This window comes from Neomonachus schauinslandi, chromosome 7 (genome assembly GCF_002201575.2).
Source record: "Neomonachus schauinslandi chromosome 7, ASM220157v2, whole genome shotgun sequence".
Classification (NCBI taxonomy): domain Eukaryota; kingdom Metazoa; phylum Chordata; class Mammalia; order Carnivora; family Phocidae; genus Neomonachus; species Neomonachus schauinslandi.
This window is the reverse complement of record NC_058409.1, coordinates 37346413-37418501: the sequence shown is the minus strand read 5'-3', so window position 1 is coordinate 37418501 and position 72089 is coordinate 37346413.

Below are 72089 nucleotides of genomic sequence, written 5' to 3'. Positions count from 1 at the left end.
AAGAATGTCCAATGGAACAAAGACAGTCTCTTCAACAAATGGTGTTGGGAAAATTGGATAGCCACATGCAGAAGAATGAAACTGGACCATTTCCTTACACCACACACAAAAATATACTCCAAATGGTTGAAAGACCTAAATGTGAGACAGGAGTCCATCAAAATCCTAAAGGAGAACACAGGCAGCAACCTCTTTGACCTCAGCTGCAGCAACTTCTTCCTAGAAACATCGCCAAAGGCAAGGGGAGCAAGGGCAAAAATGAACTATTGGGACTTCATCAAGATAAAAAGCTTTTGCAAAGCAAAGGAAACAGTCAACAAAACCAAAAGACAACCAACAGAATGGGAGAAGATATTTGCAAATGACATATCAGATAAAGGGCTAGTATCCAAAATCTATAAAGAACTCATCAAACTCAACACCCAAAGAACAAAGAATCCAATCAAGAAATGGGCAGAAGACATGAACAGACATTTTTCCAAAGAAGACATCCAAATGGCCAACAGACACATGAAAAAGTGCGCAGTATCGCTCGGCATCAGGGAAATCCAAATCAAAACCTCAATGAGATACCACCTCACACCAGTCAGAATGGCTAAAATTAACAAGTCAGGAAACGACAGATGTTGGCAGGATGCGGAGAAAGGGGAACCCTCCTACACTGTTGGTGGGAATGCAAGCTGGTGCAGCCACTCTGGAAAACAGTATGGAAGTTCCTCAAAAAGTTGAAAATAGAGCTACCATATGATCCAGCAATTGCACTACTGGGTATTTACCCCAAAGATACAAAAGTAGGGATCTGAAAGGGTACGTGCACCCCGATGTTTATAGCAGCAATGTCCACAATAGCCAAACTGTGGAAAGACCCAAGATGTCCATCGACAGATGAATGGATAAAGAAGATGTGGTACATATACACAATGGAATATTATGCAGCCATCAATAGAAATGAGATCTTGCCATTTGCAACGACATCGATGGAACTGGAGGGTATTATGTTGAGCGAAATAAGTCAAACAGAGAAAGACATGTATATGATCTCACTGATATGAGGAATTCTTCATCTCAGGAAACAAACTGAGGGTTGCTGGAGTGGGGGGTGGGGTGGGAGGGATGGGGTGACTGGGTGATAGACACTGGAGAGGGTATGTGCTCTGGTAAGTGCTGTGAATTGTGCAAGACTGTTGAATCTCAGATCTGTACCTCTGAAACAAATAATGCAATATATGTTAAGAAAAAAAGAAGAAGAAGAAGAAGAAGAAGGTAGCAGGAGGGGAAGAATGAAGCGGGGGAAATCGGAGGGGTAGACGAACCATGAGAGACGATGGACTCTGAAAAACAAACTGAGGGTTCTAGAGGGGAGGGGGGTGGGAGGATGTGTTAGCCTGGTGGTGGGTATTGAGGAGGGCACATTCTACATGGAGCACAGGGTATTATTCACAAACAATGAATCATGGAACACTACATCTAAAACTAATGATGTAATGTATGGGGATTAACATAAGAATAAAAAAAAATAGACTCCAAATGGTTGAAAGACTTAATGTGAGACAGGAGTCCATCAAAATCCTAAAGGAGAACACAGGCAGCAACCTCTTTGACCTAAGCCGCAGCAACTTCTTCCTAGAAACATCGCCAAAGGCAAGGGAAGCAAGGGCAAAAATGAACTATTGGGACTTCAGGATAAAAAGCTTTTGGGGCGCCTGGGTGGCTTAGTTGTTAAGCATCTGCCTTCGGCTCAGGTCATGATCCCGGGGTCCTGGGATCGAGCCCCACATCAGGCTCCCTGCTTGGTGGGGAGCCTGCTTCTCCCTCTCCTGCTCCCCCTACTTGTGTTCCCTCTCTCACTGTGTTCCCTCTCTCTCTGTCAAATAAATAAATAAAATCTTAAAAAAAAAAAAGATAAAAAGCTTTTGCACAGCAAAAGAAATAGTCAACAAAACCAAAAGACAACCAACAGAATGGGAGAAGATATTTGCAAATGACATATCAGATAAAGGGCTAGTATCCAAAATCTATAAAGAACTTATCAAACTCAACACCCAAACAACAAATAATCCAATCAAGAAATGGGCAGAAGACATGAACAGACATTTTTCCAAAGAAGACATCCAAATGGCCAACAGACACATGAAAAAGTGCTCAACATCGCTTGGCATCAGGGAAATCCAAATCAGAACCTCAATGAGATACCACCTCACACCAGTCAGAATGGCTAAAATTAACAAGTCAGGAAACGACAGATGTTGGCAGGGATGCGGAGAAAGGGGAACCCTCCTACACTGTTGGTGGGAATGCAAGCTGGTGCAGCCACTCTGGAAAACAGTATGGAAGTTCCTCAAAAAGTTGAAAATAGAGCTACCATACGATCCAGCAATTGCACTACTGGGTATTTACCCCAAAGATACAAATGTAGGGATTCGAAGGGGTACATGCACCCCAATGTTTATAGCAGCAATGTCCACAATAGCCAAACTATGGAAAGAGTCAAGATGTCCATCGACAGATGAATGGATAAAGAAGATGTGGTATATATATACAATGGAATATTATGCAGCCATCAAAAGGAATGAAATCTTGCCATTTGCAATGACGTGGATGGAACTGGAGTGTATTATGCTGAGCAAAATAAATCAGAGAAAGACATGTATCATATGACCTCACTGATATGAGGAATTCTTAATCTCAGGAAACAAACTGAGGGTTGCTGGAGTGGTGGGGGGTGGGAGGGATGGGGTGGCTGGGTGATAGACATTGGGGAGGGTATGTGCAATGGTGATCGCTGTGAATTATGTAAGACTGTTGAATCACAGATCTGTACCTCTAAAACAAGTAATACGTTATATGTTAAAAAAAAAAAAAAAAAGGGGAGGAGGGGGAGAATGAAGGGGGGGAAATTGGAGGGGGAGAGGAACCATGAGAGACTATGGACTCTGAGAAACAAACTGAGGGTTCTAGAGGGGAGGGGGGTGGGGAGATGGGTGAGCCTGGTGATGGGTATTGAGGAGGGCACGTTCTGCATGGAGCACTGGGTGTTATACGCAAACAATGAATCATGGAACACTACATCAAAAACTAATGATGTAATGTATGGTGATTAACATAACATAATAAAATAAAAAAAAGAGCTTACAGATAAATGTGGGCAACAGTCCACGTATGCATGAAACAAGGAACCATGATGGCACAATATGAGGTGCAGTTTAGGTCATTATTAAGAACTACTAAAAGTAAGGGTGCCTGGGTGGCTCAGTTGGTTAAGCATCTGCCTTTGGCTCAGGTCATGATCCCAGAGTCCTGGGATTGAGCCCCGCATCGGGCTCCCTATTCAGTGGGGAGCCTGCTTCTCCCTCTGCCTCCCCCCCCAGCTGTTTCTCTCTCTCTCTCTCTCAAATAAAATCTTAAAAAACAAAAGAACTACTAAAAATAATATTAGTATTTGGGGGTGGGCTTGAAAAACCCACACTAAGACAATTTCTTCTTTCAGTTGTACCCATTTATCTTTAACTTGAACACTTTAGTTAACTTAAGTGTTTTAGCAAAAAAGCATTGCTCATCAGTTCATTACAACCTTCTGTTACTCGTTTATAGGACCATCTGTGTGCCAAGTCAAATCCTCAAAACAGAGAAGAATAAAACATAGCTGCAGCCCTCAAGACATCACAATCGACATTATCTGATGAAGACTTAACAACTGACTGAGCCTCTCTGAAAAAGGTACCGAGCATATCAACATGCCCTGAAATAGGCAGTTACCATTATGGGTTCCATCTCATTTTATAAATGAAAAGCTCTGTTTTGATGAACTCTAATTCTGATACGTAACTCAAATATGCCATCATGTCAGCAACTCAACTGACTTCTCCTAGCTCAAGAAGAAAGGACCCAGCCCCCGTCTCCTGGAGACAGTGAAGGGGATGGGAGACACTGCCTCCCACAATGCCAAGGGAGAGGGGTCCTGCCCTCACCTGAGCAAGCAGTCACAGAGGGGCAGAATACGCAGTCAAATGCTTACCCACCTCATGGTAAAGATTTGTGCCACATGGCTGATGAATCATGCTTATTTTATTTAAGCAACTTAGTAGTTCCATATGGATTGTGAGGTTGTAGTGCTTTTCCTCACTGACAATGCCCCACATAAAAATCTGTTTTGAACAGATACATTTTTTTTTGCATGCAGACGCACTAAAAGTATGAAGTCATTGGTTTTGATCAAAAGGGTCTGTAACACATAATCACTGATGATCTGTGCCTGCAATTACTATAAAATGCTGAGAACAAGGGGCACTACTTCTGTGTCATCTACGTGAAGTTCCATGGGACACTTTTTTCTTTTTAGAATTTTGTGTAGGAGGAAACATAAAACTAAATCAGAACCACCTCAGGAACAGGATTTTTATTCCGTTATAATACGAGAAAATTTACTGTGTAAATTATTTTGCCACTGACTACTTAGAAATGCACGAACAAATCTAAAATTTAATTATGGCTTCCTATCAATTCTTTATTTTCTCTTTACTTCATTGATTTTATTGTTTTGCTTTTAATTTACTTTAATTTTGCCTGTAATCTATACCACCTCAAATCTATTTTTATACAGCCCGGGATATAAATTGAAAATTGTAAAAATGCACAGTAAGTATTCCTAGAGCTACTATAGGAAAGTATGTAGAAAAATACGCTAAATAAGAGAAGACAATACTATGAGTGTGTATCTTTACAAGTTCACTTCAGAGGGGATTTTTAACACGCCAGCTGGAAAGTTATCTGCCCCAGGGCAAATGCAATAATTGAAGAGAGCCCCGATGTTTCATGGCCTGGTACAGTTAAAGACCAACTTACAGAAAGTTGGTAAGGTGTGACCTGTCTTGTTTTTTTTTCCTGCTTGATAGAAAAACCCAAAATTTAGGATTTTGTCCTGTGTGCAAATTAACCCATCTGGTTTCCCACATACTGCCTTGAGTTTAGCCTATCTTGTCCTGTTCTTCAAACCTTTTTGAACCAGCTTAGTTGTTCTCCTGGTTTCTTGAATTAATGAGGTCCATAACACTTTGACATATGTTCACTTATTTGTATAAGAATGACATTGTTAATAATTTGATAAGAGTACTTTTTCAAAAGGCATTTTAAGGAATATTGAGACAAGATAGGCTCCTTGCTCTCAATGAACTTATAAAGTAAGACAGATCAGGCCTGGCAACAATGAAATAGAACTCAATCCAGGGTGCACCTGGGTGGCTCAGCGGTTAAGCGGCTGACTTTGGCCCAGGTCATGATCTCAAGGTTCTGGGATCGAGCTCCACATCAGGGAGTCTGTTTCTCCCTCTCTCTCTGCCCCTCCCCGACTCATGCTCTTTCTTTCTCAACTAAATAAATAAAATCTTAAAAAAAAAAAAAAAGGAATCAATCCAGGATGACTAAAAGCCATGATGATACCACAAACCACTAAGTATCCCGAGTTAATTTTTCATTCCAGACCTGCTCCTTCTCCTGTTCCCCTAACTCAGTGAGAGATAGATTATCATGAATTCATAGCCCTCATTCTCTCCTGCTTTTCCCTCACCTTCCGCATCCAGTCCTTTACAAGGACCAGTGACTTCAGCTCTCCCATCTGTTGGTCTTCTCTTCTTCATCCCGTCTACTAAGAGCTTCTCACCTGAATTCTTGCAGCAGCTTCCTGGTAAAATAACTGCTTCCAGCTGTGCCCTATTTGAATCTGCCCTACAGGGCCACCTGGCTGGCTTAGTCGTGAAGCGTGTGACTCTTGATCTCGGGGTCATGAGTTCAAGCCTCATGTTGCCGAAGAGCTAAAAGAAAATCTAATAGGGGGCACCTGGGTGGCTCAGTCGGTTAAGCGGCTGCTTTCGGCTCAGGTCATGATCCCAGCGTCCTGCGATCGAGTCCCGCATCGGGCTCTCTGCTCAGCGGGAAGCCTGCTTCTCCCTTTCCTTCTGCCTGCCCCTCCTTCTACTTGTGCTCTCTCTCTCTCTGTCAAATAAATAAATAAAATCTTTAAAAAAATCTAATAGAAAAATAATTTATATTCCCTACTTGTTGTTTCCAACCTGATTTAATGTGCAGATCAGACCAGATTGTTCTCATCGTTAAAACCCCTTCTTGGTTTCCCATGCTTACCTGGGGTTAATTCTCAAATGCTTATTGAACTAAACCCGTAACATAAACATGGAAGTGGGAACTGGGTTAAGACACTGCAGCCAGGGCGCCTGGGTGGCTCAGATGGTTAAGCGTCTGCCTTCGGCTCAGGTCATGATCCCAGGGTCCTGGGATCGAGTCCCGCATCGGGCTCTCTGCTCCTTGGGAGCCTGCTTCTCCCTCTGCCTCTCTCTCTCTCTCTCTGTCTCTCATGAATAAATAAATAAAAATCTTAAAAAAAAAAAAGACACTGCAGCCAATACAAGGCCGCTATCTGAGCTAACTCCAGAAAACAAGGCTCACGTTCTCTCCTTAGTATGGCCATCGATGTCCCGGATAACTCTTATCTTTAGAGATTCAGCTTAGGCATCACCTAAGAGTTGAACAAAATACCCTTTGTTCTCCCAAAGCATTTGTGTGTACCTAGCTTGTCACTTACCATGTATATTAAAATCACTTGCTCTGTTCAACCCCATCATCCCGCCAATGAAATCTGAGTTATTTGAGGGCAGAGAATATGCCTTTGTCAGCTTCCAGTCTTGAGCATGTTACATAGTTCCGACTACCTAGCTGAGTCGCACTAAATTATTCTGATTCTGTTGTTTATGTATGGGGCTATGGAGGGAGGAATCACTTCTTGCTGAGGTGATAAAAAAAGCTCCATGAAGGTAGAAATAGGCAAATTGGGCCATTTTTTAGAAAGTTATTTTGTTGTTTCTGGGGTTTTATTTGTGTGTTTTCTTATTTCCTTCCTTTTTTTCCTTTGGGTTTTTTTTTCTCTTTTCCCTCTCTTTCTTTTGGAAGGAGAGTTTTATTCTGTCCACCAAAAGCTCTTCAGAAAATATATGCCAAAAAAATACATCCCCTGCTCGCTTCACCTTATCCTGGTTCAAGTTCTCCATCCCCCTGCATTTTACTATCTGACCACAGGAGGGGAGCATTTGTCCAAAAGTCCAGGAAAAGGTGTTAGCTCAAGGAAAACCTGAGGCTGATGTTAGGTGGTATTTTGTGTCCCTTGGTTTTATGTTTCTCGTCCTCACATCCATGTGAAAGCAATAATCTAAATAGAGGCACCGCCTCTCCCACTCTCCTACTATGGTTTCTCACCATCCTGGTTTTTTGCAGCCTGTCCTTTACTTCAGGGAGGCTGAGTCGTTGTCTTTACCCAGGCAGCAAATTCATTTGCAAACACAAAAGGCTCAGAGAAACTTAGCGACCAATTACACAGTCTCCAAACATTCCAAACTCGCTCAGACGCCAGACAAAAGGGGTCAAGGCAGTTCATCAGATTCACTCCCTAATTCTCCACCTCTGAAGCAAGCTCTCCCCAGGGTATCGTCGAGGGAAGGTATGTTATTGTGTCTAGAGTTTCTCTATGTGAATACACTTGAATTTTTTTTAATAACAGTATTATGTTTTAAATATCTTTGCAAAAACATATTATGTTTCTTAAAGGAATTTTTGAAGGAAAAAAATAGGGGATTTGTCCTTAAAACATTTACCTCCCAAGAAGCATGAAAAACAGCAACAATTTCTTGTTGTTTGCACAAAACATTGGCTAAGTATGCTTTTATTCCACTAGTTTGCCATTCTTAACCATAAACAGCATTTTGTAAGTCACTGTGTAATTGACAAAGCATCCCTGCTTCTTAGGACTGGTGTCTCCCTCGTTGTATAGGGGCTGCTATGGGAAAGCATGGTTCAAAATAAGCCAGGTGCTCCCATTTTCTTATAATTACTGATGAAAGTAAAGCAGAGACACAATCATGTTGGTCTTTTCTCTTTTTGACCTATTTATCTTTTTTTCCTACTACGAAAGACATTATGTGTCTGGAAGACTGGCTGACTGGGCCCTAGCCCCACCTCTGCCGTTAGGTATGTGGTATTCAGTGAGTCACTGACTCATTCCAAGCCTCCCTTTTTTGTAAAATGGGGAATAAAATCATTTTCCTTGCTGGGCTGTTGTCAGAATTACATGAGACATGTAGCAAGATGAGTACCAAAAGTTTTAATGTGTGACTGGTATGCAAGGGCTCAGTCATTGGCAGCCTCCAGAACTCACATTTTTATTATTTGTGAGGTTTGAAGTTCATTTGTGAGTGTGAAAGGGAGAAGTACAAAGGATAATACAAGAGCATAAAGGATGAGAGAACAGTAGTACGACATCCTTGCCTTCACAGCCCTTCCCTGACTCCTGCCATTCCGACAAAACCAAGAAAAACATATGCAGCCGGAATATCACAATGTTCAGTGAATAAGCAGTGATTTATGTACAGGACCAAGCAGGACTCTTCCTGCTTGGGCAAGAGTTAATTGGCTGTAGAGGGGGAGCAAGCAAGTAGCTGGGCAAATCCCTGGCAACATACCAAGGATCAGGCAATCTCTTGCAATCTCATCCAAGCCTGCGCAATGCTCTTGCAGTACCTCCTTGGCACCACAGGGAGGCACTGTAGGGATCCTCTGTGGTCTGGTGCATCTTGAGCTCTTGATGTCCCTGACCATTTTTCTTTGTGTACATCACAAGGAGAGTTGCTTTTTAAGATCCGGAAGAGACCTTAAACATTTATTCATTTGCTTATTCATTTTTTTATTCCTTTATTTTTCAACATTTATTGAACAGCTACCATGTGGCAGGCATGCCTGTGTGTAAATGAGAATACTTGCATGACTTGCCTATTGGCAGAAGTAATAAATAGCAGAGCCAAGACATGGTTCAGATAATCTGATTCCAAGTTTAGTGAACTTTCCCCTCAAATATATATATATTAATTCATATAATTAAGGCATCATATGATACATTATAGAACCCTCTATAATATGTATATTAATATCATCATCAATATAACTAACATTTAATTAATTATAAATTAAATGAATAACAATATACAATGGCTGAGTCCCTACTATGCATTAGGAATTTTTATGCACTTTTTCATATGCTATATGGCCTCTAGAGTGATCTTACGAATCCCAACACTGTTCCCCATTAGCTCTATGACCTTAATCAAGTTAGTGAATGTCTCTGGGGCTCAATTTTCTCATTCATAAAATGGAACTAATACAACTTACCTGGCAAGGTTATGATAAGGATTAAATTAGAGTGAAATAAAATAAAACATTATTAAGATACATAAAATACCCCATACATAGGGTACTTGGCTGGCTCAGTAGGTAGAGCCCGCAACGCTTGATATCAGAGTTACAAGTTTTGAGCCCCGTGCTGGGTGTAGAGATTACTTGAAAAACTTAAATCTTAAAAAAAAAAAAAAAAAAAAATGACCCCTACAGGGTAGGGGCTCATTATTATCATTCATGATCTTAACTTTTCATTTACTAATGAAGAAACTAACACATTAAAAATTTGGTAATTTGCCCAAGTTTATTCAGTTAGCAATGGGCTGAGTCAGAATTTGAATCCAGATCTAAAGTTCAAGTTTGGGTTCATTGCACTATACTGTGCTGCCAGTGTGTTTTTGCTTCCAAACAGTTATTAGGCCTTTGAGGTGAGAGAATATTTACTCTTCCCCCACAGTACCTGGCTTAGGCTATCCATAAAGCATGTTGGGGAGGAAAACTGTTCCTCTACCCTTCAAGGTTCTTTCGGCTGCTCTAAGAGTTAAATTGACATGAGACAGATTAACAGGAGAAAATCAGATTTAATTACTCACAGGGGCATCATAAGAATAGGAGGCCCACAGGCAGTCAGGCCATTGAGGCTTATATACCACCCAGAACTAAGGAGAAGAGGGTGGAGGTCTGGGCCTTCAAAGGGAAGGAAGACAATTCACAGAAAGATGAGAAAGAGTGAAGGTTCGGTAAGCAAATGTTTGCTGGGCCATATAAAAACAGTGGGGCATAGAAAGAAATGTTAACAAAGGTCCTTTGCCAAGTTCCTCCCGGTCTACCACACCTAGTTCATATTGTACGGGACTTATCTGTGGTGCTAGTTCCCTTTTTGAAACAGGAATCCTATCTAAAGTCTTTTAGGTAGTTAGGAGGAAAGTCAAAGTTTCTTGCTGAGTCTTTTGGTTCTTAGAAATAATCAGTCCCAAGTAATCCACATGCCAAAGAGACACATTTGAGGTGGCAAATTTTGCTCCCCTCCAGCACTTAGTCTTCAAATGTCTGTTAAATGAGCAACATATGGAGACAAGGGGAGACTACAGAATAGAAAAGTTAAAATTTTGTTTTTACTCTTTTTTTTTTTTGCCTACAATTAATGTACTCTTAAAAAGAAAACCACAGACCCAAGATGGAGTCACTTATGCCAGTCCAGGTCACCAAACAGGGGCTTAATACCTAACCTAACTACAGTTACAACCTCCCGCCAGAAGTGTAGCCTTACCATGGTCAGTCAGGAATTTTCTGGTCAGCACCAATGAGGTAATCTGTCATGTGGGCCTTCTCCATCCCCACCTCCACCCCTCAAAGGAAGATGAGGTCATCTGCTTGATAAGACTCCCTGCTCTTCCCCCTAATGGAAAGTGACCTTGCCTGAAACAATCCTTCCTTTCTCTTTGCCAATAACTTTCTTGCCCCACCCCCTTTCCTATAAAAGCCTTCCATTTTGTACAACTTTTCAGCACCCCCTTCTACTTGCAAGGTGGGATGGTGCCTGATTCATGAATCACCTTATAAAGTCAATTAGAGCTTCAGATTTAGTTGCTTGAATTTTTCTTCTTTACCAATACTAAGAGTTAAGAGGAAACATAGCCAACGTGTTAACTAAAGTTGGAAGGATATGGCCCTTCACTATATAAAAGCTTCACACTGTTACCTGCAAAGAATCTCTTTGGCTTTCTGCCTCTTTTGAAGTATCAAACACACGGTTCTCTTCCCCATTCCCATCACCTCCCTTAACAGAGAGGCCCCAGTGACTCCCTGCAGCTCCCCAGAGAGAAGGATGGGACTGGGGCAATGAAGGCGGTGCTGTCCCTGTGTGTGGGTGAAACCCACAGCTGCCTGCCCCACTGCTCCTTTCTCAAACACCTTTTCTGCTGCTTATCTTTCACATGCCCTCCAACGTTCTCCTGAGTTAAAAATAAATATATATTCTAGAACGTCTCTGGGCAAAATGGAAGTGAGTTACCCAGAAAGACCATATATTAAAGTATTAGAATCCATTAACAGAAAACCTTTTTGTTGGATTAGCCAGCTGCCCTGTTTTACAACCCTGAGGGAAAAAAACCATCATGAATGATAAGGGACTGTCCCACCAGGGAATAAGGTTTTACAGAGAGACCCAGACGAGAAGAGGTATATGGACAACTAGGATTAACCAAGACAAACTGTAAATGCCCCGCGAACCATGGTGTGCTGGTAAGCAGGCTCTCAGAAGAGAGGGGAAGCCTTGAAGATCTCTCGAAGATAAACATTTCTACCGTGGCTGATTTCAAGCTGCCAATGACAAAATTCCAGAATATTTAACAATTGGCCTTCAGAGTTGGTACAAGCCAACTCAAGCACTTCATTACCTGGAAATTTGGAAGGAAGAGATAACTTCCTGCCAATTTGTTACTCTGAGTGATAAGTGATGTGATTTTTCAAAGCAGGTATGTGTTTATTCCTGTAAAGTGCAGTGTGCTCTGTACTCCACTCCCCATAATAGCAGCACTTGCCGAGGAATAAACAGAGTTAAGATAGACAGTTGCAGCAAATCAGTACATGTAAAAACTGGTGACCTCTGAATCAGGTCTGTAGTTTGTACTATACCAATGGTAATTTCCTGGTTTCGCCATTGTACTATACTTATAGAAGTTGTTACCATAGGGATGCCTGGGTGGCTCAGTCGGTTGGGAGGCCGGCTCTTGGTTTTGGGTCAGGTCATGATCTTGGGGTCCTGGGATCGAGCCCCACACTGGGCTCCATGCTCAGTGGGAAGTCTACTTGAGGATTCTCTCTCACCCTTTCCTTCTGCCCCTCCTCCTCTCATGCACTCTCTCTTTCTCAAATAAATAAATAAATAAATCTTAAAAAAAAAAAAGTTGTTATCTGGTGCCTGGGTGGCTCAGTTGGTTAAACAACTGCCTTTGGCTCAGGTCATGATCCTGGAGTTCCAAGATCGAGTCCCACGTGAGTCTCCCTGCCCAGTAGGGAGCATGTTTCTTCCTCTGACCCTCCCCCCTCTCATACTCTCTCTCTCTCTTGCTCACTCTCTTTCTCAAATAAGTAAATAAAATCTTAAAAAAAAAAAAAAACTTGTTACCATAGGGAGAAGCTACATGGGACTCTGTATCAATTTTTCAACTTCAAATTTATAATTTTTTTAAGCTGGGAAAAACCCCTCAAACAATATAGGAAAATAGAAAATGACAGTAAAATTTAACCCCAAATTGTACCACATAGAAATTATCATCATCATCAATACGTAGACATCATCCTAGACATCTTTCTGTGTAAATATACAGGTGTATGGGTAAAGGTTGAGGCTACTTTTAGGGAAATGGAGTTCTATCATAGATCCTATTTTTAAATACCCATAAATAATTATACTTGAATTTAACAAAAGAACCTGTAAACAATAAGAATCAGTGAACTTGACTTACCATGATGAGCACTGAGTAATGTATAGAATTGTTGAATCGCTGTCTGTACACCTGAAACTAATGTAACACTATACATTAAGTATACTGAAATTTTTTAAATTTATTTTTTAAAGATTTTACCTATTCATTTGAGAGAGAGAGAGCAAGCATGAGCAGTGGGAGGGGCAGGCAGAGGGAGAAACAGACTCCCCATCGAGCAGGGATCCTGACCTGGAGCTCAATCCCAGGACCCTGAGATCATGATCTGAGCTGAAGGCCGACACTTAACTGACTGAACCACCCAGGCACCCCAAGTATACTGAAATTTTAAAAATAAATAAATTTTGGGGCGCCTGGGTGGCTCAGATGGTTAAGCGTCTGCCTTTGGCTCAGGTCATGATCCCAGGGTCATGGGATTGAGCCCCACATCGGGCTCCTGGCTCAGCGGGGAGCCTGCTTCTCCCTCTCCCTCTGCCTCTCTCCCTGCTCATGCTCTCTCTCTCTCTCTGTATCTCTGTGTCTCAAATGAATAAATAAAATCTTAAAAAAAAATAAAATAAAATAAAAAAATAAAAATAAAAATAAATAAATTTTTAAAAATCAGTGAGCTTGAAATAAGTTTACTGTTACCATACACACACACACACACACACACACACAGAATGGAGTATCCTATTTCTTAAATGACCAGAGCCTGTGGGACCATTTCTTTGGCCTTAAAATTAAGGCCCCTAAAATTATAAGTTGAGTTCTATTTCCTGTTCTCAAAAATAATACCACCAAGAAAGGAAGCATTGGGAGAGCCAGCCCACTAAGGTTTCAGACAAGAATACAAAACACTGAGCATTAATTAATCCTTCAGAACATCTTAGGATCTTTTTTTTTCATCTTAGAATCTTGACTGGTAACTATTTTTTCTGTATTTGATTCTTTGCTTTGTTTCATAGCTAAAGCTTTTTAACTGTACTGTCCACTTTACATCTCTTAAGGCTATCAGTACTGTAGTATAACATTAATAAATAACAAAAACCATTTAATATTGGTGTTTTGTCACAGAATTCACTTTGCTCCATATTCCAATAAAATAATAAAATCATCCTACAGATGGAGCAAACTTTATCCTTTTAAAAGTTCTTCACACTTTTTTTTTTTTTAAAGTAGACTCCATGCCCAGCATGGAGCCCAATGCAAGGCTTGAACTGACAACCCTGAGATCAAGACCTGAACTGAGATTAAGAATTGAATGCTTAACCAACTGAGCCACCAGGCGCTCCAGCTCTGAACACCTTCTACCTCCTTGGAATGTCATAGCTACTCCATACAACAGTCCAGTATGATATTTCACCCCCCTTTTACAAGCAGTAACAGTGAGGCTCACAGGTGAGGAGCTTGCCTATAATCATAGGAATAAGTGGAAGAGCCATTAGAGTTTTATAGACTTTTTGACTTTTGCCCTTACTTTTTTTTTTTTTCTAGAGAGTGAGAGCGCGCACAAATGGTGGGGAGGGGCAGAAGGAGAAGGAGAAGCAGGCTCCCTGACGAGCTGGGAGCCCAAAGTGGGGCTCGATCCCAGGACCCTGAGATCATGACCTGAGCCGAAGGCAGATGGCCAACCAACTGAGCCACCCAGGCGCCCCAAGGACTTTTGCCCTTTCTGTCACGTATCAATAGAGACTTAGTATGGGGCTGCCTAGTTGGTGCAGTCAGTTAAGCGTCCGACTCCTGGTTTTGGCCCAGGTTGTGATCTTAGGGTCGTGATCTTAGGATCATAATCTCAGGGTTGGGAGACTGAGCCCCACCTTGGGCTCTGTGCTCAGTGAGGAATCTGCTTAGGACTCTTTCTCCCTCTCCTACTGCCCACCCCCCCTAAAATAAATAAATCTTTAAAAACGAAAAAAGAGGCTTAGTATGACTTTAGGACCCTTAAGATCCCCAAATGGTAAATGTAATTTAATACAGTTTGTAATATATCAAGAAATTAAGCATAAACTGAATTGAAATCTTCTCAATTCCTCCATAAGAAAAATATTTCAAATTTAGTAAGAGGCTGGTAGGATTAAAAATCATATTAGTAGGTTATCCTATTTTATAGAGCAGGATCCAAGGAAATGGAACAGGGGACAAATAAGTTTTTTATTCTGGATAAGGAAAATAATAATAGATAATATTTTAAAGATGTCACAGCACTGTGCTAAGTATTTATTTGTACTCTCTAATACTCACTGATCCGTTGAGGTAGACATGATTATTATCCCAGTTTTGCTAATAAATAAAGTTTGAAGACATGGAACAAGTAGGAAGTAACAAAGGAAATAGCAAAATAAAGGATCTGGGATTCGAGCCCATGTTTGTCTGATGCAAAATCCTGCATTTTTAACCAGAGTGAGGCTATATTATACTCTGGGAAGGATAGAGGAAGACCAAACAAACAATCAAAACCCAAGGCTAATTAAAGTACAACTGAAAAGAAGGAAAGTTGATGGCTGGGATTGTCTTACATTCTCTGCCTCTTTGTCCTATTTCCCTTCCCCCCTCCAGTGATCCAAAGCCCCTGGACTCTCTCATCCCTTTCTAAAGTTGCTCTCTAAAAAGTCTCTGGATCTCATTTAAGATAAAGGATGAATGACTCTTGACAGCTTTGAAAGTTATTGCTCCTGGAGCTTTAGATCAAGCATTAGTTCATACTTTGGAGGCTTAAATTGCTTAGTTCTCAGGAACTGGAGATTTGGGATAAAAAAAAAACAACTCTAAAAAATATGGCATCCAGTCAATTCATTTTTTAAGAGTGCCAGGACAATTAAATGGAGGGGAAACAGTCTTTTTAACAGATGGTGCTGGGACAACTGGATATCTATATGTAAAAGAATGAATGTGGGAGTGCCTGGGTGGCTCAGTCGCTTAAGCGTCGACTCTTGATTTCAGCTCAGGTCATGATCTCAGGGTTGTGAGACTGAGCCCCTTGTTGGGCTCTGTGCTGGGCATGAAGCCTGCTTCAGATTCTCTCTCTCCATCTCCCTCTGGCTGTCCCTCCCCCGACCCTCTCTCTCCCCCTCAAAAAAAAAAAAAAAAAAAAAGAAGAACAAGAAGAAGAAGAAGAAATGTGGACTCTTTTAACACACACCATAAACAAAAATTAATTCAAAATGTATCACTGACCTAAATGTAAGAGCTAAAACTCTAAAACTCTTTGAAGAAAGGTTTAAACCTTCACACTTTTGGATTAGGCACTGAAATATGAGCACAAATATGGATATGGCACCAAAAGCATAAGCAATAGCACAAAGAGATAGTTAAACCGGAGATGATAAAAATTTAAAACTTTTGTGCCTCAAAAGACACTCACAAGAAAGTGAAAAGACAACCCACAGAATAAGAGAAAATTTGGAAAATCATGTATCTGATAAGGGACACGTATCTAAAATATATAAAGGAATCTTCCAACTCGGAAATAAAATGCAAATAGCTTAATTAAAAAGAGAGCAAAAGCTCCAAATAGTTCACTAAAGAAGATATATACATGGCCAGTTGGAACACAAAAAGATGCTCATCCTCGTTAGACATCAGGGAAATGTAAATCACAATGAAATACCACTTCATACCTAGTACGATGACTCTAATCAAAAAGAAAAATAACAAGAACTGTTGTCAAGAATGTGAAGAAATTGGAGCTTTTATATACTCCTGGTGGGAATGTAAATTGGAACAGCCATTTTAGAAAACAATATGCAGTTCCTCAAATGGTTAAACATACATTACCATATGACCTAATGATTGGTGTATACCGGAGAGAATTGATAACTTGTTCACACAAAAATGTGCATATGAATATTCATAACAGCATTATTTATAATAGCCAAAAAAGTGGATCCACCCAACTGATGAATGGATAAATAAAATGTGGTATCACCTTACATTGGAGTACTATTTGGCAATAATGAAGTAGTAACACATGCTACAAGATGGATGGACTTTGTGAACATTAAGCTTAGTGAAAGAAGGCCATCACAAAGGACGAAATACTATATGATTCCATCTATATAAGAAGTCCAGAATAGGAAAATCTTTAGAGATGATAAATAGATTAGTGGTCTCCTAGGGCTGGGGTGGGATGGAAGGTTCGAGGATGATGGTTAAGAGGCAAGGAGTTTCTTTTTTTTACAATTTATTTACTTATTTGTGAGAGAGAGAGAGAGTGTGCACATGCACGCGCACGCAGGCGGGGCAGGGGCAGAGGGAAAAGGACAAGCAGGCTCCCCTCTGAGCGCAGAGTCCAACACGGGGCTCAATCTCAAGACCCTAAGATCATGACCTGAGCTGAAATCAAGAGTCTGATGCTTAACCAACTGAGCCATCTAGGTGCCCTGAGGCAAGTAGTTTCTTCTGGGGTAATAAAAATACTCTGAAGTTGTTATGGTGATGGATGTAGTACTCTGTAAATAAACTGAAAGCCATTGAATTGTACATTTTAAAAGTGTGAACTATATGGTGTGTGAATTATATCTCAATAAGGCTATGTAAATATGGCAATGCAGCTGGTGGGAATACAAATTAAGACCATGATAACATGTCATTACATACCTATTAGGACAGTTAAAATGAAAAATGGTGACAATACCAAATACCATAAGAATTTGGAGAAATGGAATCTTTCATCTGATGGAATAAAAATGTAAAGTGGTAGAGCCACTCTGGAAAATCGTTTGGAACTTTCGTAAAAGAAAACTATACATGTGCTTACCACACAACCAACAACCACCTTCCTGGGCATTTACCCCAGAGAGGGGAAAACTTACATCCAAATGAATCCTGTACATTATTGTTCATAGCAGCTTTATATATAATTTCCAAAAACTGAAAATCCTTTCAAAAGGACAATTTGCTTAAACAAACTGTGGTACAAATATCCATAGAATATTACTCAGCCATGAACAGTAATGAACTACTTACTGATTCGGATGGATCTCAAGGGCATTGTGCTGACTGAAAATGGCCAATCTCAAAAAGGCACCTACCCTGTGAGTCTATTTATATAACATTCTCAAAAGGTCAAAATTATAGAGATGGGGAACAAGTTAATAACTATTAACCAGGGATTAGGGATGGTGGATGGAAAGGGATGGGTGTAAACATGAAGGGATAGCATAAGGAAAATCTTTGTGGTGAGGGGATAGTTCTGTATCTTGAGTCAGGCAGTCATCACATCAACCTGTACATGTAACAAATTAGATGGAGCTGTACCTTGTCCCCATGTCACCTTTGTGATTTGGTATTATGCTACAGTTAGGCAAGATGTAATCATTGCAGAAAATGGATGAAGTGTACACAGGAACCAGTCTTTACTATCTTTGTAACTTTCTATGGATCTATAATTATTCCAAAATAGAAAGTTAAGTATATGCATGCATGTGTGTATGTGTGCGTATGTGTGGCAATGTACATAAATACGTTGCCATAGATACACATGTTTACATATGACAGTGCAACTCGTGGACACTCAATATCTCATAACGAAACTATTTATTTAGGGGATATGTAGAAATGTATAAAAATGCAAAAAAATTCATTAAAATTAAGCACATTTCTCCTTACCCCTTTCAGATAACAACACCCAAGATAAGAACCAGGAGAAATGAGTAATCCTCTGGAGAAGTTTTAGGACCTTAGATGCTTGTCTCCATTGAAAATGTGTGCTTCCTAAATTTTGCCAACTTCTAAATACTCATCATAATTGTGGATTTTAGTTTCAAAAGATATGTAATTAATGACTCCAGTCCCCCAGTCTGGGGGAAATGCTATGCAGCAAGAGCCATGACCTCATTTCCTTCCATAGCAATTCCTCCCTTCAGGTTCTTGCCCATGTGAAATCCCCTCCTCATACACTCCATTGGGTAGCTGGTTCCCAGGCTTGGAACAAATTCAAAAGTTGTGGTTCAGAACATGCCAGCAACTGCCAGAAGGGTCCTAATCTTTCAGTTCTTGGACCATTGTGAGAAACGGTTTGGAGCCAAGGTAATCAGAGACTGACCGCACTTCTCAACACAAACCAGACAGCCAGGATGGAGGGCGTCCCCTCAGGCCTGGCTCAGCTTTGCATCCATACAGATGGCTTTCACAGGGTCTCAGCTGCATGAACCTTTTCCCTCACTGGTCATTTCCCTCCCCCTCAGGACTGGGGCAAAGCTCTGCAAACATGGTGGCCAGAGACAAACTAGGATTCTAGCTCTAAGGCCCCAGGGCCCACCAGGCCAGGATGGGCTCAACAAAGAGGCCCTCACCAGATTGGAACCCACCTACAATCATCTTTTCACCTCTAATTATAATCTTTCAAGCCTTCCACACAACTTGGAACCCACCACCCAGACTTTCTGCTTCACTTCGCATGGTCTACGTATTTTCTCATTTCCCGGAAGGACTCATACAATGCACAGCACAGTCCAATTACTAATGTTAACATTATTACTGACATCACCTTTTCACAAAACCTTACTGTGTTCCGCGAATGTACATACAGCATTTAATTTAATCACGACAACCACCATAAAAGTTAGGCTCAATTATTGTCCCCATTTTCTAAACAAACTGAAATCAGCAGCAGCAACAGCCGAGATCTGTATGTTTCCAAAGTCTTGTTTTTAATGTTGCCACCTTACGATCTCCCGGCTGTACTGAAGAGCTTGCATTTCCATGGTCCATGTTGTGACCATGAGACACCTGGGCTTGAACCCAGCTAAGTGACTCTCTTGCTGAATGGGGCTTGCGTGGCACGCGGCCATCTGAGCTTCATTTGCTGACTTGTGAATTAATGCCTGTTTCACTAAACTGTCGTGTGAATTAAATGAGATAATGAAGCATTCAAAATATTCAGCATGATACCTGACAAACAATGGACCCCAGTGAATGTCTGTTAAATGAATTAAGGAATAAGCCTGTAGAAATTACATCGTGAATAGGCGACAGAAGAGACACAGAAAATGCCAAACAATGACTAACAGGAGATCAGTAGTATTTGGCTGTGTGATGCAGCCAGAGACATTTGGAAGAGAAAGCCCCGTGGCTCTCTCCCAATTCAGCTGGCTGTTCTGTCTGCAGGGCTCAGCGCTAATGAGGCCACACCTTGTGAGCAGGTCACTTTATTTGATTCCATAGGCGCCAATAACATCTTTAAGGCAGCCATTCAAAACACTGTTTTTGAGAGGGACTAACTCAAAAATACCTATATCTGAAGAGCTCTCTCTCCTCTGTTAGAGGAGTAACTTCCTACAGGAGGCGAATATCATAGGAGCACTCACATCTATGCCGGGTCCAGTGTTTCCATGTCTCCACCTTAGCAGCTCTGGGACTTTGAGACCTACTAATAAAGATTTATTTTTTATTTATTTTTTATTTTTTTAAGGAATCTCTACACCCACCATGGGGCTCGAATTCACAGGCCCAAGATCAAGAGTCACAGGGCTTACCAACTGAGCCAGCCAGGCATCCCGAGATTTTACCTACTAATAAAAGAGGGGCGAGGTGGCGCCTGGGTGGCTCAGTCGTTAAGCGTCTGCCTTCAGCTCAGGTCATGATCCTGGGGTCCTGGGATCGAGCCCCACATCGGGCTCCCTGCTCTACGGGAAGCCTGCTTCTCCCTCTCCCACTCCCCCTGCTTGTGTTCTCTCTCTCGCTATGTCTCTCTCTGTCAAATAAACAAAAAATCTTTAAAAAAATAAAAATAAAAGAGGGGCGAAAATAAGGAGAAGCCTCCAAAAAGTATTTTATAAAGTAAAGGAGATTTTAAGCCAAAGAATAGAAAGAACTCATCTCCATTTTTAAAATTGTACAAAAATTTTTTTTTTTAAAGATTTTATTTATTTATTTGAGAGAGAGAGAATGAGAGACAGAGAGCATGAGAGGGAGGAGGGTCAGAGGGAGAAGCAGACTCCCTGCTGAGCAGGGAGCCCGATGCGGGACTCGATCCTGGGACTCCAGGATCATGACCTGAGCCGAAGGCAGTCGCTTAACCAACTGAGCCACCCAGGCGCCCAAAATTGTACAAAATTTGATTAACACTCATCACACTCATCTTACTTTCCTTCTTTTACCTCTGTTATGGAACTAGCCCCAGTATATGGACAGGTATTTGGGAATGACTGCAGTATATTATTTTGTTTCATAAAAACCCAGAAACAAAATTATTACTTTCAGTTTACAGATGAAGAAACCAAGGAATACATAAAGAGATTTCCCAAGACCCAAGACATTAGACTGAGTGGGTGGGCTCAGACCCAAAAAATTCAGAAATAGGAAGTTCTCACGACACAGCGCCAGCAACCTATGAGATGTTAAATAATTCATAAAAGCTTAGTCATAGCAAATTTTAATCTACAGTTATATAGCTGTAAATACATTTAAAACATTGAAATTTTCATCAGTTATCTTTAGGATTTTTCCACTCCCTCAAAACCCAAATTACATTTCTAGATAAATCTAAAAGAATGGCTACTGATTTGTTATAAGGATAATATTTTAGTCTATATATATGGTGCATGTATATACTCATTGTCTCAAATTCTCTCAAATACGTATATACATATATATTTGTGTGTGTGTATATATATATATATTTTTTTTTTTTTTTCCTCTCAAACTGAGAGATCATGGCTTCACCATTCTCTTTCCCTGGCTTCCTTCCTTGCCCCTTTTTCTATTTCCATGTCTAACACATACTCCACAACATTCTCAGTTCTACCCAATGCCCTGACCTTCCACACACTCTGTATACTACAGTAGGAAAGAGTTGGAGAGGGTAAAGTTTTTGAATGTATTCAGAAGCAAGTCGATAATGGAAATATCTTGGAAACTCAGCTAATTGAAAGTCATACTTTATTGTGAGGTCCCAATATCATGATAGAGTACTTGCCCCTATAGGTTCCACCCACTCATACTTCTCAGCTCCTGAGCCTTCAGAACTACTGCCCTTTAGAGCCACCACTTTGGGGCAATGACTGGTGTCACAATAATTGTTGCAAAGAATTTTTTTATTTAAATGGCGAGAACACCAGCCAGCCGGGGTGGGGGGCAGAGACAGAGAGAGAGAGATAGAGAATCCCAAGCAGGCTCCACACTCAGTGCAGAGCACGACCTGGGGCTTGATTTCACAGCCCTGAGACCTGGACCCCAGCCAAAATCAAGAATTGGACGCTTAACAAACTGAGCTACCAGGCTCCCTGCAGAGAATATTTTTTGATGGACTAGATGCCCTGCTTTGCTAATGCTTGCTCTCACGGTACACATCTGGGTGAACCAGCTTACAGCCAATTCCATTCTTGAGAATAACCAGAGGACAGAGCTCCCAAATGCACATCTCACAGACCTGTGTTCTTCAGTATGTCAGTATGATGTGGGAAACAAAGGCAAAAGAAAGAATTAAATTCCCTCACTACCTACAGCCCACTGAAAGTTCTTGAAACAGGTGGAGTGACTTTCCTCTGGGAGCATCTTAATTCGACCACCCAGGATCCTGTAAGTCTACTTTAACATATAAATTCCACTGGAAACTTCCTTTATCTCTCTACCTTCCCCCCCACCCCAAGATACATGTTACCAATCATCCCCCAAACATATGGCCCACTGATAGACATCTGAAGGGTCTCATGATTGAGGGCTTACTTAACAGTAATAAATGACCTTTTCCTAACAATAGCTAGCCCCCTCAGGATCCTGGAAACCTTGTTTCCAAAATACCCTGGAGGCTTATTCTCTCCTTAACCCCCCCTCCCAATTTGAAAATATAATGGGCCACTCCTCACGACTCCATTGCAGCTCCTTCTGCCCACGGGTCCTGTCCCTGTGCTTCAATAAAACCATCTTTTTGCACTGAAGATGTCTCAAGAATTCTTTCTTGGACGTCGGCTCCAAGCCCCAATATCTTTCCTAGAGCAAGTATGTGCACCCTTCTGCTTCCTGAAACTGAACAAGAGATACAGCAGTAGAAGCAACATATTTAAATTTATTTGGTTAATGCTGGATTATGTTCTTTTCACGTAGGCCTGCTCTGAGCCTTTATCTTACTGTTGATCAGGAATTGCCAAATATGCTGAGTTTTTCCAAATACATTCAGTGAAAGAATCCTTTATTTAAACAGGGTTCAGGGAGGTAACTTAATAAAAATATTCCGTACTATAATTCTGTTGGAACATGGCTTGAGCAATTATGCTCAAGGGTCAGTGTGTTAAGCCAGTGTAGTTTACCTAAGACCTTTCAGGTGAGTAAAATTCTTAATTTGCACCTAGAGTAAAAAGATAAATTGTAGATGTCTTTATTCTCCCAAGCCTGTGATTTCCTAGACTTGGGCCTGAAATATTCTATAATTTTTCTCCTTTATAGGACCCAAGACCACCTTCCTCCATAAATCTACCCTCAGCTCTAATTATAAAAGTAAGAGTTTAATAAAAGCTCAAAATGTGCCAAAAAGCAAGCTACATACAATATTTCATTTAGTCCTCTAGTCAGTGCAATGAAATAACTATAATTATTGTCCCCATGTACAGACAAAGGGTCTAAGTCTTGCTAGGTTACGGCATTTTTCAAAATCACTTGGATAATTATTGAAGCAAGGCACACAGTCTCCAGAGCCAGCATCTTTCAACACCTGTTTCTTCTCTGCTGTGTAAGTCTGAGCACCTACATGGATGTACCTCCTTGATACTTTATCAAATCTGATCTTGTAGAAAGCCTGCACATTACTCTCCATTTTTGCGGCCCCAATGCCTGAAAAGTCTGTTATTTGTTTCATCCCCACTTTTTTATTTGAATAGAGACAGAAAATCACCAAAAGGATCAAGACATCTGCAAAGGGGCAAAGGGGACTGATTGGATGTCCCACCCCAGACAAAAGCTGTGTCCATCTCATTCCTTTGTGAACTGCTCCACACTTGAGGGATCCTCAGGGCACACAAAAGACTTGTGAAAAGGGAAGGGCAGTCCAGCTGACTGATAAAAAGCCTTCTCTGTGTCCTGTCCCTTGGACTTGGACCCTAGTGAATACCATTTGTTTAAATAATGATCAGAACATAATAGATATGATGAGGTTGCCAAGAGCCTGTCCATTCAACTCTGCTTGGCTAAGGGGAAAAAAGAAAGAAAAAGAAAGAATGAAAAAACCCACCCTGACGTGGCCATGACATGCTTCATTGGGCTCAGATTTTTCCAAAATGAAGTTTAACTGGAATCCCAAGACCTATCAGTTCTAAAGAATAAAGAAGTTGGCAGACAGACAGGGCCTCCTCCCCCTCTCCAAACAAAACAAAACAACCCAAGTGGGTTGGAGAGGACTGGTAACTACTTAGGAGCAATTATCAGAGCAGTAGACCTTTGTGACACTCCCTTCCCATTACTCCCTGCAGCTGGGAGTGGGGTAGTACTGGGTGATGGATTCTGCACTAGCAGAAGTTGCCTTACCCTCACAAGGGAAAGGAATAGGACCTCTGGTGTCCTTGGATTGAAGTTTAAAGCCTAGCTCTTCTTTGCTCAGATGATGTGCTCTTGATCAAGTTAATATTGCTTCTTTGAGACTTGGTTTCCATAGTTGCAAAAGTGGAAGAAAATGCAGTCACTAAGTTCTATGAAAATTAAATGACCGACTGTACCTAAGGACTGTGGAATGGAGAAATGGTGTTTGTCATGGGAAGCAGTATCACTACCATCAAAGCCATGGATGAACTTGAGTCTCTTCCCAACCCCACTCTAACCCATGAGTCCCAAACTTTCCTCCTTATTTGACCACAGGCCATCTACAAATTTTAAAACGGAACAGCTTACAATCCAGTATAATAGATAATAAATAGATATGCTGGTGGAGGCATTATGTTTTGAGCAATTCGTGAGAATTACAATCATTTCCAGGGAAGAGAAGGGGTGATTGTTGCAACTCATTATAGACCAAAATTCACAACTTCTCTGGGCGGGAATGCTGTAGCCCAATTAGCAAAACCTGTGTCTCATGGTGTTGCCAGTTGCACTTCCCTTCAACCAATTCTGTGTCACCAAGGGTGTACCAGATGGTGGTAATAAACTTGCCCTGCACACCTAAGAAACATTACTATCTGCATAGCAAGTACTCAATAAATAGAAGCAACTTTATAAATATAAAAGGTGACCAGCGAGGGGAGAAGCTTCTTTCCAAGATGGGAACAATTTATAACAATGTGTAGAGTATCATCAAGGTGAGTCCAAGATATTATCCTTACATTCCCAAAAGGTCATGTAATCTTCATTAGTTTTGCTCAGTCTTTTATTTTCTTTAAATTCAGTCTCCTTGACCTGGTTCCTAATTGTTACTCTCCAAAATAGATACAAATATCTTCATTGTTAGCTTCCCCCTATTGCTCCTGCTGTAGGGGAGGGGAAAATTTTTTCCTCTACCATTCTAGATTCTTGGCTGAGACCCCACCCTTAATCCCATTCCCATAATAAAAGATTAACAGAAGAAAAACAAACAGTTTAGTTACATGTGTACCTTCTATCTATATGGGAGATAGCCCACAAAACTGAGTAACTCACCAGAATTAAATACCTCCAGCTAAAGACAAAAGAAAGATGTTTTGCCTTGGGGCTGAGGGGTGGGAAGACCAGTTATGGGAGGTTTTCAAGTAAAGCACAGCAAAGGAGGGTATGGTTATTATGCAGATTTAAGTCCATGCCTTCTCCACTGATGAGAGTTTCTGGAGATTTGGTCATCCCCCTCTTCCAGGTATATAGAGGGAGACACCCTTACAAGTAGAGATTTCCCTCATAAAACTAAATGTCTCTTTCAAAAGGGTAACTTCTATGTGGTTTTCACACTCTTCTGTGTCTTCAGCCTCTCAAAAATAATCAGCTCACAATAATCAATATGCCAAAGAGGCATGTTTTGAAGTGGTATATTTTGTTTCCCTTATTCTCTTTTCACTCCCACATTACCTCCCTTCTATAAAAGTGGACTCTATATCAAAAATATATTCAGTATTCTAAAAAGGATTTGAGCAATCTCATCTGTATTTAAATTAACCCTAACTGCCCCCCCCACACACACACCACATACAGGTACAAAAAATTATTATATCAGGAATTTGCAAAAAAATAACCAGGTCACAGCAAAAAAGCTGTCCTTCTGCCCCTCCCCCACTGCTGTGGGCTTGCAGAGAAGGGTTTGCAAACCCTGATGCTAAGAAGCCTGAGAGTATGTTAGGCTCCATGGGAATAAACAAAGAATAGCATTTGCTTATTAAGATCTGGACAGTAAGCCTCAGAAATTTTATCTTGGCCTGATTTGGTCAATTAATAAAACTATTTAAGTTCACTCTTTTTCTTCGCGTAGCTCTGACTATCCACAAGCTAAGCCCACCCAGGGTGGTATTTCAAGAGAACCTAATCCCCCAATTTTCATCTCAGTGGGAGGCCTTCAGAATTTCATCATAGGAGTCAAGAATCAAACAGCACCTAAGAATTAGCTCTTTCAGTTTTCATTAAAAGAAATTCCTGGGACACAGGCAGGAACCAGACCTACTCAGCCTGGCATCTACTCCTCCTCACGAAGCTAGATGACCCACCAATAACCCTCCAAGTGGCTCCCCAAGCAGGTGGAGGAAGTCCTTTCTCCTGGGACAGACCTGGCTCCCTCTCTTCCTACCTTTGTCAGGAAGGCCAGAGTCTGTCCTTGTGTTTTAAAAAAAAAGTGTCAGGAATTATAAAATGATACAGCTGGAAAATTCCATAGATGGAAAGACAAACACAAAGTCTAATTCTATATTCCTTTGCTTTTGAAGAGTGAAAAAAAAAAAAATCAAATTCAATGATGATGGCAAGAAAAACACAAGGTCCCACTGGACTCCTGGAGAAGTGCCATTTATTGAGCAGAGAAATGCATATGAAGATAAAAAACGAGAGAAGCCAAGAACTTCATAAGGAAAGGGATATGGAGGGTCCAGAGGGGAAGATCTTGGAGGGAGAGGAAGTTGAAGTCAGCAAGATGGGGAGGCCACAGAAAAGGAGACTTGGGGTAGAAGAACATGCCTGGCACCTGGACAGAAAAAATAGACAAAGAATAAATAGGAAAAGTGGATTTTATGCAGTTTACACATCTATTTGTGATGTTAGGATATTTGTAAGAGAAACGAATGAACCCGCAAGCTGCTGATGGGTGAACAGAGGCTGTGCTGGGGCATCTGGTCCCATTGGGTTATAGATTGCTTTTTTATCGAATGCTTTAAAAAGGTCAAAGTGGATCAATTTCTCTCTCTAAATTCGGTGTCTTCAGCTTCTATAAGCACAAGAAGCCCATTTAATGAATATTCTTTTCTATTTTGAGAGCAGATTTTGTTCTTTGGGTGCAGTGGGAGTTGGGACATAGGGGATATGAAAAGAGAGAGTTGTGTTTCTCCTTCAAGTAGCTTTTCTATGATGATCTGTGTTTGATTCAACTGTACTTTCATAGTTTAACTATGCACACATATAACTAATCTGTACAGCTAAATCCATATTTTGAGCCAAGCATTTTCAGATTGTTATGAAATGAAAACTTTATATAAGAGAACTCAAGTTAAGACTATCCAAAATTCATGACCAAAATTTGGACACATGTTTTTTACTCTGAGATTGGAGTTTTTTCCAGCACACTTGTATGTTTCTCAAAGTGCAGACCACAGATAGCTACATCAGTGTCACCAGGGAACCTACTGGAAATGCAGAACCTCAAGTCCTACCCCAGACCTCCAGAATGAGAACCTGCATCTAACAAGATCCCTGGGTGAGTCATATGCACACTTCCGTGTAAAAAGCTGGCATGCCACCTATCACTAACTCCAACTAGAAGGCCTTCATTGCTGCATTCTCTGGGTATAAAATAGCTGAGAAAAGTTCTGTATGAAATTTGAAAAAATTTATGTTGTTAAGACACCATATGGGATGAAAAAGTAAGCTGCAAAGCAGTGTGTATAGAATAATTCCATTTTAAAATAAATTTTATATAAATACTCATGGATATCCACACAGAAAATAAAGATTTGAAGGATTTAGATGAAAATGTTCTCTCTGGTGATGGGATTATGGACAATTTTGCCTTTTACTTTTTTGAGTTTTCTTGAAGAAACACCTATTCATTTTTAGAAGTTGTTTTTGTTTTTGTTTTTGTTTTTTTGGTAATTTTCACTGGATCTGGCCAGGCAAGGGGTAAGAAAAGTAAGGTACAGGAAAACCATGAATTGGTATAGAAGAGAATAGAATGTCCCTATGGAAGTTTTCTGGGGTACCAACCAAGCACAAGGGGCTCACAATCATCCTAGCCCATCACGGGCGCCACTCCCTGCGGGGAAGGGGCTCCTTTTTCCAGGCCTCAGGGGGCAGCCCTGTGTAGGTTTACAAGCACCAGCTCTCCTGCCCAGTGGCGTGAATCATCAGGTGTCATGTTAGCCATAACTCATCTACACAGAGGGTCTGAAAGATTCTGGGCACTTTAACAACAACACTACCACCAGCAACAAATACTACAGACAGAGAGAGGTCATATTTTATAAATAGAGGCAAAATCCCCCAATAAACAGAAAAGAAACAGAACACAATCACCCACAATGTTCAGCCAAAGCACCAAAGAATTTCTAGATTCATTGATATCTTGTGTTTGTGGAAAGGGGGAGAGGTAGGAAGCATAAACATCAAAGACACCAGACAAAGTTCAGATCCTTAAGCAAAGGGCTTGCTCTACTTCTTACTAGCTGTTCAAGTTTGGGCCAGTGACTTAACTGCTCTGTTCCTCTGTTTCATCCCATTGTCAGTTTCCCAGTCCTTGGCTTTGTGGACTTAATGAGTGCTTTGAAAGCAGAAAAATATTCTGTGTTATATTGAAGTTTATTAGTCTTTGTTTATCGGAGTAGTTTCTTTTCTTCTGATTTAAGTACAAACTCTATTTGTACATGGAGTGTACAAATGCATGAGTTTCCCCGTTGGGCTAATCCCGGGGAAAAACACTTCTGTGTGTCTTCTCTGCTCTCACTTCTCTACTGCAACACTATTTCACTTCTGACACCAGACTTGTGAATTTTTCACATATGTAGCCATTCTGCAACATCAGCTAGGTGTCCCACGATTTGATTGAGCTCTGATACTATCCACCTAGAGGTAGCGTCAGATCCCACCTGTTCAGGGCCCAGCCCAGCAAGGCAGCCCTCCCCACCCTCAGATGCCATCTGGAAGTCTGTTACTTCTACTTCTGACCAACCTGCTATAAATTGGAGGTTCCACTGATTTGCTAGAGAGGCTCACAGAATCAGGAAAGCATTTACTTATTAGATTACTGGTTTAGTATAAAAGGATATAACTCAGGAATTATAATTGGTTAAGTATAATAGAATATAATTCTATCAGCCAGATGGAAGAGTTGCATAGGGCCAGGTCTATGGAAGAGGTACGGAGCTTCCACACCTGCTCTGGACAAGCCACTCTTCAGCACCTCCGTGGGTTCCTCTGCTCGCAAGCACATCAAATCTTGCTGTTCAGGAGTTTTTCTGGAACATTAATCTCCCTTAATCTCCCTCTAATTTACTTACTCTTTCTGAGCCCATCCTGAGCCTGTATGGGGACCTCACCCGGAGCCACTTCATTGACATAAACTCAGGTGTGATTGAAAAGGCTTGTTATGCATCACAAAAGATACTCCTATCACTTTGGAAATGAAAAGGATTTAAAGAGTTTTGTGCCAGGAAACCAGGACAAAAACCAAATGTATTTCTTGTTTTACCACAGCTGGTTATCCAGCATTTGACCCCGTAGATCCAATCTAGGTCCTTCTCCCAGCTAGACTGTGACTTGAGATGCTTATGTCTGTCTCCCTCTCTCTTGCTGTTCTCTTTTGCTGTTCTTTCTATCTTTGGTTCTTCACAAGCTGTTCAGTTGGCCCTCAGTTCTTCTTCAGGAGGAATTGTCCTATAAATGGGTGTAATTTGGTGTGTTCTCAGGGTCTTCCTACATCACCATCTTGGACAAGAATCCCTGAGATCCTGCTATCTTTGGACTCTATTGTCCAGACACTCTTGCCCACAGGCTTCTGTTGGGGTTGGCAGATGGGAAGCAACAACAAGAAACGAGAGAACAGGAGGAGACAGAGGTAGAGGTGAGGGTATTTACTCCCTCACTCCTGCTTCCTCCTTTACAGATATCTATGTTACCGAAAAGAAGCCTCTGAAGTGTACATGCCACCATCTTTACTGTGCAAAACTGAAGACTGGAAGACATTCTTGAGACTTCGCAGGCGTCTTGTGCTAATTATTAAGGATTAGATCTGCTGATTCACCTTACTGCCAAACACTGAGCTTATGAACCTCAGACTTTTACAATAGGGAGCAACTTGGGGGTATGATTTAGCAGCCTAGTAGCTCTCAGATTGTGGGTGACAGCCCCTTGGTATTCGAGGAGCTGTGGAAGAAAACACCAAACGTGTGCCTTTGACTGTGGTGTTCTCTGCAGATGGAATGACTCATGCATCCAATACAAAAACTCCCTGTTATTTTCCAAGTATATGTAGATAGAATCACAACAAAATACGAAGCCTTATAAAGGCATGACTGAATCCACAAGGGCTTGTATATCATTACATACTTTCTCAATATAATTAAAAGTACAGACACTGTGGAGGACCATTCTTTTAGTATCAAAATTTGGGAAAGAATTCATCTTGGCTCATTTTCAATGTATTCACTTTTTTTTTTTTAATGTGTGTCAAACTAAGGGTTTTGTTCCTCCTGTTTATTGCCTGAATTCACTCTTTTTATTGTTTTGGTTTATCATCTTGAGTAAATTTTTCCCTTTGACTCATTCAACAAAATGAATTGAACTCATATAAATTCAATATTGAAATAAACATTTGGATTCCTTCAAAAAGTGATAGGACAAACCCCATCTCATGGACCTTATGTGCTAATGAGGAAGGCATTCATTATACAAATTATTACCCAAATATTTATTTAAATTGCATTTGTGACAAATGCTATGGACGAAAGTCATAGGGTCAGAGTGGGGACAATACGAAGGGACATGGTACGGTCTAAAGTGTCAGGAAAATCCTCCCCAAAGAAGAAAGATTTAAGTTAGAGCTTGTTACTATTCTTGAAGACAACAACCTTACCACACTTTGCTCTTGAGTAAGTCAGTGAACACCATTCAGGACTTTGCCACCAAGTCTGTCTTATAACTGGCATGATGGAAATTTTGCAGACACTCCCCAGTGACTTGTACGTAGGCAGGAAAGAACTATAAAATGAACACTTTAAAATGTTCAGTTTATTACTTTGCACTCTTGTTATAAATGAGCATTCTCCTTCTTGCCTTGCATATATTTTTGAAGATGTTCATTTCAAGGCCCCTCATGCTAGATTGTAAAGGAGGGCAGTCGAGTAGTTCTTATTGTGATTTGCAAACATTCTTCTTTATTATTGGAAAGTAACCTGGAGTGGATGGTGTGAATCTATTTGTTTAATTTATCTTAAAAAATATTCTGTGTTATATTGAAGTTTATTAGTCTTTGTTTATCGGAGTAGTTTCTTTTCTTCTGATTTTAAGTGTATATACATCATGTTGATTCAGAAATCAGTTCTAGCTTGTGCTAGATTTAATAGATACTGTGGTTTTATGAGGTTATCACAGACCAGGAGCAAGGGAGCTCTTATTCTGTTAAATACAAAGTTATCAAGGCTATGAGATTTGAACTTAACCTACTTTGTACCGGATTTGGAACAATTCTTGAAATCCTCTAATGTTACGGGAAAAGAACACTTTATGCACATCGAATAAAATACATCAATATTAGCAAGGAGCTCGACAATACCATAATGAGCTTGAGTGAATGCAATCACAGAAAGAGTAGGGAATTGGGGCGCCTGGGTGGCTCAGTCGTTTAGTGTCTGCCTTTGGCTCAGGTCATGATCCCAGGGTCCTGGGATCGAGCCCTGCATCAGGCTCTCTGCTCATCGGGAAGCCTGCTTCTCCCCCTCTCTCTCCCCCTGCTTATGTTCCCTCTTTCACTGTGTCTCTCTCTGTCAAATAAATAAATAAAATCTTAAAAAACACACACACACAAAGAGCAGGGAATTGATGAAATAAGATTCAGCCAGAGCAAAACCTAGCAGTTGTTGAAATGGAGCTATATACAAATATATTTTTTAAGTTTTTTTATTTATTTAAGTAATTTCTACACCTCATGTGGGGCTCGAACTCACGACCCTGAGATCAAGAGTCGCATGCTTCTCTGACTAAACTAACCAGATGCCCCAGGATAGGGTTTTTTAATAAAGCAAAGCATGAAGATAGACTGTCCGGGGTGAGAGACTGAGGGGGACCTGTGAAGGGGAGAAAAAACTCTTCCTCTATCCTTCAGGGTCTTACGGCTGGACTAAGAATTAAATTTACCTGAGACGGATTGATGGGAGAAAAAACCCAAAGTTTTATGGTGTGTGCACGGAGGCCCATTAATGACACTGAGACCTAAAGAAATGCCCAAGGCAGGCGGCTTTTATACTTTTTAGACAAGGAGACAATAAATTTGTGATGAGTGGACAGGGCAAAGAAAATTTAACTTTGGGAGCTTCAGTTAGTAAGGAATTCTAAACAGATATTGGGCTGGGGTAGTAAATTAGTCAAAATAACAAAGTTTGTTTTTTGGTGGGGTTTCTTTTTTATTTATTTATTTATTTATTTATTTATTTATTTATAGAGAGAGTAGGGCTGGGGGAGAGGGAGAGAGAATCTTTAGAAGACTCAATGCCCAGCATGTAGCCCAAGGTGGGGCTCCATCTCAAGACATTGAGATCATGACCTGAGCCGAAATCGAGTCGGATGTTTAACTGACTGAGCCTCCCAGGTGCCCCACAAAGGTTGTTTCTACAGATTACTCTGCTCTAAATTTCCCATCTCTGGTGATAAGGATGTTTCTTTACCTCCCAGTATAAAGTGAGCACCTTTCAAGTGGGAGATTTGTTTCCTGCTTTTCGGGGACGGAGGAGGGTCTGAGTGTTTTTCTTATACAGGCTGTCTGGTATGTAACTTTTATTTAAAATAATATCCCCCCCCCCAAAAAAAAAATTAAAATAAAATAACATCCAAAGCCCTTATTCCTGTTCGATTCTCAGCAGGAATGGTTCTGTTACCTGCCGTGCTGACATAGGGCTTCTGGTACCAATTCCAGTGTGGGGATGGGATTTCCCCCACACCACCTACAATGCTCCAGACACCAGCTGGGTGTCCTAACAATTCAACTCACTTCGGACACTATCGGGAGATAGCTTCTGACCCTACTGGCTAAGGGTTCAGCCCTACAAAAGCACCCTCGCACACATACTCGAGATACCAGTTGCAAGCCCCAGGCTGACAACTCTGCTTCTGACCGACTGGCTATAGGTCAGAGGTCCCACACCCTCTCCTCAGGTTTGGTCAATTTGCTATAGCAGCTCACAATTCAAAAAGCCCACTCACCTACTAGATCGCTGGTTTACTGTAAAAGGTTATTAACTCAGGAGCAGGCAGGTGGAAGAGAGGCAGAGGGGTGTATGGGGATAGAGTGCGGAGCGGCCATGCTCTCTGGTGTGTGGCTTGCTCTGACTGCACCACTCTCCACGGATTTCCACAAGTTCACCAACCCAGAAACTGTCCACACCCTGTCCTTTTGGGTTTTTCCACACCCTGTTGTTTTGGGTTTTTATGGAGGCTTCATTCCATAGGTACGCTTGATGAAATCATTGGCCATTGGCAGTTGGGCTCCATCTCCAGCCCCTCTCCCCTTCCCCAGAGGTCAGAGAGTAGGACTGAAGGTTCCAACCCTAATCAGAAGCAGGGCTCCACCGGCAACCAGCCCCCATTCTTAGGCTCTTTCCAAGAGTTGCCTCATTAACATAACAAAAGATGCATTGATCCTCTCAGCACTTAGGAAATTCCAAGGGTGTGGGCAGCTGTGAGCCAGGAATCATGGAGGAAGACCAAATATATATTTTTCTTACAAATCACAACATCCCAGCTGGGAAGGATTTTAGAGAGCTATTTGGTCGAAGGCATTAAGGACTAATCATCTGTATCTGACCCTTAGCCCCGAGGAACACGGTGTCTCTGCTCTTTCAGAGTGCCCGTGGCCCTTCTTTTAACTTCTTAAATCACACCACGCATAACACCATAATAACCGGTGCATTTCCGGGCCAACCAATGAAGCCCCAGCTTCTTCGCTTATGCAAGTAGGAGAATACTAATACTTACTTTGTATGATTGCTGGGAGGTTGAAGGGAGGCGGTGCGGGTAACAGACGGACCACAGTGGCATGTACATGGCAAAGATGAAATCGAACTGACTGTCCTTATCCGTCCGGCTCTGACAGCAGTTAGAGAAGGGGCCGGCTACTCGCGACTGTATTCTTAGCACTTACTACAGTGTCTGGCATTTGAAAGGTGCCCAAAAGCTGTGAAATGAGTAAAAATATTATCAAAAATCTAGAATGTCCAGGGTCTAGAATTCAGAATGATGAGAGGTCTCCTTTAAGGTTTTGTTTTGTTTTTTTGTTTTTTACCCTCAATCCAAAATCCAGTTAGAGAACACAACGTTCACTTTACAGTGATAGGAAGGAAAGTGAAAAATTCTTGGTTTTATCCTAAACAACAACAGAAAGAATGTGTTTCTAATTAGGGGGGGAAAAAAAAAATACCTTGACCACCAGCTTCCAAACACTGACTGCCTGAAAGAAAGTGGAAACATGCAAATCTAAACAGGAATCTGCAGCTTCTCCAAGAAGCCCTGCTCAGGGCCATATCAAGGAACACTCCAGGGGGCGGTAGTTTGCATCAACCAATGAAACTAGCTTCCCTTTGCAAACCCCCTTTTATAGGCAGAATTCCTTTATCCATTTCCTTGGGGTTTTATTTCACTTTGTGGGCTGCTTGCAAGTTTCTGGCTTGAGAGAGCAAACGGGGAGACAGGGGGCAGAATGCAGGATGAGTTCCTCCAAATGTCAGCCCGGGTAGTGCCAGGACAGCTGGGCCTGAAACCCCGCACCCGAGGAGGGGCACTGGTATGGCCTGGAAGGAGGTGAGCTCAGCCTCATCTGGTTTCTCTTACTGCTCGCTGCAAAGGGCCTGAGTTATTGCATTCTTTCTCGATGTCTTACATAAAATCAGATTATTAAGTACAGAGACAGTGGACTGTTCTCTGTCCTCCTGGCTGGCGTTTTACATCCCCATGGCAATGTCAATAAACAGAGAAGTAAATTGACCTCTGAAGGAGAAGTCTGCAGGCTTTATACTGTCCAAATTGCTCTGACTTTCCCTGCTCGCTCACACACACACATACACACACAGTTGTCCTTGTGATTGTTATCTCTGTGCATAAGAGCACAGCTTGGTTCTTGTCACCCTTTTCTTTAAAGACCCTTCAGTTACTTCCCCTTGCCTACAGAATGAAGTCCGATTTCCTTGCCCGGTGTTCAGAGTTCTTGATCTTTTTCAAAGCCACATCTCCACCATTATTTGTCAGTGGGCTCCTTCAGCCCTTCAGGAGGAAAGAGGTCTCGTTTCTTTATCAGACTTTTGCTTGCCTCACCTCGGTATTTCCGCGCGTGGTCCCAGCCGTCGTCTGAGCACAACCAAGGCAACCTTTAAGTCCACCCCCAACACGGAATCCCAGGCTTGCCCTCCTCTCTAGTTCTCCTGCCACCAGCCAGGGCTAAACAATCCCCAAGCCCACCCTGGATGACCCAACGAGGGTCCCTGAACTGGGCGCGGTGCTGCTACTTCTGGGTTGCCTGGTCTGTTTTTGAAATGGCAAATGTCAAAATGTCAGAATGATCTTTTCGAAATAGAAATCAAATCAGTGCATTCTCCAACTTAAAATTCTCCTGTGATTTTTCTAGCACATAGATGCGGTCCAAAGGCCTCACGCTGCCTGCTGGGTCCCACATGACCTGGCTCCGGCCCATCCATCTGACTCCATTTCATCCCCTTCTACACCTTGGCTCTTACTCTCTTCAATCACTGACATTTCCATTCCTAAACATGCTGAGCTCTTCCCTGTTTCTGGCTCTGCATTTTCTCTTATTCTGGAATAGTTACCTCTGATTGTTCTGGGGCTGACGCCTTCCAACATCATTTAGGTCTCACCCTAAATGTTTTCTCTGTAGAGAATTTCTTAATCACCCCTGTCTGCAGTTACCCCATCTTATCTCAGCATCCCATCCAATGGTCCTGTTTTGGTTTTTTGATTGCACTTAACACTCTCTGACAGTATCTCGCTTATTTAACTGATAAATTAATCGGTAACTCTGAGCCTGTGTCTCTCTGTTAGGGTGCAGATCGTGGAGGGACTATTTCTGCTTGCTTGCCACAGAATCCCTAGCACCTGGTAAAATGCCTGTCACACAAAAGGCCATCAGTCAATATATTTTGAATGAATAAATGAACATGATTTTTCAGGATGTATTTATATGCAACCATTTTCATGAAGCCTTTATTACCCATTACTAGAAACTTCCTCTCCCTCCTATACACATCTCCTACACAGTTCTTTATCATTTCCTTTCTTTCAGATGAGTGATTTGCGTAGCTGCTGTATCTATTAAACCGCTACCTTCTTAAGGATCGTCTGGTTCATTTTCCTAACTTCCCAAACATAGCCTTATGTATCAGAGGTGCTCGATAAAAGAATGTGTCTTGCTTCTTATCCTGAAGACATAAGCCTGGCCCTACAGCTGGCCCTCTGGTAGATGTTGAGGCAGACATTGTTATTTCTTGGTTACTAATTATAGCAGACACTTCTGGTGGCTCACATCCCATTCCTGGCCCACATGCGATGATGGGTGAGCTGTTGAGCACAGGTCTTTGCAAGCTGAGGCATGCTGGCCATTGTCTCCCAGTGGGAACCACACATAAGATCTTCTTCAAAGTCCAGAAGGCCGCGCCACCCACACATCATTTAGGAGCCTTTGAAGCTGCCAGAGGATGGTCTCCTGTCTACTTAGAGGTAACCCTCAGACAGTGGAGACAGAAACTAGGGGTAAGTGTCTCATTTTCCTCTTTTTTGAGGGTCATTTAGGGAGACATTCCAGGTAGTTTTCAGATGTCCTGATGGAACTGAACTTCTGTCAATAATGGCAGCAACCTCCACAATAGACCTTTTTACTAGATTTTTATCCTTTTATGTGTCATTTGCCCCTTTCCCTCATTCCTGCTGCCTGAAGTCACCTTCTAAATAAGTTGTCAATAAGTTCTTGTTACAGGCTCTGCTTCAAAGGAACTCAAAATAAAACATTAACTTTTCCTTTTAGAACTTGCTTTGCTTTCAACAAATGGTGTTAATAAAACCGGATATCCGCATGCAAAGAAAATGAAGTTGGATCCTTACCGTGCACCATATACAAAAATAAATTCGAAATGCATCAGAGACCTAATCATAAGAGCTACAACTATAAAACTCTTGAAGAAAACACAGGGGAAAATTTTCATGACATTGTATCTGGCAATGATCTCTTGGATGTGACACCAAAAGCACCAGAAATGAAAGAAAAAATAGATAAATTAGACTATATTACAATTTAAAACATTTTTATTATTTTTTAAAGGTTTTCTTCATCGGGCACCTGGGTGGCTCAGTCGGTTAAGCATCTGCCTTTGGCTCAGGTAATGATCTCAGGGTCCTGGGATCAAGCCACGCGTGGGGTTCCCTGCTCAGCCGGGAGTCTGCTTCTCCCTCTTCCTCTGCCCCTCCCGCTGCTCATGTGTGCTCACTAAATCTAAAAGATTTTATTCATTTATTTGAGAGAGACAGAACATGAGCAGGGAGAGGGGCAAGTGGTAAATTCACCTATTGATGGACAGTTGGGCTGCTTCCATAATTTGGCTATTGTAAATAATGCTGCAATAAACATAGGGGTGCATATGTCTTCTTGAATTAGTGTTTTCATATTCTTTGAGTAAATACCAATAGTGGAGTTGCTGGATCATATGGCAATTCTATGTTTAATTTCAAAATTTAAAGCTTCTATGCATTAAGGACTTTATCAGCAGAGTAAAAAGGCAACCTATGGAATGGGAGAAAATATTTGCAAATCATATATCTGATATGGTATTAATATCCAGAATATATAAAGAATTCCTACAATTCAACAACAACAAAAAACAAACAATACAATTCAAATATGTGTAAAGGAAATAACATACAAAAACCAAATATGGGTAAAAGGACTTACATAGACATTTCTCCAGAGAAGATATAGAGATGGCTAATAAGCCCATGAAAACAGCACTAACCATTAGGGAAATGCAAATCAAAACCATAATGAGATACTATTCCAGAACTGTGAGGATGATGGCTATTATGAAAAAATATATATATATCTACTGTTAGCAAAGATGTAGAGAAATTGGAACCTTTTTGCATTGCTGGTAGGAATGTAAGATGGTACAACCTCTATGAGAAACAGTATGGCAGTTCCTCAAAAAACTAAACATAGAATTATCATATACTCCAGCAATTCTGTTTCTGGGTATCTGCACCAAAGAATTGAAAGTAGGATCTCAGGGGCACCTGGATGGCTCAGTTGGTTAAGCGTCTGCCTTCAGCTCAGTTCATGATCCTGGGGTCCTGGGATGGAGCCCCGCATTGGACTCCCTGCTCAGCGGGGAGCCTGCTTCTCCCTCTCCCTCTGCCCCTCCCCTGCCTATGCTCTTTCTCCCACTCTCTCTCTTTCTCTCAAATAAATAAATAAAATCTTTTAAAAAATAAAAAATAAAAATAAGTTTTTGAAAAAAAGAAAGCAGGCTCTGAAACATATATTTGAACACCTCTATTCATAGCAGCACTATTCATAGCCAAAAGATGGAAGCAACCCAAATGTCTATTGACAGATGAATAGATAAACAAAATGTGGTCTAGATCTACAATGGAATATTATCCAACCTTAAAAGGGAGAAAAATTCTGATACATGCCATAACATGAATGAACCTTGAAGACATTATGCTAACTGAAGTAAGCCAGTCATAAGAGAACAAATACTGTGTGAATCCAGTTATACGATGTACCTAGAAGAGTCAGATTCTTAGAGAAAAAGTAGAATTGTGGTTGCAGGGATTGGGGGGAGGGGAATAGGGAATTATTGTTTAATAGGTACAGAGTGTCAGTTTTGGAAGATAAAAGAAGTTCTGAAGATGAATGGTCAAGGTGGTTGGAAAACCACATCAGTGAATGTGCTAATGCTACTCAACTGTACACTTAGAAATGGTTAAATGGGTGAAAACATAACAAAACAAACCTTCCTTTGCTACACATCTACAGTAAGAGAGATGGATTAGTGGTTGCCTAAGGCTGGAGGGGTTGGGGAAAATGGGGAGTAAATGCTAATGGTAAAATGTTGCTTGAACGGGTTGATGAAAATGTTCTCAAATTTATTGTGGTGATGGTTGTACAACTCTGAGAAATCCTAAAAATCTTAGAACTGTATACTTTAAATAAGTGATTTATATGGTATGTGAATTATATCTCAACAGGTGGTTATATTTAAAAAAGAAAAAGAAAAACAAAAAAGAAACCTCCCTTGGCATTTGACAATCCCTTTACTTAGGCAACTAATCAATGATCTTGACTCTGCATGACATTCCTTCTCGGATCCCCAAATTCAAATTCCTTCCTTCTTCTCCATCAAAAATTATCCTCTGCCCATTTTTTTCTCAACCTTGTATCTAAAACCTAATATGATACACATCTATGTTTTTAAAAAGGCCTTGGGGAGCCTGGGTGGCTCATTCAGTTAAGTGTCTGATTTTTTATCTCAGCTCAGGTCTTGATCTCAGAGTCGTGAGTTCAAGCCCCATGCTGGGCTCCAGTGGAGCCTACTTAAAATAATAATAATAATAATAAAAATAATAATAAAAAGGTCTAATGAGTATCTATGAATAACCACATTTGGTAAAGAGCTGCTGATTGAGAAAGTCCAAAGATTGAACTGTTGTGGGAAGTCCAGGAAACCTGGCACACCAAGGAGGATAGATTTAGATGACGTCACTGCGAGCACACTAAAAGCTGCCATAATCTCTTCTCTTTTTGCTGCCAAGAGGAATAGAAACTATCAGTCACAGGGTTAAACATTCACTTTCCAGAAAGGAAAAAGAAAAAATGGAGCAGAACTTCCCAGCAGACTGAATCACTGGACTCAGCAACACAGCGGTGTTCCAGATTGCTTTTGGTACCTACCCCACTCCCCCACCAAAAAATCCTGGGATTCGTTGAAAAGCTCAAGATTAGAAGGGCTCTCTGGGTTCTAGAGGAGCCCTGTTTTGTGCCAAAGAGAAACAAAACCAGACACTGGTGAGAGTGGTAAGACAGATTTTCATCATAATACCCTATTGCTGTAGGAGAGGAGTCCAGCATGAAGTCAACTCAACTTTGATTTGTACAGGCGTGACTGGGAGAAAGAGGGAGTAGGGAGAGGGGTGAGCAGGGGCTCAGTAGAGTTGGTTCATGTGAAATCCATCTGGTTTGTTAACCAGCCTTTAGGGAAGTTATTCCCCTCCCCTCCCACAGAGGCTGGGAGACAGGGCCCCTGTCTTCAGGTGCTGGCTGGAACCGGTTAAATTCTTTTGGCAACCTTGAGTTTTCTCAGACAACCACTCTAAGGGGGTAGGGATCATCCTAGGGATGTAGCCTTGAGCTACTAGAAACTATGTTAGTGTTTTGTTCAAGTCTTTCTAGATTAAAATTGAAGTCTAGTGCTGATGAAGACTCAGAGTTGCCTGGCTAGGGTTTAGTCTGGGAGAGGGTGTCATCTATCACTTACCAGCTGAGAGGTCCTGGGTGACTCACTTATTATCTCTGACCCCTAGTTTCTAAGATCAAAATCAAATTCTTCCAGGCCCAGGACCTTTACCAATACCTCACCTCTACCAAAGACACCTACTGAAAGGCAGGGGACTTGGGTTTGAGTCGCATTTCAGCATTTATTAGGTATGTGACCTTGAACAAGTCATGTTGTAGCAGAGCCTCTTAAAATGACAACACATGATCTTTACCAAGTTTGGAATCTATGACGTCTGCTTCATTACATTTCCTCGAATATTTCAAAGGTGGATTTAATCTTAGTTGGGACTTTCACTATTTTGACTGGTAAAATGAAAATTAAAAAAAACCCCAAATGTCCTTCAGTAGAAAATTAGTTAAGTAAACAGCACATTCATACAGTGGAATCCTAAGCAAAAAAAATTAACCATTTAAATTCAATTTAGCTAACATATACTGCATTATTAGTTACCAGGGTAGAATTTAGTGATTCATCAGTTGCATATAACACCCAGCACTCATATCAAGTAGCCCTCCTTAATGCCCATCACCCAGTTACCCCATCCTTCCACCTCCCCTCCAGCAACTCTCAGTTTGTTTCTTAGAGTTCAGCATCTCTTATGGTTTGCCTCCTTTTATATTTTCATCTTATTTTATTTTCCTCCCCTTCCCCATGTTCATCTGTTTTGTTTCTTAAATTCCACATATGAGTGAAATCATATGATATTTGTCTTTCTCTGACTTATTTCGCTTAGCATTATACCCTCAGGTTACATCCATGTCATTGCAAATGGCAAGATTTCATTCTTTTTGATGGCTGAGTAGTATTCCATTGTGCGTGCCTGCGTGCGTGCGTGTGTGTGTGTGTGTGTACCACATTTCCTTTATCCATTCATCTGTCGATGGACATCTAGGCTCTTTCCTAGATTTGGCTATTGTGGACATTGCTACTATAAACATTGGGGTGCATCTGCCCCTTCAAATAACTATATTTGTATCCTTTGGATAAATACCTAATAGTGTAATTGCTAGATCATAGAGTAGCTCTATTTTTAACTTTCTGAGGAACCTCCATAGTGTTTTCTAGAGTGGCTACACCAGTTTGCATTCCCATCAACAATATAAGAGTGTTCCCCTTTCTCTGCATTCTCCCAACATCTTTTTTTCCCTGAGTTGTTAATTTTAGCCATTCTGACCAGTGTGGTGTGGTATCTCATTGTGGTTTTGATTTGTATTTCCCTGATGCCAAGTGATGTTGAGCATTTTTTCACGTGTCTGTTGGCCATTAGTATGTCTTCTTTGGAGAAATGTCTGTTCATGTCTTCTGTTCACTTCTCGACTGGATTTTTTTGGGGGGGGTGTTGAGTTTGATAAGTTCTTTATAGATTTTGGATACTAGCCCTTTATCTGATAAAACATTTGTAAATACTTTCTCCCATTCCGTAGGTTGCCTTTTAGTTTTGCTGACTGTTTCCTTGCTGTGCAAAAGCTTTTTGTCTTGGTGAAGTCTCAATAGTCTCATTTCTGCTTTTGTTTCCCTTGTCTTTGGAGACATGTCTAGCAAGAAGTTGCTTTTGCTGAGGTCGAAGAGGTTGTTGCCTGTATTCTCCTCTAGGATTTTGATGGATTCCTGTCTCACATTTAGGTCTTTCATCCATTTTGAGTTTATTTTTGTGTATGATGTAAGAAAGTGGTCCAGTTTCATTCTTTGTATATGACTGTCCAATTTTCCCAACACCATTTGTTGAAGAGACCGTCTTTTTTCCATTGGATATTCTTTCCTGCTTTGTCAAAGATTAGTTGACCATAGACTTGAGGGTCCATTTCTGGGTCTTCTATTTTGTTCCATTGATCTATGTGTCTGCTTTTGTGCCAGCACCATACTGTCTTGATGATTACAGCTTTGTAATACAGTTTGAAGTCCAGCTTGAAGCCACCAGGTTTGGCTTCCTTTTTCAACATTACTTTGGCTATTCAGGGTCTTTTCTGATTCCATACAAATTTTAGGATTGTTTTTCTAGCTCTGTGAAAAATAATGATGGCATTTTGATAAGGATTGCATTGAGTGTATAGATTCCTAAGGAAATATTTTTAAATAGATCTTTATAATAGACTGAGAATAAAGTCTTAGAATCATGAAGTGGAAAAAATCAAGCCATAGGACAGGATTGTTATTAGATCTCAATTTAATTTCTTCTAGATCAAGCATATAAATAGGTAGTATAGGTACATGAGCATGTACATGTTTGTGTGTACAGGGATAAAAACTTGGTAGAATATACATCAAGCACTAACATTGCTGGAGTGTGTGTGTGTGTTGTATGTGTGTATGGGGGTATTGGGGAGGAAGGGTTCAGATCAACAAGATGATCCATCAGCGAGGATTTCACTTTTCCCCTTGTAGATCAGGTAATTTGTGCCAGCCTACTCTGCTAAGCCTTTTACATTCAGTAGTTCATATAATCATCCAAATAATCTGAGAGGTTATTAATTATTATTATTAATTATTATTATTTCTGTTTTACAGATGAGAAAAGGCAGAGAAAGTTTAGGTAACTTGCTCAATATCACACTACCGTAAAGTCCCAGAATCAAGATTCTCTTTAACGAATCTTTAGCTTCTCACCTAATTGCTTTTGAAATAAAAATAAAAAATAAATATTTATCAGCAGAGTAACCTCTAATTCCAAGATGGTTTTTCTTTCTTCATCATGAAGATACCATGCACAGATTCTCCCATTTTTATTTCATATGGGGAATATTTCCCACTTAGGAGCATATATGGGTAAAGAAATACCTGTCCATATTACATTGATATCATCAGTAATATTTGTTCTTATCAACATGTTCAAAATCTTCAAACTATCCCTTTGTGGGGTCCCTGGCTGGCTCAGTTGGTAGAACATGCAATTCTTGAATGTGGGGTTGTGAATTCACCTAAAAAAAAAACCTTTAAACTATCCCTTTGTTTTCCCTACCATTATAAATAGTCAAAAATTGAATGAGGGCAAAAATCTCAGTATACAAAAGTAAAAAACTTATCCCTCCCCATGTGCGTCCGCTTCCTGCCCCTGCCTCTAATAATCTGAGGAAGAATGAGCATCTGTAGATAAATCTCTTCAGATACATCCATAAGCCAGAGAACTCACTGCCTGAGTGTAGAAATGGGAATGAGAAACACTGAAAGGTTTTCAACCACTTAAAGACAGAAAGAGTAATTTAATTGGAACACAATTTGCCAGTTTTCCAGCCTGTTCCAAATGAAAATGGTTTTGGAAGATGGAGGGAAAATGTCAGTTTTGGACCAGTGCAACCAGCTTTTTTGGCAAAGAGCATGGAGGTAGGGTTAAGCAATGGAGGGGAAAGAGGGGGATGGCAGATCAAGCATAACACCCCCCCACACACACACACATATACAATTAGCAATTACATGAAATGAACAAGGAAGTCGACTGCATTCTTGGGATCGAGCCCCGCATCGGGCTTCCTGCTCGGCAGGAAGCCTGCTTCTCCCTCTCCCACTCCCCCTGCTTGTTTCCTCTCTGTCTCTCTCTCTCTCTCTGTCAAATAAATAAATAAAATCTTTTTTAAAAAAAGTAGAATAGCAAATATAGATCCTACTTATTGAGCAATTACTCTGTGCTTGTGCTATTGTAAGCACTTTACGCACATTATTTTATGTGATCCTACTTACTACCATTTTGTGGCTGAAGGAAGTAGAGGGTAGAAGAGATTAAAAATTGGGCAAAATCACACATCTGTTAAATTGGGATTTGAATACAAATCATTGGTTCACTCATTGATTCAGCAAATCTGTTATTTTTCCTTTGTTTGTTTTATTTTTTTTGAGTGCCCACCTTGTTAGATCTAACTCCTGTTTATACCTAAACAACTTTACTATACCACCAACAAATAAATGCCTTGTGTCAATCTGTCTTGGCAAGATACTTCATCGTACCTCCATATCCTTTCATTCTTTTTTCTGCTTATCACTAGGCTGAAGGCTTTTAGCTTACTATTTTAAAAAATTATTGCTAATTCTTTAGAGACCCTCAGTATTAGTCCTAGAAAGGTATGTTTGCCTTGTATGCCACGCATCTGATTCTATTGCCAAGAAGGTCTATAAAGGAGCTAGCATTCTCCCAGGATAGAGAAAGCATGATGGTCACCCTGACCGTGGCCTTGACCATGAAACTTGACGGAGCAGAGATTGGGCACTGGATAGAACCGTATAAGAGAAGTGAAACACATTGGGCTCCCAGGCCTCCATCTGTGGTTCACTCTTTGGGAACCAAAGAGTGATTCAGGGAGAAGCAAAAGGCCTGTTTTCCAACCATTTATTATCTACATTCCATTTGTGCTTATCATCAGCTTATTGTGCAGATGTTTCTTTTCTGATCTCAGATTGTACTTACATTCCCATTCAGGGTGCCATTTCATCTGAAAATCTCCAAGGCCTTTACCCAGAATTAGGTTTTTTTCAGATGGGGAAAAAAAGACAATATAAAATTTAGAGGCTATATCATCTAGCTCTGCAAGAAACAATTTAGAACCCTCCTCCAAACCACGGTTTCTTTCTTTGTTGGGTCATATAGGAAGTATGATGTTTCTGTTATTTTCTTTGTTGACTTGGAGAATTCACAGACATACCCAGAGTTGACTCAGGTTTGAGTTTGGGACATACACTATATTGCAGGGTAAAATTAGCCCAGGGAGGTATATCATGGCTACTGAAGACCACGTCAGAATGGAAATGTGAATAGGGGCATTGACTTCATCAGGAAATACAGCTCTAATCTCAAGGGAACTAGGTGACTTCCGAGAGCTGAGAACATATAGGAGACACAGATTAGCTCCCAATAAACTTCTAACTCCACACAAGGACGTCAGTGGTGGTCTGTGACTCTGTTCCTCCTTGTGGTTCATATAAAGTGTATAATGTAAAATGCACACATTTTAGGGTTTTTTTTTGTATGTGATATTTTATTTGCAAGAAGCTATTCAACAGCTCTTCAACATTGTGAAATATTTACTGAGAATCACCATAGGTGATAATGTACCCTGTAGAACATTAATACAAAAGGCAGACAGGGTGACTTCACTGTAAAGGTAGTTAATTCTATCTATACTCTCTTGTGTAAACTCGCTCATTTATCACTTAATGAATTCAGCGAACATTTACTGGGTCACTACACATGTGTCTGGCACTTTTTAAGTCACCGGGTTATATTAATAAAAAAAATAAGCAAGATCTTTAGGTCCTGAGGAAGAGAGATATAAAATAAGTAAATATATTAAAATTACATTAGAAAGGCTCTTAGTATTGTGGAGTAAAATAAAGACAGGAATAGGGATAGAGAGTGAAGTGGAAAGGTTATAATTTTAAATGGGAAGGTCAGAGAACACCTCACTGAGAAAGTGGCTGTATTAGTCAGGATTTACCAGGGAAATAGAACATAGAAAAGATTAGATAGATAGATAGATAGATAGATAGATAGATAGATAGATAGATAGATAATACACACATACATACATACAGAGATAGAAAGAGACATTATGAGATGTTGGTTCGCACCATTATGGAGGTGAGGAAGTCCCATGATCTGCTGTCTGCAAGCTGGAGGTCCAGGGAAGCTGGTGGCATAGTTCCCATCCAAGCTTAAAGGCCTTAAAACCAGGAAAATCAGTGGTGTGAGTCCTGATCTAAGTCCAAAGGCCTGAGAGCCATGAGTTGTCTATGTCCAAGAGCAAGAGAAGATGGATGTTCCAGCTCAAGCATCAAATTTACTTTTCCTCTCCCTTTTTGTTCTATCCAGGCCCTTAACAGATTTGGATTTTGCCCACTCACATTTATTTGGTATACTGATTCAAACGCCAGTCTCTTCCAGAAACATGCTCACAGACTGCTAAAATAAATAGTGTATTAGCAGCCCTCTAGGCATCTCTTAGCCCAGTCGACATGTAAAATTAACCATTAAATTTACATTTGAAAAGGCCTGAGTTCAAAAGAAGTTGAGTGTGGAAACCAGGAATACAACTATAAAAAGAGTGCTTCAGGCTCAATGTCCAGTTCAAAGGTCCTGAGATAGCAGAGTGCTTGTGCTTGGAAGAACAGCAAGGAGGCCAGCATGGATAGAATAGGGCGAGCAAGGGGGAGAGTTGTAAGAAATAAGGTCAGAGAAGTAATAACGGGCCACACCATTACTGATACTTGGAGCAGAAATAGATTCAAATAATCAAAACTCAGCAGTTTTGGATATATCCAAGGCTTATTGCTAGGATCAGTTATCAGAACATAGGAGTAGATATTATTTGATGAATAAGTAAATAGTAAATAAAAAATTAAAAGATCTGCTCTTTGCAAAAACATTCATGATCCAAGAAAATTTGATGGATGGGATATATTTGAATCAGTTTATGACAACAGGGAACATTATGGAGACCTCAGAAAACGAATGTTAAGACTTTTGAAGAGATCATCCTAGATGAGCCTGGAGGTATCTCTGTACTGTAGAACCAAGATCTTGCTGAAAGGGTGTCTCAGAGTATTCTATATTGTAGGTAATCAAAATGCAATTCGTATTGACTTAACTAATGAAGGAGATGTATTGCCTGTCATAACTAGAAGATTCGGAGTTAGCAATGGCTTTGGAATCGGTTTGATTCAACAACTCAGCAGTGTCATCAAGAAGCCATCTTTCCATCACTCTACTCTGCCTTACACACTGACACCCTATTCTGAAGAAGGCTACCCTCATGACAGGGTGGCTGCAGCAGCTCCAGATTTCATATCCTCATGCCATATCATGTAGAAAATGAGAAAAGGTGTTTTTTTAGAAGCTGTCTCAGAAAAGTGAGCAACTTCCAAAATTACTTGGAAAAGATTTTCTTCTCATTGACCTTAACTGAGTCACAAGTATTTCCTGATCTAAACTCTCAGCTGGGTGAAGTCCATGCACTGATGGCAAAGACTAGTTTACAATGATTCATTCATTCATTCATTCATTCACTCATTCATTAGATATTTGAGTGCCTATTATGTGTCAGGCATTGTTCTAAACATTTGGAACACAGCAGTAAACAAAATAAAGATCCATATCATAGTGGTAGGGGGAGATAGACATTAACACAATAAATAAGTGAATTATATAGTTTAGAAGGTGATAAATGCTGAGGAATAAAAAGAAAAGGCAGGGGAAAGGGGAATTGGACAGTTATAAGTTGAAATAGATGGTTTCAATTTTAAATTAGATGGTTAACATACGACTCATTAGGAAGACAACATGTGAACAAAACCTTCAAGTAAAGGAGGGAGTTATCCATCAGATTATCTTCACAAAAAGCTCTCCAAGCAGAGCACATAGCTGATGCAATGATTCTAAGGCATGAACAAGCATGGCACATTCAAAGAACAGCAGTGAAGCCAAAGTGGTGTGAGGGTAGGATCAAAAAAGCAAGATGGGGTCAGAGACATAATAGAACCAGGTTAGGTAAATCTTGTGAGTACTTGAAAAGGCTTGACTATTATGTGGAATGAGAGGGGGATCTGCTGCTGTTTTTTCAGCTGAGAAATTTCATGATTTGACTTGTTTTAAAAGGAACCACCTAGGGGCGCCTGGGTGGCTCAGTGGGTTGAGCCTCTGACTCTTGATTTTGGCTGGGGTCGTGATCTCAGTGTCATGGGATGGAGCCCTGCATGGGGCTTGAGCTCAGTGCAAAGTCTGCTTGTCCCTTTCCCTCCTTCTCTGCTCTCTATCTCTAAGATAAATAAAAATAAAAACGAACAAAAAAATAAAAGGAACCATCTAGCTGATGAGTTGTGAATGGACTATAGGGGGACAAGAGTTGAAATAGAGGGTCCAGTTAGGAGGCTGTTGAAGTAATCCAGGTGAGCAAAGATAGCTTCTCAGCATTGGGTGGTAGCAAGAAGTGGCGCAAAGTAGATTCAGGACATGTTTTGAAAGTTGAGCTAAGAAGATTTTCTATTGAATTAGGTACTGTAAGAAAGACAAGACTCAGGGATGATTCTAATAAGCTTTTTGGTCTCAGCAACTGTAAGAATGGTGTTAACAATGAATGAAGAAGAGACTATGGGAAGAGTAGGATTTCAGTGTAAGATCAGGAATTCAGTTTTGACATAGTAGTTTGAGATGATAAGAGGATAGTTGAAAATACGAGTCATAGTTTGCAAGACAGGATTGAGCAGGAATATAAATTGTGGAGCCATCAGTTAATAGATATTATGAGATCATCAATGAAGTGAGAGATACTGCTGTCAAATGAGATTATAACTGAGAATAAATCATGGGATTTACAATATGGAGATCATTGGTGATTAAGATAGGAGCAGTTTCAATGGAGTGGTAAAGAGAGGAGAAAATGTGGTAGAAAGTCTACAAAAATAGCCTCCATCCCTTTCTTTCCTCTTTGTAGGGAAGTATTTTCCCTCATATTAAGAGGGAAGTCTAACACTCCTCGCTTTGAATTTTCATTTCTTGCTTGAACAAAAGAAGTGATGTTCTGAGAAGTGACAATATGCCCAGGTCTCTTCAACACTTATGTTTGGAATGGTCCCACTTGTAATCCAACTACCATGCTGAGAGAAGCCCAGGCCACATGTAGAGACTATGTGTAGACATTCCAACTGATAGTCCTGATTCATAGCATCAAATGTCAGCCTTTTGAGTGAGCCATCATACATGTCCAGCCCAGTCAATCTGTTAGATGACTCCAACCACAGCCATTGTCTGAGTGCAACCATGTTGTAGGTTGAGTTCCCCAGGAAGCAGATTCTGAGAGAAAGGCGGTTCATTAGAGAGTGCTTTGGGGATGAAAACCTGTTGATGGGAAGGGAAATGAAGGAAGAAGGATTGAGAAATCAGACTCTAAGCAATTTCATCAGAAGTCTCAACTGACTCCTTTAGGGAGTTCTGAGGATGGGATAATCCCTTATATGTATGCTGAGGTGGGATGAAAGTATTGGACTTTATGTTCGCATAATCATCAGTCATTGGATATGGGCCACTCTGGGAAGAGTGTGAGACCTTGGGTGAGGCGACCCTCAGAGGCATTCCCTGAATGAGACTGAGAGCGGAGGGCTGTAAGCCACACTCCTAGCAACTGATGTAATATGTCCTTCATTCCTAAAATAAGATCTCACTGACATATCAGTGTTCACCATAAACTTCATGATAGATCCCAAGAGAGAATTGGCCAGCTGAGCCCAGTCAACCCACAGAATCCTAAGAGGTGACAATAAATTGTTGTTCTAAAGAATTTAGGGTTGATGGAGTTTGTTAAGCATTCGTAGATAACTAGATAACTAGAAGAAAAGAGGGAATAAAGTGCTTTAGAGCAACTGTATATTAAGAGTACATGAAGAAGAGTAGAAGCCAGTAGAAAGCCAGGGAAGGAGTGACCAGTAAATAGGGGATAAAGCTAATCTCTTGTGCCTGACTTGGCCCTGTGATCCTCAGTCCATCCCACATCCTTCCTCCACTTGACCCTTTATGGCAGTAGAACTGACCAGTGTAGCCTGCTTTTCCAGGATTCTGATATTAGTTGGCTTCTAGCTGGGATTAGCTCATGAAGGGCAATGACGGAAAATAGCAGTGAGGAGAAAAAAGGAGAAAGTAGGGACGTTCTCTCCTTCTCCGGGGTGATGTCTCTGGTTGTGGCTGTATCTCTTCCTGGGCTGTGGCTTCTGCTAGACAAATCCTGCATAGTTGTAGCTTCTGCTGGTTCCCCCCAAAGCCCATGGACACCTTCTCTCCTCTTCCTCCAGCCTAGGTTGGTACTGCTTTTCTCCTGTTGCCAACCCCTGCTTTCCTCACTCTCTCCTATTTGGCTTTTCCTCTTTTGTCACCTGTGTCATCAAGTTCCTGAATTAAATTCCTTCTGTTGAAATACTAAAAAAGAGTTTCTGTTTTCCTGATTAGATCCTGACTGATTAGGTCCTGGAAGCCAAATGAAGAAAGTGTATCAAGGAGGAAGGAGTAATTAACTGTGCTAGCTGCTGCTGACAGATCAAGGTGAGGGCTGAGAATTGATGAGTGGATTTAACAAAACGGAGGTCACTGGTGACATGACTAGAGCAGTTTTATTGGAATGGTGGGCAGGTGAAAGGTCGATTGTGTGAAATCAGAGACCACTGCTGCAGCTGTGGTAGGGTCAGTTTCCCAAAGTATTGGCATACAGAGAGCCTGAAGTGGATGTGGGGCAATAACCACAGTATCCAGTCTCACTAGGAGAGAGGAGGAAAACTGAGGTCACAAGAGGGAATTCATCTAGGTGGAAAGAGCCAGTGGTCAAAGGCAGAGCCTTCCAGTGAATAGACTCAAGGACTTAGGTTCATGGCAGAAACACATGCTGTAGCAGGAAGGTAAAGTCACATAAAGAAAATTTTAGAAACTTAGTGTAAACCATCCCCTTTGGGGAATAGTGACTTTCTGCTTTCCGAACTTCATTTCTGGAACGGGACAAACGTATTTCAAGAAGTTAGTATAAGGCAGTAAAATATGTTTATCCACAAGAAACTTCAGAATACAACATTTTTGAGTAGTGATTCCATTTGAGAGACTCTAACCCAAAGAAATAATCCTAAAAAGGAAAGTGTTTAGGCATGAAGATGAATACCAAACTCTTATGTATTAGAATAGAAAAGTTGGAAACATATTAGCTGTTTAGGAATCCAGAAATAGGTAGTTAACTATAGAGCATCCATTCAGAAGACTATTAGGAAAACTATTATGAAAACTACATTAAAAAAAGTAGACAAAGAAAATACAGACAGTTTTATGCTCAGTTTTTAAAATGAAGGATGCAGCATTTCTATGCAGAGTATAGTTATAACTAAGTAGATGTGTGCCAACATTTAAGTAGCAGCGTGAGGGGTAGGTAAGTTAGAGAGCCCAGGTAATCTTCCTTCTGTTCTATACTTTATTCATTGATCATGTATATTTTTTAATAGTAGAAAAAATAAACTCCTTAAAAGGAAAAAAAAATAGGTGATAAGAAACAGCTTCCCTATTAGAGAAATTCTGTTTAGTAAGGGGCAGAGTAGAGATGGTTTCTTTTAATATTAATGTAGATGAGGGGCACCTTAGTGCCTCAGTCAGCTAAGCATCTTCCTTTGGCTCAGGCGTGATCGAAGAGTCCGGGGATCGAGTCCCGCATTGGGCTCCTTTCTCAGTGGGGAGTCTGCTTCTCCCTCTCCCTCTGCTCCTACCCCTGCTTGTTCTCTCTCTCTCTCAAATAAATAAATAAAATCTTTTAAAAAATATCAGGATAGACGATATCTTAGCTAATCGAAGTCTTAATCTGAGTTCTAACTTCTCTCATTGCTTGTGATTAGCACAATATTTATACTTGTGCCAAAGCTCCCTCCCTTTCTTATCCCATTACTAAAGCTTTTAATTCACATGTCATAGCACAATGCTTGAACTCACAAAATTGCATATATGCAGATGTCACAGCCAACTGCTGCAAGTTTCTGGGATCCTAATTATATAGATGAAAGCTTGTGTTGCATGCAAATGGACTGAAAATCTTCACAGAGAGAGGAATAAAAAAATATGCTGTATTAAAAATATCTTTAACACAATCCTTAGGAGAAAAAAAATGGAGGGTTGAGTCTGAGATAAAATTATGCCACTCAAATGTATTATGAGTTCTCAGTCTCAGATTTAAAAAGATTGCCCACGATCTCCCCATCCAGAACCAACACGTTTTTCAAAGCCCTCTGTTATTTCAGAATCTAAGTGGATAGCATAAATATTAGGCTTTCTTTATATTGTTGGGGAATATATGATGACAAAGATAAGGGAGCTCTCAGACCTGAAGATAAACTGAGAAGAATGTCAATGTCAACCAGTGTGGTAATTCTAGCAAATCCCAACAACAAAGAAATATTTGGGATTCTATCGTAAATGTGGAGAATTCAGCAGTTCTTATTGCTTCTTCTTGAGGTTAACCAAGAAGCATCAAGCAACATTATCTGCTTGGCTTTGATCATAGCAACAAAATATTCCAGATATCTTATGCAGACAAGGATTGGGGATCTAAATTTCAGTTCCTGTTACATTCCTCAAATTATTTTAAAAGATGAATAAACAGCAGATATGTTGTTTTGGTAACCAAGAGATTTTTAATCAGGTGTATGAATGTTTTCTCCAAAATTTCACATTCTTCCTTCCCTCAGATCAGGCACTGTGTTTTTTTCAACTCACAAAAGTTCAAATTCCTCTTTACCCGTTGAGAGATTAGAGATGAGCCTAGTATGTTCAAGTTTTAACAACACTCTGGGTCAAAAACAGGGAATTAATTATATAGGGCAATGAGTATAGTGTAGTTTTAAAAGCAGAGGCCTATGGGGTAAAGTTCCTGGATTCAAATCCTACCTTTACCACTTCCTAGAGAGTGGCCTCTGGCGAGCTGCCTCACTTCTTTGAGACCCGTGACTTCATTTATGAAATAAGGATAACAATAGTACCTTCCTCCAAGGAGTAGTGTGTGACCAGATGAATTATCCACATGAAGCCCTTAGAGTGGCGCCTGGTACATTGTGTGTATTTAATAAAGTGTTAGCCCTGATTACAATTGGCAACTTTTGTGTCCGGCTCCAGGAAATTCTTGGGAGATGATTATACCCACCCTCCCAGATAATATGGTAGGACTGATAATTAATCTCTCTAGTTCATTTAAGTGAACATCTGGTCAAGTTTTCATTCCAAACAATATCAGTCGGAATGACTCGGCCAGGCCATGACTATATAAGGCAAGCATTCTCTAATTCTACCGTACTGCTGACCGGGAATGTCTTTCCCCTCTGCATAGAGCCAGAGACAATGTTAAGGCAGGGTGGTAATTCATTTTATTTCACAGACAAGGGAGTGTTTAAGCTAAATACATGGATTCCAACTACAAATATCTGGATAAAATATGTTTTTTTTAAAAGCAGACACTTACCACACCATGTATATTTTCCAGGAATTTCTCCAACTCTTGGTTGTTTGGTGTCATAAGTTCTCTCCCATAGGGAGAAAAGATGGAGCCACTGTAACTGATTTACAAATGGCAATCTTCACCAATGCTGCGTGCTGCTCTCTACAACATAACACCTTCTTGTCCACAAAACCTGGATGCCCTGTGGATTCTAAAAATAGCACATACCTCTTTATTCCGTAAGAAGATAATAAGAGATAGAATAAGACAAAGAGATGTCTGATGTTGTGTCTTGTTCAACCACCCCATTTTAGAGAGGAAATCATTTAAGAAAGAAGCAAAAAAGTGGCTTATTTAAGGTCATGTGGCAAGTTTAGGACAAAATTGGGACAAGAGGTGGATCCCCTAACTCCTAAGGTGGTGTTTTCCACTGTTGTCATAAATTCCCAAATGCCATGCCTGTGGTGACAGAAAAGAGGGTGTTGGCTCTGAAACTAATAATACACTATATGTTAATTAATTGATTTTAAATAAGACAAAATAAAATAAAAATAAATTAAAAATTAAAAAAAAAAAAGAAAGAGGGTGTTGGTACATTAACTTTCAGAGAGATAATGGCGTGGATTTCCTTCCTCTGCTGTCTCTTTGCAAACTGAAACCAAAGTTCTTTTCCATCCTGACCATCTGGACACCTTATGTAGCGTATTTGGTAGTTTGAAAAATAAAACAAGTTGCAGGGGTGCCAAAAAACTGCAGCAAGTGATCAACCATACATGGTACCTAGGATTGAAGACTCAGGATGGGCCAGGTCCTGAGCCAAATGCTCTCGAGGGATTGCTTCATGTACTGCTCATGTGAACCCTATGATATAGTTAATATTACCACCACTCTTTGCCAGATGAGAAAATAAAGACATAGGGAAGCTAAGTCAATTGCCTAGAGTCACACAGGTATGAAGTATGAGTCTAGGTATACATTTTGGAAATCTTACCCCCAAGCCTCTGGGCAAGACTTTTTCTAACTTGGGGCCATCACTGCCATTCCCAGATCTATCACAGTCTGATTGTTCTAGGTCTTGGTTTAAAGTTCACAAGAATGTGCTCTAGCTTTGTTGCCCTCATATGGTTTTTTCCTAGTTTTTTATTTTATTTATTTAACAAATATTTGTATAATAGTCAGCAGCCATTGTTCTATACAATCCATGTCTATCACATATATATTTATTTAATCTTTACCACACTCCAATGAGTTAGGTGAAATTAATATCCTCATTTTTTAAATTTGAGGATAGTTGACACACAGTGTTCTATTAGTTTTAGGTGTACAATGTAGTGATTCAACAATTCTATATGTTACATTGTGCTCAGTGTAGCTGCCATCTATCACCATATAATCCTATTACAGTACTATTGACTATATTCCCTATACTGTACCTGTCATCTGTGTGACTTATTCATTCCATAACTGGAAATTAATACCCTCATTTTATAGATAAGGAAACTCAGGCATCGGTGTAATTTGCCCAAAGGGATACATCTAGTAAATGACAGAATCGACCACAACATTGCATCATCTAATGTTATATTCGTCTCTTTTTTTCTTTTTTCTTTCTTCCTTCCTTCCTTTCTTTTTTAAGAGCATACTTTGACAGAAAACTTAAAGGAGAAGTGTTCTGAGAGAGGGAAGATGGGTCAGGCCCAGATTCATCTTCATCTTCCGTACTATGGTAACCTTTGGGGTATGCCAAGGATCACAAAGTGGAATTCACTGCTCTAGAATATGCTTAAATAATTTTTTTCTTCCTCACTTATTTCACATAATTGTTACCTGTTCTCAACCCAAAGGAATTGTGTAGCCACAAGCAATAACTTGCAGATGATTATGCAACCATTAAAAGGGATAATTATAAGGACTATGTAATAACATGGCAAGGTAGCTATAATGCAAGATTAAGTGGAAAAAAAGGAACACAACAGTGCATCCATTGTATGATTATAGTTATATACAAATCTATATGCCTAGACATATTTGAATGGCTATGTTAAAGCAGTGGAATTATGAGTGATTTTTAAAATTTTGAAGCTATTCTATCATTAAATTGAAAACAACACCAACAAATGACCAAAAAGAAAGAAAGAAAGAAAGGAAGAAAGAAAGAAAGAAAGAAAGAAAAAGAAAGAAAGAAAGATTGATTCATGAAAAAGGACATACTCTTCACCTGAAGGAAAGGTTTAGTTGTAGTGACTTATCAGAATAGTGTATTCTTCTCTAGATAATGTTTTTGGGATATCTGTCTCTTAATGGTCTACTGGAATTTGGTAGATTTTTAAGGGCATTACTTGCAAGTTAGTCAAGAGCCTGATGAAGTGAGTTAAACCCATCCTCTTGAAACCTAATTTAACCATTGAAAGTACTATTTATGGTCAATTTATGACATGGAAAGCAATATAATGTTTAAAAGGAAAGCAAAAGGGGCACCTGGGTGGCTTAGTTGGTTAAGGGTCTAACTCTTGATCTCAGTTCAGGTCTTGATCTCGGGGTCATGAGTTCAAGCTCCGTGTTACAAAATAGAATAAAAGAAAAGAAAAAAATAAAAGGAAAGCAAAATATAATGTTGCATATATGTCTTATGATCACCATTATATTTATATATTTTTAAAGGTGATACATAGGAATAATGCAGAAAAGAAATACACCAGACTCTTAAGATTGGTTATGTTGGGGAGAAGCTGTGGGGTCATTTTTTCTCCTTCTTTAATTTTTTTTTATATTTATTAAATATTCTACAATAAAGATGAATTATAACAGAAAACCATAAACTTTAATTTTGAGAAGAATTTGAAACCTAAACTAAGAAAATGAGAAAAGTGAGCATTTTATTTGAGGATTTTTTTTTTTTAAAGTAGACTCCATGCCCAACATGGGGTTTGAACTCATGACTCTGAGGTCAAGAGTCACATGCTCTACAGACTAAGCCAGCCAGGTTCCCCATATATGAGGATTCTAAGAGCAGCAGAAATTGTTCAGAGTTCCATTTCCCATCTCTCCCTCCGTGGAACATGGGAGACCGAAGGGAATGGAACATCCTCCAGTGAACATCCTCCAGCCTAAAGATAGCTGTCAGAGTCCTCAAAGGTACATGGTAGCTGTTGTTTCAATCCCTGGGGTCTTGGACCAAGTCAAGGTTCAAAAGAGTATGCACCTTGTGGAATTTTAAAATTACAGCAGGCTCCGGACGCATGGGTGGCTCAGCCATTTAAGTGCCCGACTCTTGATTTTGGCTCAGGTCCTAATCTCAGGGTCGTGGGAGGGGCCCTGCACCGGGCTCCGTGCTCAGCACGGAATCTGCTTGTCCCTCTCTCTCTGCTCCTCCACCCCCCACCCCCGCGTTCTCTCATTCTCTCTCTCTCTTTCAAATAATTAGATAAATAAATAAATAAAATCTTTAAAAAAATAAAAGAAAATTACAGCAGGCCCTCTTCTCAAAGAAGCCATTTGTTTTGTTTTTAAATACAGTTCAACTTTGAAGATATTAAAAAATTAGAAAAAGAAAATAGTCTATCAGTTGCATTTTCCATTTGAACACAGTTTTTCCTTTTGAGCCCAACAATTCCATTTAGGAACTATCTACACCACCTCAGATACTCCCAAAGCTGGTTATCAGAACAACAGGGAAAGCCTTTAAAAATAATAGTTGCCGTGGTATGCAGGATATTAGGCCTCAGTACACAAGTGATGGGGGTCCTCTCTAGTTTGTTTAAGCAAGGATCTGTAACTAGGCCAAAAAATACCATCCTACAGTGACCAATTTTTCTGATTTTCCCAGGCCTATTTTGATTTTAGCTTTAGCCCTGAAAGTCCTGCATCTCAGGAAACTCCTCAGTCCTGGGCAAACAGGGATAGTTAGTCACCCTAAATTATCTTTCCAGACACCTAATCAGAATATCCTTGAATCACTTTTAGTCATGATGCAAACACAGAGAATTGAAAACCAGAAAGAATGGAGTGAAATCTTTGAAATGCCTAAGTCATCTCTTTGTGGAGCACTGAAACCATGAGAAGGCTCGTATTTGAAAAAAGAAAAACCACTCAGAATTTTAATCTTCTAACTTCCTGAGTGTTTTTCTTTCCCAACGAGATTTTATTTAAAAGAACATGATACAGATTTTTAGCTGTTACGATTGCATTCTAAAATGCCTCTTAGGAAAAGGCCCAAAGAATGACAATTGTATCCAAAATACAGGTCCAATCCACAGCCATCATGGGTAAAACACTGCCTTTGCTTTTGTTTTTTTTATTTGAGTTTCCAGTGGTAAGATAATAAACTCAAACATTAACAGGAGGGCTTTCTTTCAAAGTTTGGACTGGAGTTAAAGTGTCTGGGTCCCCCGTTTCATCTGTTGAAGCTGGAGTGAGTTTGGGTTTAATTCTGTCATTCAGTTCCCTTCACCTTTTCTTCAGTAACAATAAGTTGGAGGTATTGAACTAGAACTCTTGCGCATTAACACCAGGGGGAGTGATGTTTGTTATTATTAGAGATTTCTTCTCTTAGGAGGAGCACACGTTGAATCCTGAGAAGTTACACAGATTTAAGCAAGCCTCTTATAAATGTAGTGAAGAGAGACTTTTTGCCCTCTCGGCATCAAATCACAGTGTGGGGGAGAAAACTGACCAAACAGTGGTTTTTCAGTCATTGTCCCAAATGAAGCTATACCATTTTCCCAGTAAAAATAAAACACTGTTATTTTTACCTTCCTCAACTCCCTGTTAAGGAGAAAGAAATTACATGGAAGTTTTAAAAGATGGGATTTCATAACAAGTCCTTTTGACATTTATCCACAGTGCAGAATCTTGGGTAAAGTTGGCTTATAAAATTTTAATAGCTTTGGCTATGTTTTCAAGTGTCTTATTTACTTTAACAACAGGCTTCCTGACCAGGATCGCAGAGCAAGGAATCTATGGCTAAATCCGCCTGTCCTCTGGGCTGGGGCCAAGGAAAATCAAGGGACGGCAAAGCTCTGGAGAAGCGGAGGTGGCCGGCCTGCAGTCAGCAGACGGTATCTTGCCGTGGTCAGCATGCTGGCTCTGGAGGCAAATTGGCTGCGTTCAAATCCAGGCTTTCCCTCTTCCTAGCTCTGCAACCACAGGCGAAGCCCCAGTCCCCATCGGTAAAACGGAGTGATGGTACCGACCCCATAGAGCCTTTCCGGGGCTCAAATGAAAGAAGCAAATCACCTAGCCTAGTGTGAGAAGTGAGGTGTGTGCTTGGTCTGTGTTGGCGGCTAATAGAAATTTCTCTTCTTCGTTCTCCATGTTTCATCCACATGGGATATATTCGTTTGTAAAATAACTTCCATGTTCGATTTTAACTCTAGGCCTCCACAGCTGCTGTTTCACCTGCAGGAAGCTCCCCTGGCCCTTACCTGACCAACCCTGGGCACCTGCCTAGTCTCTGTTCTTCAGGGAGGCCTTCCCCGGTCACCTGAACCACCGGCTGTCATGACGTGGCCTATCATGAGCACTTAACAGATCATAATTATTTACTAACATCCTTCTCATTTAGAAACGTGATGTCATAAATCCAATACATGGATACATAGCTTTATAAAATAATGGTGTTTATAGCCAATGGCTTCCCACCTCTTATTGTGTAATCAGATTATAGCAGAACCTATCCTATAGCATTTGCCAGATTTCAGTAATTCTTATTTTAACATCATGGTTTTTGCCCTATCTATACAATATCCATACTGTTTGCCTAGAATTTTCTATATATTGCTTTCTTTTTTGTTGTTGTTTAGGTTAATTTATTTTGAGGAAATATTAAATTACAAACTTTCGTGAGAAACTGGTGTTTGCTAACCACTAATCTACTTCATCTCTATCCTTTTCCATATCAGGAAAATGAGGCCTAGAGAAGGGAAGGAACTTTCCTACCATCTTTTACCAGGTATATATATATCAATGGCAATAACTCAGATCTCCCACTCAGCCTGACCTTTGTAGTATTTCGCGCTGCCTTGTGTAAGTTTCATGCCAGACAGGACCTGTTTTGGTTTGGTTGACACACGTGGAACAGACTGACAGAATAATCCATACTGATTTTGAATAACTTCTAAAGCTAACTAAAGACCCACACTACTGGTAGCTCTTTCTAACAGAAAATAATGCCTTAATTCAAAGGTAATTTACTTTTCCAAAACCATGACAGACCAGTGACCTTCTTTCTGTCTCTGAAGATCCACTCCAATAGCGTCTGCTTCGTTTACCAACAAGTAAAAACAATAAAGTTAATTAGAGCAAATTTCATCATTGCAGTAATGGTATTGTAATGGAAAAACTGCCTCTTCTTTCTAAAAACCTTTATTAAGATGAATTTACGTATCGTACAGTAAACTCTCCAATGTTTTTCGCATATTCACAGGATTGTGCAACTATTGCCACAATATAATTTTAAAACAGTTTTTTCCCCTAGAAGAAACCAGGATTCATTACCAGACAATCCCCTTCTCCCTTCCTTCCTACCCCCTAGTTCCCTCGGCACTAAGTAATCACTAATCTATTTAACCCACTTTCTGTCTCTGTGGATTTGCCTAACCTGGACATTCCATGTAAGTGGAATCCGACAATATGTGGTCTTTTGTGACTGGCTTCTTTCACTTAGCATCATGTCTTCAAGTTTAATCATGTTGTAACATGTATCAGTACTTCATTCCTTTTTATAGCTGGATAATATTGCATTGTATGAATATACATTCATGAGTTGATGGACATTTGGGTTGTTTTCACTTTCTGTGTGTTATAAATAATGCCATTATGAATATTCAAGTATAGGGTTTTGTGTGGATGTACGCTTTCATTTCTTATGGATATATACACCTAGGAGTGGAACACCTGGGTCATATGGTAATTCTAAATAAAGCTACTGTTTTGCCTGCTGAAAATCCTTGGCTCCTCCTAGTAACAGTCCTTCCTGCCTCCCTTCCATTTTGCTGTATAATTTCTCCCATGTTGGGGGTAGTCTTGGCAAACCTGTCAATCAGCTCATCGGGACCTCCCCTGCCAAGGGGTGAGCATGTGATCCACATCCTACCAATCACCTGCCCTCCCCCTGGAATTTGATTCTTTGGCAGAGAGTCAGTGAGGCGGAAGGGAGGAGGGACTCATCCATCACTGTCCGTTCGTTTCCTAACATCTACATCTCAGAGCTGCCCTTACACGTAAACTTTTTCAAATGTTGAGTTCTACCACATCCTTCCAGTACATTCTTTGATTTTCTTTTTGCCCTGAGCAGGTCAAAGATGGTTTCGTTGCTTGCATCCACCTTTAGCCTCATCTGGAACACTTTCTTTGGATCAATCAAAATGCATGCATATTTATTATACCAAAGTGGTCTTTCTGTTGATGCTATCTATAATTAGTCAACTCAAATCTTCTCCCCCATCCCAGTCTATCACGCAAGAGGGAAAGGAAAAATACCCTCCGTTATATGCCCTGATCCCCAAAATGTGGAATAGAAACAAGGTCCTGAATTCACCCTGTGTCCCAAAGACAAAGATGTAGATGCCAGAGCTACAAGAGATGGTTCTTCCTTGGTCAAGTTGTAATCTGAGGCTTTCAGAGAGCATGAGCCCTGCTTCATTTATATAAAAAGGGTGCAATTAAAACAAACGAACGGTTTGCATGTCATCATCCTGTCTCAACCCACAGACCCTCAGAAGTGTTCTTCAAACCCAGAGATTAGGTCTTGAACCCTCTTCTTTCCAACTGTGAAAGATACAATGCACAGGATAATTAAAGAGATGATTTTATTCAGGCTAATGCAATAAGGAAAATGTTCATTAATGCAGAGTATCTCAAAGAAAACCTGTGGTTTTATAGAGAGAAGTAAACAAGGGAATCATGAGGCAGAGTGGAGGTGGGTCTTAACTGAGTCATATGGAAAGAGTGGTCCTTTGTGGTTAGCTCTGTCCTGAAACAGTAAAGTCAGGGGAATTCCTTTTATGGTAGAAGAACTTTTTTGGAGCAGAGTACTTAAGTAAAGTTCAGTGTCCTTCCCTTCCTTCTTGCCTTCCTTCCTTCCTCTTTTCATACTTTTGTTCATTCTGGAAATACATACTTAGTATCTATTTTTATGCTGGCACCAGGGCTGTGTCCTTAGGAGGGGAGTCTGATCAAGTTCCCTATGAAACGAAACAGAGCTTTGTAGATGCTAGACCTGCACAGGCTGAGGAAACACTGGGTTTTGAGGCAGACTTTTTTTTTTAAGAGCTTTTTTAAGTAGGTAGAAGTGTTTGGTTTTTTAAAAAGATTTTATTTATTTATTTGTCAGGGAGAGAGAGAGAGAAAGAGAGCAAACATAAGCAGGGGGAGCGGCAAGCAGAGGGAGAAGCAGGCTCCCCGCTGAGCAAGGAGCTCCATGCGGGGCTCGAAGCCAGAACCTGGGGATCACGACTTGAGCTGAAGACAGACGCTTAACCCACTGAGCCACCCAGGTGTGGCTTTTATCTGCCTCTTTCCTATCATTCCCATTTCCACCTTCCCTCCCCTCTTTTGGTCTCTGTACCTCGGATCAAGATGCCCCTCTGCATAGCACGTCTACATTTTCCTACTCCCTCCCTGGTCAATCTAAGTGCCTTTTCCTGCAAGCAATTTTTCTAGATTTCCAAGGGAGTACGTGAGATGGCTTTGGGAGGCTTCTGTGGTCCTACTAAGCCCCATGGCATTCTTTTTTTTTTTTAAGATTAATTAATTTATTTTAGAGAGAGAGAGCGAGCGAGCAGGGGTCGGGGGGCAGAGGGGGAGAGAGAGAATTCTCAAGTAAACTCCCTTCTGAGCACGGAGCCAGAGGCCTGAGGAGAAACCAAGAGCCCACGCGCCCTGCCCCACGGCAGTCTTTAATAGAGATGGCCTGCTTTTTCTTGGTTTTATGTGGTTTCTAAAAGCAGCTTTGGGATAGCCTCTAGTCCTCTCCTCCAACTGGATTGTCTCCCCTATTTTTTTTTTTTTTAGTATATGTGCTGCCAAAGCGAGCACGGGATTGTCTCCCCTAAAGGCCTCATATAGAAATTCTAATAGGTTCCCAGAGCTGAAGGAATCTTGCCTTCCTTTATTTATATTCTTTAACAATCTGCCTTATTAAAATTATTTATAAATGTCTATTCGGGGGACCCCTGGGTGGCTCAGTTGGTTAAGCGTCTGCCTTTGGCTCAGGTCGTGATCCCAGGGTTCTGGGATGGAGCCCTGCATTGGGCTCCTTGCTCAGCGGGGAGCCTGCTTCTCCCTCTCCCTCTGCCCCTCCCCCTGCTTGTACACTCTCTCTCTCTCTCTCTGACAAATAAATAAATAAAATCTTTAAAAAAATTAAATGTCTGCTCTGGTAGTTTGTAAAACACTTTTTATTCATTGACTATCTCCCAACATGCCTTCCACACCTCTCCGGTGTAAATGTGAGTTTGAGGAGTGAGGGTCAATTGTAAGTATTATACAGAACAACTAGTACATAGTGGAAAACCATGCATTGTCTGTAGCACATCCTTCTGGTGTTATCTTACTCTGATTACATGGGAGCCACAATTCTATAAGCTGTAAATAACTGACAGCCATGTAAAATAATTCTTGTCCCTAGATGTTGCAAATTCTCTTCTGTGGACTTCTGTTCTCCACTGTGGAGAAGTTCAGTTTTGCCTCCTCTTCATATTCACTTCAGTATTCCTGATCTCTAAATGTGTCTCTTTTGTGTATGTGTGGTTTTAGACATCTCTAGTTTCCTCATTAATGAGTTAATAACAACTTTGACACATAGTCCTATTTCTATCTATATGAGAGTTATGATTTTACTTATTTTTGAAAATTATATTTTAACAAGATCGAATTGCACTACATTGCTTGGATCATCAAGAAGAACTGAGGAAATGCCCAACAGGCCTGTGAACTCAGGGGTAATAGACTGTAGTACTTAAGAGGACAGGATTTGCAGCTAGACTCCCTGGGTCAAGCCCTACCCAGATCTACCAATTTAGTTTTTTTGTTTTGTTTTGTTTCCCTTAAGCTCTGTGACCTTGGCATGCTACCCTTTTAGTGCCTCCGGTGAAGATAACACTACTTATTTTATAGGGTTGTTGTAAGGATTACATGAGCTCACCAAACAATGTGTGACATATAGTAAGGCCTCAGTAAATACCAGCTATTCATGTTATTACTTAATATGGAGACATATAAGTAAATCCTGGCCCCATTAAATTTTAGCAGGTTAAAGATGAAAAGCACAATTTTACCAGTCATCTGTCTCACATATTCACAGCCACGGTTCCATTTACAGGAGGACAAGTTGAGGTGATAGAAAGAGGTAGACTCAAGCTCAGTTGAGATACTATTCCACAGTCTTGTCCTGCTTTACAAACAAAGCATTAAAATGTTAACCCTGGAATTTTCAAAACAAGGCCACTTAATTGACAGACAACAGAGCTTTTCTGTTTTTCTCTCTCTCGCTTTTAGACACAATCTCCCACATCCTCCCTCTCCCAGGATTTCTTAAACATCTCCCCTTGGACTCAAAATGGAAAATGGGGCTGAGGCACAGTTAACAGGGTTATATGTGTCTCAGGAGGCCCATTTTCAAGGTACCCGTTTAGAATCCCTTTCCAGCCAATTCCTGTTAAAGTATTTTCTGGGACATTATTAGGTCCTTCATGACCTCTCATTTTATCATCTCCCTTTTTGGCCAGATGATAGAAAAGCTCCTTCATGGCTGTCTCTGGGTGTCTGGAAGATAAAGATAAAAAAGAGGATGAAGAACCCAGAAACGGTAGCAGTAGGGAAAGGGAGTGTGTGACTGACCTGGGAAGCCAGACTGGGAGAGGCAGCCTTATCTGCAAACACACACACACACGCAAACATGCAAACACACACACACACACACACACTCATAGGGCAGTCTGTGCACTGCACTCAGGAGGAAGAAATTATATCTCAGGGAAACAATCGCAGTGCTTGGGGGTTTTTGTTTGTTTGTTTTATTTATTTTATTTTATTTTTACAGGGAAGGTGTGTTTTCTTTAGCTGTGTTTGTTTTGTCTATATCAGAACAAACTTTTAAAAGATTCTGATGCATAGCTTTGCTTTGCATTGTCTTGTTTTCAACTCTCTGCCTATCTCCATAGGTAATAGATGAAAACCATATTTATTTTTTTCCCATAGTTCATATTTCTTAATTATGAACTTATGGACCCTTCAGAGGTCAAGACAGGTAAACATTTTGAAACATATATATCTTAATAAATTCTCCCAGGGACCTTAAATTTGTTAGCTACTTAAAAGGGCTCAGGATTAACCCAAATTTAAGACTCACTGCTTCAGAGGATGTTTTAAAAATGGAATAATTTTATAATTTCTTCTAGTCAGTAGGCAATAGGGACATGTAAACAAAGAAGGGATTTTGACTCAGTCTTTGTTCCATCTCTCCTCCAAGGCCAGCACTTGATGTGAGTGTAATTCAGAGAGGGAGGGAGAGAGTGATTGCCAGGAGCCAGAGCATGTGATCATTGCAATTTCACAAAATAACAAGAGACCACTTTTCAAAATTCTGGTCTATTCAGTGTCATAAAAAAAAGGAAAAATGGGTTCATCTTTCTTCTGGAGAAGTAAGCCTTCAGGTTCAACTGGTTAAGTGATGTGGCCCAAGTTCATTCAAGTGTTAGATAATGTTCTGATTATTTAGAATGTTTGGAGAGATTTGTTCTCTGATGAGCCTGAAAAGGCACCACATTAAAGCTATCAGTGACTCATCAAAAACTATTCCCACCACCCCACCGGCCAGTACAGCATAAATGGTTGAATTCATTCTCCCAGCTTTCAACCTGCTTCTGAAATGCCCCGAACTGGATAAAACAGAGGGAGATGGGGAGAGGGGGGAGTCCATTTATTGTCCAGTTTGATTCCTCAGTAGACAGCACAGACATATTTAAGAAAAAATTTTTAATCATGTATTGAGCAAGCCTGAAAAAAGGAGGTTGCTTTTGACCAAGGAATTTTATATTTAAGAATTGCTTGCCCTTGAACAATTCAATAGAATCTCTAGGGCTGGGCCCTCATCATCATTAGTTTTAAAAAGTCCTCCAAATGATTCTAATGTGCAACCAGAACTGTGAATTGTTGGAGTCAGAAAAGTCTGGATTTTTAAACTTCATTTCACTATAAATCACTTGAAATTCAAAGCCTATTTCCTTATCTGTAAAGGAACAAATATTATCCTAGGCCTTAATAAATATGGAAAAAGAAGAAAAAGAAGGGCACACTCTTAAAATTATATGTTAATCCTTTCCCATCTTACAATAGACACTCTCCCCCACAAAGAGTTATAAAAGTGACAAATGTCTCATTACCATATTCAAATGTAATGAATCTAAAATTACTGGGTTTTTGGAGATGATTAATTCTGACCAAGCATCTTTTCCTCTTTGCTGAGTGAATAATAATAATTAATTTACAGTAAGCAGGTGATTCACATTCTACTCACACTTAGACATTTCTTGGCTAGAACCAATGCAGAGGATCAAGCCATCTTGGCTGGCTGCCTATTCATCCATGGGATTATTCTTCTTTGCAAACAGACCCGGCCACAGCAAGACGAATTCATGCCCAGCTGAGACAATTGTCCTTATCACCATGCATCTTCTGGGAATGTTCCCCAATCCCTGCCACATGTCCTATGTCTCCTTTTGTAATGAGACAAGCCACCATTTTTGAGTACTTTCTCTGTGCCAGTCAATTTGTGCTAATTATTTTCCATATATTATTGCATTTAGCCCTCACAACAGCTTTGTGAATAAAGCACATTATCTCCATTTTACAGACGATGCAATAGGCGTAGAAAGGTTAAAAATTTGCCTGTCGGCACAGAGCTAATATGTAATATCTGGATTTGAATTCAAATCTGTCTGGCTCTTAACCATAACACTAAATTCCTTCTCGACCCACCAAGATTCTGCCCTTTGTTCTGGCTCCAAACAGAGCAAATAAAGTCTCTATCCCAGAAGATCTAAACTTAGCATTTCTATTACTATAATAGCTAACATTTGTTGAGGGCTTACCAGGCACCACATCTTTTATATGCCTTCTTCTTTCCTTTGAACCACTTCCTCTAGAGTTTCCACATGTATTTTTTATTTTTATTCATTTATTTTTATTTTTTATTTAAAAAATTTTTTTAGGTAGGCTCCATGCCCAGCGTGGAGCCCAACACAGGGCTTGAACTCACGACTCTAAGATCAAGACCTGAGCTGAGATCAAGAGTTGGACGCTTAACCGACTGAGCCACCCAGGCGCCCCTATATTTTTTATTTTTAAACTAATGAAATAGTTTACATATTCAAAACTTTGGGCATGTACTTACATATATCACATCTACCCACTTTATTTCTTACATTCTTTGTCCCTCCCCCATTGCCCATAAGAAACTTGCCAAGAACCAGCCTCTGTTGCCTCTAGTCTTTTGCATGTACCATTGACCCTTGAACAACACTGGTTTGAACTGCATAGGTCCACTTACACACAGGGGGTTTTTTTTCGATGAATACAGCACTGTAAATGCATTTTCTCTTCCTTATGATTTTCTTTTCTTTTAAATTGATTTTATTTATTTGTCAGAGAGAGAGAGCACAAGCAGGGGGAGTGGCAGGCAGAGGGAGAAGCAGGCTCCTCGCTGAGCAGAGAGGCCAATGAGGGACTCCATCCCAGGACCCTGAGATCATGACCCGAGCCGAAGGCAGACACTTAACCGACTGAGCCACGCAAGCATCTGATCTTCCTTATTATTTTCTTAACATCTTCTTTCCTCTTCCTACTTTTCCATAAAAATATAATACTTATTACCTACAGAATATGTGTTAATTGACTATGGTACTGGTAAGGCTTCCAGTCAACAGTACTAAGTTTTGAGGCAGTCAAAAGTTATACACAGATTTTTGACTGCGTGGGGGGAGGGGAACAAAGCCCTGCTTTATTCAAGGGTCACCTGTAATCTGTTGCATGCCCCTTCAACACCACTTTCCTTCTCCCTATTCATTGTTTAGCACTAACCTGGATTCCCTTACCTTCTGAAGATGGCTGTGTGTGTCCCATAACTGAGCTGATCCTTTTTTTTTTTTTTAAGATTTTTTATTTATTTGAAAGAGAGAGACAGAGATAGCGAGAGAGAGAGAGAGAGCACAGTCAGGTAGAAGAGGGAGAAGCAGGCTCCCTGCTGAGCAAGGAGCCTGATGTGGGACTCGATCCCAGGACCTTGGAATCATGACCTGAGCCGAAGGCAGACGCTAAACCAACTGAGCCACCCAGGCACCCCCTGAGCTGATCCTTTTGATAGCACTTAGGTTTTCTTTTCATTGGCAATTTATTTGTTTGCCCCACCCCCCCCCCCCCCCCCTACCACAATGACTGATGCATCAGCTGTATAGAACGTGTCCACATATGGTAGATTCAGGACATTTTTTATATAAGGGAATTACATAATTCCAGTTTTTGTGATCCACACTAGACCACCTAGGCTGCAGCTCAACATGTCATATTTCAAATCCCCGTATTGCCAGTCTCCTTGAAATGGAACCAAAAGCTATTTGGTACAAAATAGTAAAAAAGTGTAGAACTGTTTTACATGATCAATGACTTCCTCTTTTTTTTTTTTTTGTTTCAATTATTAGCTTTTTCTGGACAATTCTCAAATTTTATCTTTTGACAGACATAGAAATATTAGCTAGGATATCAGTTTGCTTCAGATATAAAAACGGCAGTAGGGAGCAGTTGGATTAATTAAATTGTTAACCTCAGTCCAGATTTTTTTCCTTCTTGACACATGGCACACAATTTCAGCTCTTTGAAATGAATGTCAAAATTTAAAGCAGAGTGTTTCAGCTTCAAACACAACGGAGCCAAAACAGGGTGTTATACCGTGGGGGCTATGGGCGGAACTTTTTTCCTGACTATAAAACTGTTAAATGTTTGCTTCCCAAAAGAGAGTTAAAGCACACTCTTCAAAGAAAAAACCAGTCAGAGCATTCTAGTGTGTTAGAAAAAACCCAAATCGTCTGATTTGCAGTCAGTATGAGGCTGTTACCATTTAACATGGAGAATTCTGAGAGTTGCGAGGATTTGCTCTTTGAATAGGGACCCCTCAGTTCCCCGTCTGCATTCAGGTGAGGGAAGGACCCTTGAAAGGACCTGTGGGGTGTGGTGCTGAAAGAACAGTTCCTACAGAAGCCTTTTCACCTATACCAGCGCACACAGGGAAGTGAGACCTGGATCTTCCCCAAGTTAGGAAGTGTCTACACCATGTAACAGAAAAAGAGTTTCAATAGAAGTGGTCTCAGAGACACAAGAGAACACTATTTCAGACAATGTGCTCTGACTGAGCACCATTTGCAGCAGAAATACCGGGCAGATACATCTTAACATGCAGATTTCTTGAATATGTTCAGACTCTTTAAAAAAAAAAAATTTAATTTATTTATTTGACAGAGAGAGTGGGAGCAAGAGAGAGCACAAGCGGGGGTACGGGCAGAGGGAGAGGGAGAAGCAGACTCCCTGCTGAGCAGGGAGCCCAACTCAGGGCCTTGATCCTAGGACCCTGAGATCATGACCTGAACCAAAGGCAGACACTTAACCGACTGAGCCACCCAGGCGCCCCTCTATGTTCAGACTCTTGATATGGATTGTCAAACTGTCCTTTAAAGTCACTCAACTTGGGGTGCCTGGGTGGCTCAGTCGTTGGGCGTCTGCCTTCAGCTCAGGTCATGATCCCAGGGTCCTGGGATCGAGTCCCGCATCGGGCTCCCTGCTCAGTGGAAAGCCTGCTTCTCCCTCTTCCACACCCCCTGCTTCTGTTCCTTCTCTCGCTGTGTCTGTCAAATAAATAAAATCTTCTAAAGAATAAATAAATAAATAAAATCACTCAACTTTATAAACATTCCTGGAAGCGACGAGAACTTATTTCGCAACACATTCACCAACCTCAAAATGGTATAGATCAGGGGTCGGCAAACTTTTCCTGTAAAGGGCCAGATAGCAAAGATTTTCAGTTTTGTGGACAGTGCAGCCCTTGTTGCCATTATTCCCTTCAGTCAGTGTGAAAGCAGCCATAGGCAATATATAAACAAACAAGTGTGACTGCCCTATAAACTTTACTTATGGACATTGAAAATTGAGTCATCTGATTTTCACACATCATGAAATCTTTTGATTTTTCTCAACTATTTAAGAGTATAAAAACATTCTTAGGTTGTATGCCACAGAAAAACAGGCATTGGGCTGGATATGGCCCAGGGACTGTCATTTGCTGACCCCCGGGATAGATGCCATTAAGTCAGTTGTGGTAGGAATTACATAAATTACTTTTGGATTAGCGCTTAACTTTCACAACATCTATAAAGGGTAGAACTCCCGAATCTTCCCCAGTGCAATGCCATCATTCCCTTTTAACAAGATATAGGAAGAGAAGAAACTTCTCTTTCAACTCAATGGGAAATGCCTTGGAAGAACATCTCCTACAGAGCCTGCAGACTTAGCCATGTGCACTCAAATTTCGTTCTCAAGGCTCCAACTATAACAGACCACTTCTGAGCCTTACCATGAGAACGTCTGAGGCCACCTCAACTGGAAAGGGGCTGCTGAGGCTGCATCTGAAGGTTACATTGCTGATAGGACTTTTTTTTTTTTAAGATTTTTTTATTCATTTATTTGGCAGAGAGAAAGAGCACAAGCAGGGGGAGCTGCAGGCAGAGGGAGAATCAGCAGGGAGCCCGATGCGGGGCTTGATCCCAGGACCTGGGATCATGACCTGAGCTGAAGGCAGATGCTTAACGACTGAGCCACCCAGGCGCCCTACTGGTAGAATTATTTTATTGTGACCACATGATGTAAGAGTCTGCCACTGTTCTGGCTCACAGTATTTGACTTCTCTGGCTTAAATATTTGGGGGGGCCTTGCCCACCTAATAACTCATCAAGATTTTGCCTAGGAATTTGTCCCTAAATTTTATATGAATTTCTACATTATATACGTTTCTACAACTATTATCACTTCATCCTTACAACAGTCTTGCTCGATAGTTATAGCAACATTGCAAAATAGGTAAGTCTGTTAGGTTTATTGTCCCATTGTACAAACTGTAGAGATTCAGAGGACTGGAATGAGCTGCCCGAGAGCTCTCTGCTAGTAACAGATGCTGGCTGAACCAAAATCCAGATCCCGTAATGCACTCTTCCACTGTCCCACAAGGACTCTTAAAAAAAGACAAAGCATTCTATTTAATTTGGTATATATACACTATTGCAGATTACCAGGCACTGTAACATCGTTTTGTGCATTTGTGCTGGTACCCTGTAAAATTCACCTATTAAAATATAATTTTGAATCATATAATCATAACCATATCCACATCCTCAAATATTACAAATGTAGTTATTTTAATTCTTGGTAAAATTCTAAGCACCGAGTACTAACAGTGGAGGGAGTTGTAAAGACATATAAGAAATGGCTGGGCTGGCCCACTTTTAACAACTTTCTCCATGGAATAAGAGCATCAATATGGGATTCTCGCCTGTTAAAAATTGCAGCATGACTCTGTGACAAGCAGAATTCTGAGATGGCCTCCAACAGTCCCATGACCCTGGTTGTATCTACCTCCTCCCGGTTACTCAATCAAACATTAGTCTAGGTGCTGCAGTGATGTTGAAGATGTAATTAAGGCTCTTAATCCATTGATTTTAAGTTAGGGAGGTAATCCGGGGTGGGCCTTACTTAATCAGATGAGACTTGAAAAGAAATCAGAGACTGAAAGCAAGAGACTCTCCTGCTGATCCTGAAGAAGCAAAGAGCCATGTTGTGAATTGCCTATGAAAGGGGTCTCATGGCAAGGACACGAGGGTGCCTCCTAGGAGCTGGGAGTCACCCCGGGCTGACGGCAAGACAATGCCTGGCAGTCTTGTAACTGCAAAGAACTGAATGCTGCCATCAACCAGTGAGCACGGGAAAGGGCCCCAACGTGGAGATGAGATTTCAGCCTTGTCAGACACCTACATTTCAGCTTGGTGAGACCTGAGCAGATGACCCAGTTAGCCTGTACCCAAATTCCTGACCCATGGAAACTGTGAGATCACAAATCTGTGTTGTTTTAAACTGCTGAATTTGTTACACAGCAATAGAGAACTAGTGCCCTCTCATCCATGGAGAATGAAAAACTTTCTTCAGTGCCTCTTATTTAATCTTACGTTTCTTAACCCAGCCCCGGTCAAGTGGACATCTGCTCATCTCATCAGTCACAGCTCTGAGCTTTCCGTACTGCTGTGGAATCTCTGGTTTCCCAACAACTGCTCTCCACCCGCAACCCTGGACGAAAAGAGATCACCTCTCATTGTGAACACATTGCAGACTCATTTAGAAACTCGCCCCTTCTGGGGCGCCTGGGTGGCTCAGTCAGTTAAGCGTCCAACTCTTGGCTTTGGCTCAGGTCTGATCTTTGGGTCCCGGGATCGAGCCCCAGGTCAGGCTCCTCACTCAGCATGGAGTGTGCTTGAGATTCTCTCCTTCTGCTCCTCCTGCTCATGCTTTCACACACACACACACTCTCTCTCTCTAAAATAAATACATAAATCTTAAAAAAAAAACAAAAAAACAAA